The sequence below is a fragment of the Phyllobates terribilis genome, unplaced genomic scaffold, assembly GCF_046119375.1.
Source record: "Phyllobates terribilis strain yellow unplaced genomic scaffold, ASM4611937v1 Scaffold_9__5_contigs__length_417890890, whole genome shotgun sequence".
Classification (NCBI taxonomy): Eukaryota; Metazoa; Chordata; class Amphibia; order Anura; family Dendrobatidae; genus Phyllobates; species Phyllobates terribilis.
This window is the reverse complement of record NW_027362769.1, coordinates 304,328,943-304,400,755: the sequence shown is the minus strand read 5'-3', so window position 1 is coordinate 304,400,755 and position 71,813 is coordinate 304,328,943. Positions and strand designations below refer to the sequence as shown.

Below are 71,813 nucleotides of genomic sequence, written 5' to 3'. Positions count from 1 at the left end.
TACATAGTTTGAGTACTTCATGCATGAACCGGCACATGGACATGAAGCATAAGTTGCAGTGGGAAGCTCAGTGTGCTACAATGCGGCCTAGCCGGCCGGGCCAACCACCGTCTGCCATATCTTGTGCATCCGCGGCCTCTTCATCCTCTGTGACTGGGGGGACAGCAGTCACACCTGTTTTGGGGCGCAGACCTGCCACCTCTTTACCCGCAACAGCCAGCGTGATTGGCAGGTCATCATTTTCTTTGGAGGTGGGAACACCAGCTGGTGTTGAGCGCTGTCCGACATCGATAGCACCACCTTTGGATCAAGGCAACCTAACATGTCCGCCTGCATCTTCCTCACAGACCGGCAGTTTGCCGGGGACACCCTTATCAACCCCGTCTAAGCACAATAGCCAGCCCTCGGTCCCTCAGATGTGGACAAGTAAAAGACCATTTCCTCCTAGCCATGAGAAAGCTAAGAGGTTGAATTTCACCATCTGCAAGCTCTTGGCTACAGAAATGCTGCCTTTCCGCCTGGTGGACACAGAGGATTTTCGAGACCTTATGTCCGTCGCAGTGCCCCAGTACCAGATGCCCAGTCGGCACTACTTCTCAAAGAAAGGTGTGCCTGCGCTCCACCAGCATGTCGCACACAACATCACCGCTTCTTTGAGAAACTCTGTGTGTGAGAGGGTGCATTTCACCACAGACACTTGGACGAGTAGGCATGGACAGGGGCGTTACATGTCGCTGACTGGGCACTGGGTAACTATGGTGACAGCAGGACAAGGGGCTGCTGTCCAAGTCTTGCCGTCCCCACGAGTTGTGCGTCAATCCTCTTTATGTCAAAGTTTCTCCACTGCTTCTGCCTCCTCAACCTCCTCTCGGTCTTCCACCTGCACCCAAAGCCTGTCTGGTCATGCCACAAGCTTTCTAACTGCGCAGAAGGGATCCTGCACACCTCCTTACTATGCTGGCAGTAGGGCTCAACGTCATCAGGCGGTTTTTACATTGAAATGTCTGGGAAATGTGAGTCACACAGCTGAGGAGTTGTGGTCAGCTCTGGAGAACCAATTTCATGAATGGTTGTCTCCACTGGACCTGAAACCAGGGAAGGCCGTGTGCGACAATGCTGCAAACCTGGGTGCGGCCCTTCGCCGGGGCAATGTCACACACGTGCCTTGTATGGCTCACGTGTTGAACCTGGTTGTCCAGCAATTTTTAGCCCACTATCCCAGACTAGATGGCCTTCTGCAGAGGGCACGGTCGCTGTGTGCTCACTTCCGCCGTTCGCATCCCGCAGCTCAGCGACTTACATCTCTACAGAAGTCGTTGGGCCTGCCACTTCACCGGCTAAAATGCGATGTGCCTACCCGGTGGAATTCAACTCTGCACATGTTGCAGCGACTGTGGCAGCACCGACAAGCCCTGGTGCAATACGTTCTGATGTATAGCCTGGGCCAACGAGATTCAGAGGTGGGGCAAATCACGCTGGAGGAGTGGTCTCAGATCAGGGACCTATGCACCCTTCTGCACAGTTTTGAAATGGCGACGAAGATGTTTAGTGCTGACGATGCCATTATCAGCATGACTATTCCGGTGATTTACATGCTGGAGCACATGTTAAACAGAATTCGGAGTCAGGTGGTGGCACGAGAGGAGGTGGAGGAAGTAGAGGAGGAGGAGTTGTATGCGGAAGGGCTAACATCTGCAAGGTCCAGACGGTCGGCAGCACCAAGGCGGCAGGCATGTGAGGGTGGGGGAGATGGTTTTACCAGGGCGCATGGTAGCAGCCAAACTAGTGAGGAAGGTGCAGGAGCCCAGGAAGAAGTGGAGGACGAACTGATGGAAGACTCATCAGATGAGGGAGACCTTGATCACATTTCTGTTGTGCGAGGTTGGGGGGAGAGGACAGAGGAAGGAAGCATGATTGTTACCTCGCCACCAACACAACAGGGACTTGGTGCTCCTGGATGCGCAACACACATGAGTGCCTTCTTGCTGCACTACCTGCAACATGACCCTCGAATTGTGAGAATTAGAAATAATCCTGACTACTGGGTTGCCACACTGTTAGATCCCCGGTACAAAAGTAAATTTGCAGAAATTATTCCTGCCATAGAAAGGGATGCACGCATGCAGGAGTATCAGCAGAGACTGTTGCAGAATCTTACATGTGCTTTTCCACAAAATACCAGTGGTGCACGTAGTGAATCTCACAGTTCCAACTTGCCAACCGTGGGACCGTCAAGTGTTCAGCACTCAAACCGTAACAGAACCACAGTATCTGCTGGTAACATCAATTTTGCGGAATCATTTCACCACTTTTTTAGCCCATCCTTTGCAAGGCCACAGGAGACAAGAAGTCTGACACATAGTCAACGCCTAGAGACGATGGTACAGGAGTATCTCCAAGTAAACATTGAAGCCACGACTGTGTCACTGGACCCTTGCTCTTTTTGGGCTTCCAATCTGGATAAATGGCCGGAGCTAGCCACTTACGCCTTGGAGATCTTGTCATGCCCCGCAGCCAGCGTTCTGTCTGAACGTGTGTTCAGCGCTGCTGGTGGTGTGCTGACAGATAAGCGCACGCGGCTCTCCACTGATAATGTAGACAGACTCACGTTCATAAAGATGAACAAATCATGGATCCGAAACGACTTTTCTACCCCTGTGTCATCCTGGGGAGAGTAAAAGCTTGATGATTTTTTCAAATCACCCTACCAACCGTTTTAAGCTTTCAAATTACTAATCATGTTTATCTGTATCTTGACTGGAAAATAATTTGGGCTTTGTAGCAGTGTGCAGCACTGATCCTATTAGGCCATCTATACTAAAGCTTCACCAGATTTAAAATTAAAAATAATTTTTAGCTGCATCTAGCCCGGAAAATAATTTTGGGGCTCCGAGATGCGCAAGACACATAAGTGCCTTCTTGCTGCACTACCTGCAGCATGACCCTCATATTGTCAGAATTCGAAGTAATCATGACTACTGGGTTGCCACACTCTTAGATCCCCCAAACTTTTCGATCAACCTTTTCATTTTAATAAAGACCAAAAAAATGGTCATTTTTGAAATTATAAGCATTAGCAGGTTGTTAGAAACTGAAATCAAACAGTTTTCAACTCAAAACTTTATTCTAGGTGATGTTACATTTTCACATAGGACCCCTTGTTCGAAAGGAGCTTCTGAACTCTCTCGTCCATTGAATTTGTCAGGTTTTGGATGGTTTCTGCTTCAATTGTTTTGCATGAGGACAGAATACCCTCCCAGAGCTGTTGCTTAGATGTGAACTGCCTCCCGCCATCATAGACACTCCTTTTAATGATGCTCCAAAGGTTCTGAATGGGGTAGAGGTCAGGGGAGCATGGGGGTCACACCATAAGTTTGTCCCCTTTTATGCCCATATCAGCCAGAGATGCAGATGTTTTATGTGCAGCATGAGATGGTGCATTATCATGCAGAAAAATGATCTTGCTGTGAAATACACGGTTCTTCTTCTTGAACCATGGCAGGAAGTGCTGTTTGAGAAAATCCACATACATTATGGAGTTCATCTTTAGCGCCTTCAGGGATCCTAAAGGGGCCGACAATCTCTCTCCCCATGATTCCAGCCCAAAACATTACTCCACCTCCTCCTTGTTGGCGCTGTAGCCGTGTTTGCGTGGGGTGTCCATCAACCAGCCATCCTCCACTCCATCCATCTGGACCATCGAGCGCTGCACGGCCCTCATCCGTGAACAAAACTGTTTTGAAATCAGTCTTCATGTAATGTTTGGCCCACTGGAGCCGTTTCTGCTTGTGTGAAGTGGATAGAGGAGGTCGACAGGATGGCGTATGCACAGCTGAAAACCTCTGAAGGACCCTGCATCTTGTTGTTCGGGGGACGTTGGAGGCACAAGCAGCTTCAAAAACTTGTCTGCTGCTATGACAAGGCTTTTTGGCCGCTGCTCTTTCAACCTGACGTAATTGCCTGTAGGAAAGAGTCCTCAATTTGCCCTTATCAGCACGCACACGTGTGTACTGTGAATCAGCTACATACTTCTTGATTGCCAAGACACTTCATCCTGATCATCGCACAATGTTGATTGTAGTCATGCCTTGACCTAAACACTCCACAATTTGTTGCTTCTCAGCAGCCGACACATCCTTTTTCTTTCCCATTTTGGCAGAAAATGTAGGCTGCTTAATAATGTGAGAGAGCCTTCTTAAGTAGTCTTGCCTTTCATTGGACACACCTGCCAAACTAATTAGCACAGGTGTCTGCAATTGCTTACAGTGATATAAAGAGCCCTGACACACATCACCATCAATGAGTTTAACTGACAAACAAACAAATTCTTCCCTTATCACTCCTAAACACTTTTTGCATAATAATTTGGAACGCAGTGTACATGTGCTTTTCCACAAAACACCAGCGGTTCACGTAGTGAATCTTACAGTTCTAACTTGCCAACCGTGGTCTGTATGGAGTTGTTCAATAAAGGGCCCAAAATTAAGATAACATAGATGGGAGAGGTCTCTATGAATAGGAATTCCTAAGTATTTGATACCCTGTGAGGGACAGGCAAAGGAAAAGTTGGACTGGATGGAATCCTATATGGATTTGGGGAGGGAGACATCGAGGGCCTCAGACTTCACTGCATTGATTTTAAAATTTGACCATGTAACAAAGTGATCTATTTCAGCCATAACAGCAGGGATGGATATATGTGATTGAGTGATATATACTAGGACATCATCAGCAAATAGAGAGCACTTGTACTCGGTGCCTCCCACCTCAATCCACCTAATATTGGGGTTATGGCGAATTGATGAGAGCAGGTGCTCCGTCACTAGGATGTATAAGAGAGGGGACAGAGAACATCCCTGCCTTGTCCCATTGGTGATTGTGAAAGGTGATGAAAATGTTCTGACGCGCCCCCTGGGCCTTGGGACATCCGGAGCCGGACCCTTTTTGGTGGATGCTGGTGGTTGTAGTCTCCGTGGCGGCAACCCGGTTCCGTGGCTCAGGGCGGTCAAACCAGTGGCGGAACTATTTATGTGGTTTTGATGTTTAAATGTCCGACTACGCCACCCGTGGATTGCGGTCAGAGTGAACCGCCGCTCCAGGGCAGACCGCTGAGGCTGGTGTTGTGGGTGCAGCAGAGCATAGCATAACTCCCCACGTGAGGAGTATAGCCTCAGGGCAGTGTATGCGGAGGATGGGGGTGATGGTGCAGGGCAGCAGCAGTAACGACACGGAGTCAGTGATGCAGTCCAGGGCCTTTACTCACAGTTCTTATTATCCAGACCACGTCTGCAGGTAACGGCTGCCCACGTCGTACTGTGCTCACCAGGTGAGGGGCTCAGACAACTCCCAGATAACTTTGGAGCACTTCACAGGACCCCCTTTGTGTGTCCTTTGTCTGGCCTTTCTTACCAACACTTCTGTCCGGCTGCCTCGGGCCTCCTCTTGGTAAACTTGGCGCCAGTTTCCCTGACCCTATGTGGTGCCTTCCTAGCGGGTGTAGCGAGGGGCTGCGCCACATAAAATGTCAGAGCCTCCGGTTTCTAGCTGAGGGTCGTTTCCTGCCTCCACTAGTTCGGGGACCGGTCTTCCCCTTTGGCCTGACCCCTCCACGCAGGTGGATTCGGGCGTGCGGTGGCGACTCGCCCGTCCGCACCCCTGGGATCCCTTCATTCCTCGTTCCTGGAGCCTTCTCCGCTCCTCTTCCTTCCTTCTCCCTCTTCCAGGCCTGGGCCTCTGTTACTAGGCCCGCCTCCGGAGCAGAGCTCATGCAGAGCCCCTGCTCCCTGCCACTTCTGCTCAGACTTCTCTGCACTGAACTAAGATGGTGCCCACCTTTTATACTCCCTTCTCAATGCACCCAGGAACTGCTTCCTCCCTGCTCCTGCACTACAGGGTTCCCCTTCCTCAGTGTTCCCTCCCCCCACTCCAGCCAGGGACAGGGACTGTCGTGCCCATCTCACGGGCATATTGGTCGCCCTGCCCCACGGCAATGTGGTGTAATGCATGCAGGTGTCGGGTCCTGATCCACACTCCATCCTTACCTGAGAGTGAGATATCACACCTCTGGGTGAGGTGCAATACGTCTGTAGCAACCGAGCCCTCAGGGTGCTACAGTTCCATTTATCTTCAGCCTAGGTGACGTATTGCGATACAGGGCCGTGATTTTGGCTATAAAAGGGTCCCCTAGACCCCTACCCCAAGCTTTTTAAGAGAATCATATATGGCGTGCCAGGAGACTCTATGGAATGCTTTCTCAGCATCCAACGAGAGTATCTAATTACAAATTTTTAACTGCATCTAGCCCAGGAAATACTTTGTGCCTAGTAGCAGTGTCTGCTAGTCAGCGGATTATCCCGGCTGTTAAGCAAGCTACACCACCTGTAGTTTAGACACTTAATTTTTTCAAAGGAAATGATTCGGGACCATGGGATACTTAGTGAAGAGCATCAGGAGGCACCCCAAGGCATAGGGGCTGGGACTGGCAGTAGGATGCCTTGCGGTGGACAGCCGAGCTCGATCCTTATAAAAGCTTTTTAACTGCAGCAGCTTTAGTGGACGCTACTGGAGCTGGAATTACGCGGCTGCTGGCATGAGACTTGCCCTCCAATAGATCCTTGTAAATGGATTTAAAGTGTATTCATTCAAATTAGAGAGACAATTTAAATTAAAAAGCTTAGAGCTGCCTCCACCACAGGGGGGCTCGCTCGACCCACCAGCGGACAGGCACCAGTATTGGGAGAGGGGGGCTGGCCGTCAGGGTTCACCGCGGCTCTGGCACAAACCCGGCGACACGGAGGTGGCACGGGCAGGAGCGGACTGGCCGTGTCGGCTTCTCACTTTTTGGATTTTAGAAGGGCATGACATGCCTATATCTGTGTCTCCCCCTCCTTTTACTCCTCCACCTCTTTTATTTTCGCATGACTATATGTACTTGTCACTTTTCCATGTGTTAGTTATGTCTTCTGAGCAGTTTGTCAGCTTTTGGACACCTTTGAAGGTGTTTTCTATGTGTTTCTATGTGTTTTTGTTTGCCTGCCATTGTTTTTAACGGTGTTCGAAGGTGTTCGACGAACAGTTCGACGAACACACGGGTGTTCGACGAACCGAACCGAACTCGAACACTACGGGGGTGGCTCAACACTATTCCATAGTCTCACTGCTCTTACAGTAAAGAATCCGCGTCTGTGATTATGATTAAACCTTCTTTCCTCCAGACGTAGAAGATGCCCCCTTGTCCCCGTCTCAGGCCTCAGAGTAAAAAGATAAGTAGAAAGGTCTTTGTACTGTCCCCTCATATACTTGTACATAGTATTAAGATCACCCCTAAGCCTTCTTTTTTCCACAGTAAATAACCCCAAGTGTAATAACCTGTCTTGGTATTGCAGACCCCCCAGTCCTCTAATAACCTTGGTCGCTCTTCTCTGCACCCGCTCTAGTTCAGCTATGTCTTTCTTATACACCGGAGACCAGAACTGTACACAGTATTCTAAGTGTGGTCGCACTAATGACTTGTATAGAGGTAAAATTATGTTCTCCTCATGAGCATCTATGCCTCTTTTAATGCATCCCATTATTTTATTTGCCTTGGCAGCAGCAGCCTGACACTGGCCACTAAACGTGACCTTGTCGTCCACCAGTACACCCAGGTCTTTTTCAGTTACAGTTTTGCCCAGTGTTTTACAATTAAGCATATAATTATACATTTTATTTCCTCTGCCCAAGTGCATTACCTTACATTTATCCCCATTGAAGCTCATTTGCCATTTATCAGCCCAAGCTTCTAGTTTACATAGATCCTCCTGTAATATAAAATTGTCCCCCTCTGTATTGATTACCCTGCAGAGTTTAGTGTCATCTTCAAATATTGAAATATTATTCTGTATGCCCCCTACAAGGTCATTAATAAATGTTAAAAAGAAGGGGGCCCAATACTGACCCCTGTGGTACCCCACTGTTAACTGAGACCCAGTCTGAGTGTTTTCCATTAATAACCACCCTTTGTTTCCTATCACTGAGCCAATTCTTAACCCACATACATATATTTTCCCCTATCCCCATTGTTCTCATTTTATGTATCAACCTTTTGTGTGGAACCGTATCAAAAGCTTTTGAAAAGTCCATATACACAACATCCACTGCATTTCCTTGGTCCAGTCCAGAACTTGCCTCCTCATAAAAACTGATCAGATTAGTTTGACAGGAACGGTCCCTCGTAAACCCATGTTGATATTGGGTCATGAGGTTATTCTTCTTCAGATACTCTATTATAGCATCTCTTCGGAAACCCTCCAGGATTTTACCCACAGTAGAGGTTAAGCTTACCGGCCTATAATTTCCAAGTTCAGTTTTTGTCCCCTTTTTGAATATTGGCACCACATTTGCTATACGCCAGTCCTGTGGTACAGACCTTGTTATTATGGAATCTTTAAAGATTAAAATTAATGGTCTATCTATGACGTTACTTAATTCCTGCAGCACTCGCGGGTGTATCACATCCGGGCCCGGGGATTTGTCAACTTTAGTGATTTTTAGACGCCGCCGTACTTCCTGCTGGGTTAAGCAAGTGACATTTACTGGAGAATTTTTGTTATCACTAATCATGTTTTCTGTCATGCGATTTTCTTGTGTAAATACGGTTGAAAAAAAATCATTTAGCATATTGGCTTTTTTCTCATCCTCATCCACCATTTCACCCAGACTATTTTTAAGGGGGCCAATACTATCATTTTTTAGTTTTTTACTATTTATGTAGTTAAAGAAGGATCCCCTTCTGTTACGCTCTAAAAAGAGCTGCTCTTTTGGGAGTTTATGGACGGATCTATGACTTTAATAGGTGATAAATTGCGAGGGGGGGGGGGGGGAGATATTTCTCCTATTAGGGGTTATCCATAACGAACTTTAACCGAGTATCCAACTTCTTGAGAGGCGGACCTGGATCTGTAAGGGAGAAATTATACATCCACCTGGGCAATTAGATCAGCTAAATTCATTCTGTCAATCAATGTGGTGACAGATATCGCAGCCAGATCTCTCCCACATCCTATTTATCATATTTATAGTCTATATTTAAGTCATTCTATGTAAATCTGGTAAAATGTACAAATTGTAAAACTCTGTATTATATCGGCACTAACTCTCTAAGCCCAAGGGGAAGGGCAGCCCTCCAGCCATGGTTCCCTAGAGGTTTCCTCCACAGGGGGTTTTCCTCTCCTGAGTGCTGGAGGGTGACTCTTCGTGAGTCAGGGGTTGTGCCATTTTTGGTGTCATGTAAATTTAAATAAACTTGAGAACGTTTGACACCTAATTGCAATGCTTCGTGTATTTATTTTGTATGCTTCTGATTTTGTTTGGGAGTCGGGCTCCATCACATATCACTGAGTGACAGGTCTGACATCTGCCGATAGGAGTTTTGACCCAGGGGTTGCCCCTGCTCTGGGGAGTATAATGGAGCAGAGAACACAAGAATTACAGCACAGCTCCTGCAAGTGAGCGCTCATCCTCGGAATAAGGACTTATATTACAAGCAGCTTCCTCGCCTCATTCACACAGTATTTTGGGCAGTAATTTACATTAGTATTTGTAAGCTAAAAACCAGAGGGGAACAAACACAGAGAAAAATAATAACTGAAACACTTTCACCTCTTCTGTGTTTTGGATCCACTCCTGGAGTCTGTTAACAAATACTGATGCAAAATATCTCCATGTAAAAGGGCCCTAAATCCTTACTGACTGATTTGACAGTGTGAGTTGCAGTTAAGCAGCATACGTTACAAGAGTTTAAGGAGTTTTCCAGTTTCAAAAACTCATATCCCCAGTTTGCCATATTGTACTTTCCTCACCCTCCCCTGAAAATACAGTGCAGCATATGATCACATGTATGATAAAGGCGTTTCAGATGATTGTCTTAATCACTGCATGTCTTTGCTTCTGACATGTAGGTAAATCTCACGCCCCAGGGCCTTTTTTTAACACTAAAGAATTCGAAATTCATTGAGTTTTTGAAATCTGCAGCGTCACTTTTTCTATCCTGAACCTGTGCATCCTTCCCCGACCTCAGACCGCCTGACCTCGTCCTTGTCTTCACCCTCCAGTACCTGGTACCCGCATCTCTGACACTCCAGTCTGCTGCTGCTGCAGTCCCGGGGACTGCCTTGGAGTGATACCTGGTGTCTACAGGCAGCCCAGCCTATCCTCACCACCAGAGGCTCTAATGAAGATGCTATCCTGGAGTATGGCAGTAAGAATAACCTCATTTCCCAATATCAACATACTGTATATGTTTATGAGGGATCTGTCCTGCAAACTAATCTGATCAGCTTCTATGAGGATGCAAGTTCCAGACTGGACCATGGAAATTCAGTGGATGTTGTCTATAAAGACTTTTCAAAGACATTTAATACGGTGCCACTCAAAAGGTTGGTACATAAAATGAGATCAATAGCACTAAGGGAAAATATGTGTAATTGGGTTAACAACTGGGTCAGTGATAGAAAACAGAAAGTGCTTATAATGGACCACACTCAGATTGGGTCACAGTTAACAGTGGGATGCCAAAGGGATCAGTAATGGCAGGGGCTAACATATCGCCGGTGTAGTGGCATTGGGGCCTAGAGTTGGAGTGGTCCCGCGACAATAGAGCACATCCAGCTGAAATTTATTGCGACGCAGGGAACCCGTATGATCCCTACGCTGCCGTATAAGCCGCTGGCCAATCAGAGGCTAGCAGCAGACATTGGCGTGGCTTCTGTTTGCTTCCTCCACAGCTGAAATTCATTTCCAGACCTCCTATTGCAGGAGAGTAGTGGTAAGTCTGAAGCATGCTTCCACAGCACAGTAAAAGCGGAAAGTCCTGGCTCAGACTTACCACTACTTTCCCCATGCCACTGCAGTGGACATCTTGGATGCTTGTACTGAGCATCGTGAGATCTCAGCAGCAGGAAGGAAGGAGGAGGGCCATTGAGGTGCTGTCAATCAGAACAGGTGGTTCAAGACAGAGTTAAACTTTCAAAAAGGACTATACAGCTGTTCTGACATGGATTTATAGCAAATGCAGCATCCTTATTAGTTCTAATTGATCTACTTAGTAATAGATCCCATTTGATTTTCAGATATAAGCTAGTATTCTTGTACAAAACCCAGTGCTTTTTGACATTATGGTAATGAGCCCTAAATATTCATTCACCTGTTCCCATCATTGCACTGCCTTATTACATCCTATGCAGCATGCCAGCTTCCATAAGGGCATGAAAAGTCAGTGCATCTTTACCCTAGGAACCCTCTCCACTGACCCAATCAACTCTTTACATGCCACAGTCAATAGCGACAGCAGCATGTAAGGAGATAGAGATCACTCACTGTTACTACATTGTCTACCATCAAAGCAATTGTGGGAGGCAGATGGCTGCTATGGGGTCTACTGTAGATCAGAGCCCTATAGGTTGTGTAAGGGCTGGTTAAGACAAGCATATAATCGATATGTGTGCTGTCCGTTTGCAAAACAGATGGTTCATGTGTAATAAAAAAAAAAAAAGCAACATGACCAACTTTGATCCGCATTTCAGATCAGACTCGCCCATTATAAATCAATGGGTGTGCACAAAACGGATTACATACTGGTTTACATCCATATGTCATGCATTTTTCATGGAACTATTACAATATTTAGATGAGAAACTATTTAGGCTTTTGTTGTTTATTCAAATGTTTATGTAAAAAAAATTATGTCATACAAAAAAAATGGACATACCAAGGATGAAACATTGTTTTGTTTTTTTTCTGGATGAAAAACAATTTTGCATACTGTCGTCTGAACCTGTCCCAACGCTGACAGGCTGAGCTAATGCATTGCACTAGAGTAATAGTGCAGTGTATAATCTTTTCAATCAAAGGATTGTATGTTGAAGTCCCCTTGTAAAACTAATAAGTATTGTAAAAATGCATATTCATTTTTTACACGCGGATTTTCTAGTGCAATTCTATGGGGAAAATCCGCACATAAAACTCAGAGTACCTGCAGCGGGTTTTGCTGATTTGCTTTCAAAGTGCATTCAGCGTGGCAGAACACTCGTCAGACAACCTCACTGACAGCAGACAAAGCGTGTAAGTTCAGGGATTTTTGCGTGTGGTGCCCATACTCAATACAGAAAATTTTGCTTCAATTTCTTCATCATTTGCACATCACTAACATGTCTATCCATCCTGTGATTTTCATAATTCCACAACTTTTCCTTATTGCTGTTGCAATTTCAATGTTGAGGAGTGTACTGTAGATATGTGGACATTAAATCCAAATTAGGCCTGGTCATTGGGGGTTATATTACATCTATGGAAGACTGAAACAATCCCACATAAAAACAACTAGTTTTATCTTAATTCCAACCTCTGCATCCACACATCCAAGTACAAAATATTGAGAAAATCACTTTACTAATTCTATCAAGTCAGCAGCCTTTTTTATATTTTTTTAACAAACAATACTCAAAGGCCCAATTTTGGTGGTCCAAAGTCAAAGTAAGGAAACATTGGATACATTTATACTTTACTTACAGGGAGACAATGACAACTCCCTGTTCATTGCCACTTTCTTCTTGTTTTGCTCTGCCGGCCTATACTTCCAACAGGAAGACAGAATCCAAATTTAGAATTTATCAAAGTTTTATATTTTACAGTAATTCTATACCTATAGGCAATGCTGAGGGATAAGTGTCTACAGAGGAGAAAATCATCATAAAAATACAATAAACTGATTACACGATAATTAGATTCATACACTGTTATTGTGCTCATAAGAGGAAAGGGAGAAGGATGCTAAATGTCCAAGGGGCATCCCAATGTTTTCTTGCCATAAATTGCCGAAACCAGTGATTGGCTGCAGCAGGCAAGTGGGGTCTACCAAACATCGTTGCTGCAGCCAGGTAAACACAAGCCTGGAGAGGAGGATGGGAAATGCACTACTGAATTGTTGTGGGGTTTAAATGGGTGAATACAGCTTTAGTAATTTTATCGTCATTCCTTTGAGCACATTTTTACATAACCTGGAAAACCCTTTTAGGGAATGTGCACATTCAGCCTGAATCCCTGCCTGAAAAAATGCTAATAAGATTGAATGTATGTACTGCAATGTCAAAACGACTTGCTGTGTATATGTTCCATCTGTTTGAGCTTTTTTTAACCGCTTCAGGCTTTGAAAGAAGTGAAGTGGCTAAAAGAAGTGACCTGATCATTCTTCAGTTGGCTTCCATTTAAGAGTTACTGGCTACTTTATATATACAGTTAAAAAAAAACGCTGGCAGACACTGCAAAAACTACCAAATAGATGACAAAGAAGAGAATGGAGGAAAAACACCAATTTTTCAGGAAGCTTCTTTTGCTTCAAAAACTCAGCAGGTACACTAGCATCTAAAATACATTGTGTACATATATCATTAGCGTTTACTTGATGGGCCTGAGACAATCTGACACCTCAGATTCCAGAGATAGCACTGCATAAACCCAATGACTAACCATACTTCTGCTCAGAGCCATCAATATGACGACCTTTCACTGGATTTTTTTCATTTAAGCTGCATCTCTCCTCCAAAGGGCAATGCTCCACTGATTCTGGAAAAGTTTTTCTTTTTTTGTACTCTTGTGCTCCACATTATGCAATTAAAATGCAAATTTTCCCTTTAACAATGGAGCCTATACCACAGAACTTCAGCAGGCGTTTTCTTTTGCTCCCCTATGATGCTGACCAATAAAAACATGGAGGTGACAGAGGCGAAAAAGCAAACGCCCATAGAGAAGATCACTGCTGCAGTCTGGCTCAGAATGTTTTGCTTTTCTCCAATAGCAGAAAAGGATGCAGCAATTGCAAAGTTCTCAGCAAATCTAGTCTCAGGAGAACACCAAGCTGCAGTGGTGACTTTCTGTGTGGCCAATTGCTTTTACCCCTTTATGGTGCAGCGTGTTTTGAATGGACATTTAAGAGGAGAAAAGGCCAACGTCCCCAACGAGGTTCTGTTGTAAACACTCAGTTTGTTGAAAAGAAAATTTGCATATTTATTACCGGGGTAGCATAACTTTGGAACAGAGGGGCATAGAAAAAAAACTGTTCCAGGATCTGAGGAGCAGCGCCAATTGGAGGAGGTACTCAGTTTAAATGAAAAAATACAATGAAAAGCCTTCTTTAATTAATATGAAAACTGTACAACATAAAATCAATCATACTGTTTATACAGATCAGAACTTGTGAAGCACTGGTGTCTCCTTTTGGCTAGTATTTTGTGGCCTTACTGTTCTGTATATAGTGTCATTATTCCTTCCAATGACTCTTCCCATACATATTATGTATTGACAGCAGTTTCTGCAGTTTTGTCCCGCACACTGACAAACTTGTTGCCTTTAATATAAAAACGTAGAGGCTTCCGAGTCCATTCTCCAGCATTACCAATTCCTATCCGTGCACAAGACACAATGTCCTCTTCCAGAATTTCTGGTCCATCTTCCAGCCACGTGCTCAAGTTGTTTGCAAGGTCTTGTCGGTCAAAACTCTTTTCAATGGCAAATGCCTGACAAAGTTTTGAGGGTCCGTTACAAAGCTCTTTATCCTTTAGTGGCTTCTGTACATTTCTTTTGACATTTCGAAACTTTCTCATTGTATCAAGGCCTTCAATTGGCTCTATGGAGCGCAGAAGGACAGCCGCTCCATCTCCTGCAGGCACAAATTTACAATTTCATTAAGATGAAGATCTGCATGGCTTTTCCAAACAGAAAGAAAATCATGTGAACTGCCCATGAACTCATTTCAAGAAAAAGGATTCTGTATTTTATAAACTTGGCTTGTAGGCCAGCTATTTGGTGCACAATGGTCTGATTCATTATTGTCTTTTTTTGTATTCGGCATTACCGGCGTGGTTTTGGTTAGTCAGATATTTTAGCCTAATTCATCATTTGCGTCATTTCACAAAATTTTTGAGCACGTTTTATGGAGTACAAAATGTTTTCTATTTTATTTTTGCACAGTTGAAGACTAATGTGCTATATTTTGAAGCACCATGTGACTTTTCGTTCTAAAAATGCACGATAAAGGTAAAAGACATAAAATAAAACATTGTTAATTTTGTGCAAACTTTATCAACCCGCATTGGCCCCGGAGCTGCACTGAGCTCAGGAGCGGTGTCCTGACACTCAGTGAGCTTCGTTCAGTGCAGGGCCCTGCTCATTGGAGAGGCTCATTCTCCCCGGCGTCAGCGGTCAGAGGATTACAGTGGGGGACCTCTCGGGACAGCTGAGTATAAGTATTTCATTATTTTATTCTTATTTTTACACATGGACACTGCGGGAGCAGACTACTACTCCCAACATTGTCCCTTGCTCATGCTGACCACAGCGCGAGCAAGGGACAATGATGAGGGCAGCGTTCAGCACCCGGTGCTTGGGAACAGCGCTAACTGTACACCAATTCCCAGTCGCCGGTATGTGTCACACTTATGACACACGGATGTCATCTGTGTGTGTCCAGCGTGAGACATTTTACGTGCCGTGCAGAGTGTAAAAAACGGACATGTCAGTGTGTTTTGCCCACAGACACACGGTCCGTGGAAACACACTGACATGTGCACAGACCCATAGATTTGAATGAGTCTACGTGTGTCAGGGTCTCCAGTACGTGTGGAAACTGTCACCACACGTACCGGACACACTGACATGTGAAAGAGCCCTTAGGAGGTATATGCTCATTTAAAAAATAAATACACTACACAGTATACATTGTTTTACAGTGACCCTCTATATATTAAACCACAGCCAGCAGTGTTTTCTTATCCAGAAAATGAAAAGTATGCAGGCGCCTGCTGTCCAGAAACCAAAATTCTGACTGTTTGGAGGCTATGACAATGTTAAAGTATTTGCTTGTATAAGAACCAGGGGTATAATGTGTTTTTAGACTATATGACGCACTATTTAGCAAGAAAAAAAATCTTGCTAAAAAGTGTGTGTCTTATAGTCCAGAGGAAACTTCCTATGATCAAGGAGAACACTGACACCGCGTCCTTCCCGATTGCTGAAAGAACTGCTCTTTCCTCTCCTGCCCAGCACTGATCTAATGTGACCGGTGCAAAGCAGGAAAGAAACCTACCAGGTCCTGCATGGATGTTACACATCCTTAGTAGCTGAAGAATCTTTCACCGAAGTAGCTTAGAGATCTATCAAGTCATGTGATCAGTCACATGCTTAGAAGGAACTTCAGGCGGTCGTAATGAATAGCGTATGTGAATGTGTGTATTGTTTTGATGATTTAGCTGAGCTTATGTAGCCGAGTTGAATGTGTTATAGCTGAGCCGTGTGAGTGTTTTGATGAAGTAGCTGAACTGTGAGTTGATGTAGCTGGGCTGTTTATGTGCAACATTGCTGTGTTGGTGGCTGTAGCAGAACTGTGTGTGTATGTAGCAAAACTGTGTGTATATGCATACACCTCTTCATGAATCATAAGCATGGGATGAGTGGCGTGCATCTTTGCATACACCTCACCACAATTTCTTCTCTAGTCACTGCTGGAGTAAGATTTGTGGCGTAGCCAACGTCGCCGCTTGTAATGAATTTGACGAGCAGCGGTTGCGACACCCCCCATCCTGCTATAGCTCTGCCCATTTATCAAAGCTGGCCGAAAATGGAGTGAATGCAGCATCCATTCGAGCCGAAATTGTGCAACTTTGCAGAGCTTTTTACGCCAGAATTCTTTATTATGGTAATTAAGTGTTTTACGCTTTCTAGTGCATCACATGATAAAATGAATGGTGTCATTCAAAAGAACAACGGAAAATCGCCCAGGGGGAGAAGGGGGTTAAAAGAGTTTTCCGGGCACACAGGTTATTAAAACATTATAAAGGCTATGACAAATTAAGAAACTTCATAATTCTGCTCTGTTCCTGAACTATTGCATGTGGTGATGTGACCTTCAGCTCATTACTTCTTGCGACATTTTGTTCAGAGCATAGATTTCCAGTCTGTGCTTTCAATGGATCAGTGAGCAGCTCTGGCGTGAGCTCTAAGGCTGTGTGCCCACAATGCGTTTTTTAAGCGTTTCCGCAGCGGCAATTCCGCTGCAGAAACGCTTAAAAAACGCTTGGTAGAAGGTCTGCCATGTTCCCCCAATGATGATCCGCATGTGCTGTGCACATGCTGCGGAAATTTCCGCTGCGGATTATCATCGCGGAAAAATCTGCAGCACTACCAATTATTTTGCGGAAGCGCAGCGTTTATGCCGCCATTGACTTGCATTGAATCGCTTAATATCCGCATCACTACATGCGCACATGCGGATATTAAGCGATTCAATGTGCGGATGGTACCCAGGTCTGGAGAAGAGGAGACTCTCATCCAGACCCGAGTACCATAGAACCTGTAAAAAAAATAATTGAACATAAAAAAAAAAAACAGTATACTTACCTTCTGATGGCCCCCGGTCTCCTTAGTGATGCGTCCTGGCTCCCTGGCGGCTCGCGATGGTCTCAAAGGACCTTCCATGATGTCATTTAGTCATGTGACGGGTCACGTGACTGCTGATGTCGGCAGTCGCGTGACCTGTCACATGACTAAATGACGTCATGGAAGTTCCTTTTAGACCATTGCGAGCCACCGGGAAGACCGGAGAAGGAGATAGGGGGTCATCAGAAGGTGAGTATAATGGGTTTTTTTTTTTTTTTTTTTTTAACTAACTTGGTCACACTATATAAAATCCATGCCGGTTGCATGGATTTATATAGTGTGACCAAGTTGTCAAGAAGTTTTCCAAGTGATGCTAAAATCGCTTGGAAAGCGCTTGACAACCCGCATACGAAATCGCATGATCAAAACACTTCACATCCTCTTGTCCCTGGCTGAAAAAAAGCATGTAAAATCCGCATGTACAATCCGCATGCGTTTTTTTCTGCCAGGGAGATGCAGAAATGCACAGGAAAAAATCCTGAGCATTTCTGCATCGTTGGCACATAGCCCAAGTGTTGCGGAATATGTTGGTGCTATATAAAATAAAAAGATTATTATTATTAATATTGTTTCTGCCCATTTGTTTAGAATGTTTAATAATATGAATTGAATCACCCTCTTATTCACTCAAAATGTTCTACAGCAATGCTGGGTTTACACGTGCTGACCACGCCCATTTCATGGCCTGTTTAGATAGGCTGACCACAATTATACCTACACAGAATGATCATTGTCATGATATTCTATGCATATAGAACGAGGATATCATTGACTTCCAATAATATTGATTTTTAACCCCTTTACCCCCCAGGGTGTTTTGCACGTTAATGACCAGGCCAATTTTTACAATTCTGACCACTGTCACTTTATGAAGTAATTACTCTGGAACGCTTCAACGGATCCCCCTGATTCTGAGATTGTTTTTTCGTGACATATTGTACTTCATGATTGTGGTAAAATTTCTTTGATATCACTTGCGTTTATTTGTGAAAAAAATGGAAATTTGGCGAAAATTTTGAAAATTTCACAATTTTCAAAATTTGAATTTTTATTCCATTAAATCAGAGAGATATGTCACACAAAATACTTAATAAATAACATTTCCCACATGTCTACTTTACATCAGCACAATTTTGGAAACAAAATTTTTTTTTATTAGTGCACTATAAGGGTTAAAAGATTTCTCATTTTTCCAACAAAATTTACAAAACCATTTTTTTTTAGGGACCACATCACATTTGAAGAGACTTTGAGGGGCCTTTATGACAGAAAATACCCAAAAGTGACACCATTCTAAAAACTGCACCCCTCAAGGTGCTCAAAACCACATTCAAGAAGTTTATTAACCCTTCACGTGCTTTACAGGAATTTTTGTAATGGGGAAGAAAAAAATGAACATTTAACTTTTTTCACAAAAATATTTCTTTAGACCCCAATTTTTTTATTTTTGCAAGGGTAACAGGAAAAAATGGACCCCAAAATTTGTTGAGCAATTTCCCCTGAGCACGCAGATACCCCATACGTGGGGAAAAAACACTGTTTGGGCGCACGGCAGGGCTCAGAAGGCAAGGAGCGCCATTTGACTTTTTGAATGTAAAATTTGCTTGAATAATTAGCGGACGCCATGTTGCGTTTGGAGAGCCCCTGATGTGCCTAAACAGTGGAAACCCCCCCAAGTGACACCATTTTTTAAACTAGACCCCTCAGGGAACTTATATAAAGGTACAACAGAATTTGATAACATTAGGTCATCATATTGAATAAGTTGTCATTAGTCTTGAGTGCAAGTGCTCGCTACTTGCGTTTGCATCGGGTACTCAGGTATGCGCCAAGTATCGCGGGTGCTCGAGTGACATGCTCGAGTCCCTGCCCCGCATGTTTCACAGTTGTTAGACACCCAAAAAAAACATGCGGGGATCGCTCATGCATGGCAGGCGATCCCAGCAACGTTTTTTTTGGCCATGAAGCATATGGGGCAGAGACTCGAGCATGTCACTCGAACACCCGTGATGCTCAGTGCATACCCGAACACCCGATGCAAACTCAAGTAGCGAGCACTTGCGCTCAACACTGGTAGCCATATTGTCATCATTTTTTTTTTCCTTACTTTTGAAAAAATCCCAACCCCAACTCTAATACAACTCTAGCCCCAACCCTAACCCTAGTTCAACCCTAACCCTAGCCCAACCCTAACTCCAACCCTAACCCTAGCACAACCCTAACCCTAGCCCAACCCTAACCCTAGCCCAACCCTAACTCCAACCCTAACCCTAGCCCAACCCTAACCCTACCCTAACTCCAACCCTAACCCTAGCACAACCCTAACCCTAGCCCAACCCTAACCCTAGCCCAACCCTAGCACAACCCTAACCCTAGCACAATCCTAACCCTAGCACAATCCTAACCCTAGCACAATCCTAACCCTAGCACAATCCTAACCCTAGCACAATCCTAACCCTAGCACAATCCTAACCCTAGCACAATCCTAACCCTAGCACAATCCTAACCCTAGCACAATCCTAACCCTAGCACAATCCTAACCCTAGCACAACCCTAACCCTAGCACAACCCTAACCCTAGCACAACCCTAACCCTAGCACAACCCTAACCCTAGCACAACCCTAACCCTAGAGTTTATTTTTTTACACCGTTCCTCGTGTGGTATAAGTGATTAGACGACTTTATTCTTTGGGTAGGTGCGATTACAGAGATACCAGATTCATATCAGGTTTTTATGACTGACAGCCGTCACACACTAAAAGACGCTTTTTTTGCAAAGACTAGTTTTTGTATTACCATATTTTGAGAGCTATAATTTTTCCATATTTTGGCCGACAGAGTCATGTGATGGTTTGTTTTTTGCGGGACAAGTTGACGTTTTTATTGGTACCATTTTCGGGCACGTGACATTTTTTGATCGCTTTCTATTCTAATTTTTGGGGGGCAGAATAAACAAAAACCAACAATTCAGGAATTTTTTTTTTTATGCCGTTCTGCCTGTGGTAAAATTGATAATGCTGCGTTATTCTTCGGATCAGTACGTTTACAGCGGTACCGCATTTATATAGGTTTTTTATGTTTTGGCACTTTTACACAATAAAAACGATTTTCTAGAAAAAATAATTTTTTTGTATCGCTTTATTCTGAGAGCTAAAACTTATTTTTTTTTCAGATGACAGAGTTCTGTGGCAGCTTGTTTTTTGCGGGACAAGATGACGTTTTCAGCGGTACAATTTTTATTTATATTCGTCTTTTTGATTGCGTGTTATTCCATTTTTTGTTTGGCGGTATGATGATAAAGCATGGTTTTTTGCTTTTTTTTTTTTTACCATGCTCACTAAAGGGGTTAACTAGTGGGACAGTTTTATAGGTCAGGTCGTTCCGGACGCGGCGATACCAAATATGTGTACTTTTATTGTTTTGTTTTTTTTCATAATAAATAAATATTATGGGTTCAATATATTTTTATTTTTTGGGGATTATTTTTTTCATTTTTTTTAAACTATTTTTTTCACTTCTTACTCTTACACATTGTCCCATTATGGGGCTTTCACTTTTTGCAGCCTGATCGGCTGCATGGCATAGAGAGCAGCAGCTCCCTATGCCATGCAGCCTGTCAGCGCTGCACACAGGGGAGACATTACTTTGGTCGCGCACTGCGCATGACCAAAGTAACGTCCTGCCTCCTGGAGACCCGGATGTTATCATGACGACATCGGGTCGTCATGGCAACATCCGGAAGCCGCCACAGACATCGCTGGACGCCGGCAGGAGAGGTGAGTATAACGATCACCTCTCCCCTTGCCCTTGCGGGGGGTTAATGTGCCGGGAGCGGTGCGGGACCGCTCCCTGCACATAGCACCGGGTGTCAGCTGTAACAATCAGCTGACAGCCGGCGCGATCGCCCCGCACCACTTGTGTGCGGGCGCTTTCGCAGCACGCATAATAATACGTAGCTGGTCCATAAGTCCCAGGGAACAGCTACATACTATTACTGACAAGGTCGGAAAGGGGTTAAGCCAGCTTTCAATAGGAGTTATACAGCCATAAACAAACAATATGGCTGTCCCTGTAACAAGTCCCTAAACCACTACGTTACCTTTTTTTTATTTCTTTGGCTCCTCTTCAGCCCTCTTTGTGGTCGGTTACTGTTTACATCCTGAACTTCCTGCAGCTAGATAGATATACCAAGTGACAGTGCTGTATCTGTTCCACAGCTCCCACCTTCAGTGCCCACCCACTACACTTGCAAAGCCCCATCTTGAGACTCCTACATAGTCTCAAGATATATAAATTGCTGAACAGTTTCTCCTTTCTAAAATTCCTCCCACTTTACGTAGAATGTACTATTCTGACACTCTCCTACAGCAAATAATGTTATCTGTGTTGACACCCGCCCCAGACAGGATCAGTATACTACAAAATCCGATCATAATTATCCGACAAACCGGCCATATTTAAAAAAAGGAATCTTTATTGAAACATTAAAACATAATATGTGGTGGCACAGAAAGAGCATCCACTACATAGCATAAGTGAAAAGGTATATAGTAAATAGAGCAGAAGAGTAATACAGAAACAAAATCAGTTCTAGTACAAAAAATAGAGCCAAAGCGTTATACAAAAACCCAGAATCAGTTCTAGTACATAAAGGTATAAAGGTGTCAATATATATATAAGGAGACTAAATAGCTCATCCAATAAGTAAAAGACACCAAGGAGTATTGTTGGCAACTGTGTTAAGAATATATATGTGGAAAGTACAAAGGTTAAGTGTAAAAACCTGGTAGGTCTAAGTATGCCAGGATGAATCAATGGTGTATAACTAAGTTGCAACAAAGTATGTGGAGATATTACCTTATATCAAAGTAAGGGCTTAAGACGCTGGCTCAGCTTGTGCTCCTGCTATGTATGCGGACAGCTCACCCCAACGCGCGTTTCGTTTGTGTCCTTCCTCAGGGGACTTTACGTAGAATGTACTATTCTGACACTCTCCTACAGCAAATAATGTTATCTGTGCTGACACCCGCCCCAGACAGGATCAGTATACTGCAGGGGAGCAATCACTCATATTATTAATTCATTTATTTTAATGTGATCTAGAATCTAAAATGCCCCATTCCATCTCCTTTGGCCAAAGTCACAATTTGATAAGATTACTTGTTCTGTGCTCTCCCTCCCTGTACATACATACCTCCAGTCACTGTAAGCTTGCCGAGGCCACACCCCCACGACATCACCATTCAGAGCTCACTGCAGAGCTGCTCACTGAGCCATTCAAACACAGACTGGAAATCTCTGCGCTCTGAACAGAATGTCGTAAGTAATGAGCTGAAGGTCACATCACCACATGCAATAGTTCAGGAACAGAGCAGAATTTTTACAGCTAGTAAATTATGAAGTTTCTTAATTTGTCATAGCCTTTACAATGTTTTAATAACATGTGTGCCCGGAAAACTCTTTGAACCCAGTAGCGTCGGCGTCCCTGCCTCCTGCCAGACAGGGACGCCGTTCCCCTCACCTCTCCGCTCCGTGCCCGGCGGCTTCCTCCCGCTCTGCTGGCAGCGCGCGCTGCTTCCCGGCCTCTGTGCTTAGGGCACGCGCGCTCCCTCTCTTAAAGGGGCCACGCGCGCCGTTCTAAGGAGTCCCCGGCCAATGGCCGGAGGACCTCACCATATATAAGGCACCTCCTCCAAAATGGAGGTGCCCGAGCAATGTTGTTGCAAAGCCTTTCAACTCTGCTTCAGCCCTCAGGTCCCGTTACCAGTTACCTGCCAGTCACCAGCCAGATTCCTGCCTGATACCTGCCTGAGATCTGCTTACCTGCTTGCTATCCTGTGGTCCGACAGTCTGCCTACCAGCACCTGCCAGTCTGTCTATGGATCAGTCCGCCTGCGGACCAGGAAGTACCTGCCAGACACCTGCCTGCCTGTCCACAGACTCTTACTCGCTCACCTGGGAGCGCTCACCTGCTACCTGCCTGCTAGCCTACCTGGAGGCTTAGCCGTCACTCGCTGTGACGACCTGCCTGTCCAGAGACTCTTGCCCGCTCACCTGGGAGCGCTCACCTGCTACCTGCCTGCTAGCCTACCTGGAGGCCCTGCCGTCACTTGCCGTGACCACCTGCCTGTCCAGAGACTCTTGCCCGCTCACCTGGGAGCGCTCACCGGCTACCTGCCTGCTAGCCTATCTAGAGACTCTTCCCTGCTGTCACTTGCCGTGACCACCTGCCCGTCTAGAGACTCTTACCCTGCTGTCACTTGCCGTGACCAACCGCCTGTCTAGAGACTGTCCCTGTCACTTGTCGTGACTACCTGCCCGCCTTCCCTGGGAGCCACCCGCTTCCTTACAAGGACTGCCCCTTTGTATAGTTGCTCAGAGGTTCCACCTCCCAGACCCGTTAACGTTTGCTCGGGCCATGAAACCCGGTGGCACCCAAGCTCCCTCGTTCTCGGACCTATGCCATGAACTGTCCTGTCAGAGGTCCCAACAGGAGTCCATCCTGAGCCACCTGCGTAGTGTTAACTCCCGCCTGGACACACTGTCTACATCTTCGGGATCGGCTTCCAGTCGCACGACTCCTACCCCGGCAGCGCCGCTGCCCATCAATTCCATGGCATCTCTTCCCGGTCCCCGCCTCACCGCCCCGCCTCGTTTTGGCGGAGATCCCGGTCAGGCACGGGGCTTCATTAACCTGTGCACTCTGCACTTCGAACTGTTGGCACATCAGTTTTCCACCGACCGAGCCAAAGTAGCCTTCATCATGTCCCATCTCACGGGGGAGGCACTGGCTTGGCTAAATCCTCTATGGGAGAGAGGAGACCCCCTGGTGTCCGAACTGCCAGCCTTTCTCTCGGCTTTCCGGAAGGTCTTCGACGAACCAGGACGGAGGACCTCATCCGCCTCATCTCTGCTACGCCTCCGCCAAGGAAGTCTCACCGTGGGCCAATATGCCATACGGTTCCGTACCCTTGCTTCGGAGCTTGCCTGGGATAACGACGCCCTGGTGTCCGTCTTCTGGGAGGGTCTGTCCGGCCGTATTAAAGATGAACTCGCCGGTCGGGACATTCCTTCCACTTTCGACGACTTGATTACACTTGCCACCCGGATTGACATCCGGTTCCAGGAGCGCACCAAAGAGGTCACCCGTGAGAGGAGGTTTCCACGCCTTGCCCCTACCTTCCAGAGCCGTCACTTCCTCCGTTACTCCTCCGGCGCACTCACCCGAGCCTATGCAGGTCGACCAGACCAAGATGGTCAAGACCCGTCAGGAATTACGCCGTGCCGAGGGGAGCTGCTTCTACTGTGGCAGTAAGGAGCACCGGATCCGTTCCTGCCCGGAGAGGTCGGGAGACGCCTGTGTCTAGGATCGCTCAGAGAGGTCACCCTAGACAGAAATAAACCCTCTCCATCTCTAATGCTATCAGTCTCTATCATCTGCGGGGAGAACCATTATTTTGAACTGGCTCAACTTGACTCTGGAGCTGCCGGAAATCTCACTTCTCAGTCCCTGGTAGAGAAATACCGCATTCCCACCAAACCTCTGGCTGTACCCTTATCTGTCGCCGCCGTGGATGGGGGCCTCTTACCACATCCCATCCAACTCATCACCGAATCCATAACTCTGCAGGTGGGAATCCTGCACTCTGAGAGCATCTGCTTCCATGTTCTGCCTGGGCTCTCTCACGCCCTCTTGCTAGGCCTACCTTGGCTCCAGAAACACGCACCCGTGCTTGATTGGCAGACCGGAGAAGTTCTTCGCTGGGGACAGGACTGCTATAAGACTTGTTTAGTTCCCGTTCATCCTGCTCGTCCTTCTCCTACCCCAGCCAATCTACCCGGCCTACCGGCTCCCTATTGGTCTTTTGCGGACGTCTTTAATAAAAAAGAAGCAGAGACATTACCCCCTCATAGACCATACGACTGCCCAATTGACCTGATGCCCGGCGCTACTCCTCCCCGTGGGCGTATTTATCCTTTGTCCGCTGCTGAGACCCGGTCCATGTCTGACTATATTGAGGAGAATCTGGCCTGGGGATTTATTCGGAAATCTACCTCCCCGGCGGGAGCAGGCTTTTTCTTCGTCAAAAAGAAGGACGGCTCACTCTGTCCCTGTATAGACTATAGAGGCCTTAACCAGATCACAGTGAAGAATAAATACCCCCTTCCGCTCATTCCTGAATTATTTGACCGTCTGAGGGGGGCTAGAATCTTCACCAAGCTGGACCTCCGTGGGGCGTATAATCTGGTCCGTATCCGTCAGGAGGATGAATGGAAGACGGCATTCAACACCCGGGATGGCCACTATGAATATCTTGTAATGCCCTTCGGTCTCTGTAACGCTCCCGCCGTCTTTCAAGAGTTGGTCAATGACATCTTCCGTGACCTTCTCTACTCCTGCGTGGTGGTGTACCTGGACGACATCTTGGTCTTCTCTCCGGATCTTCTCACTCACCGGAGGGACGTTCGTCAGGTCCTGCTCAGGCTCAGGCAGAACCACCTCTACGCTAAATATGAGAAGTGCCTCTTTGAGCAGACCTCGCTTCCGTTTCTGGGCTACATAATCTCTCAGGCCGGCCTACAAATGGACCCTGAGAAACTGTCTGCCATCGAGAAGTGGCCCCGACCAGAGGGGTTGAAGGCTATTCAGCGGTTCCTGGGCTTCGCCAACTACTACCGCCTCTTCATTCCGCATTTCTCTTCCCGAACTGCCCCTATCTCGGCGCTCACCCGTAAGGGCACTAATCCCAGAGAATGGCCGCCCGAAGCAGAGGAGGCCTTCCTTTCTTTAAAACAAGCTTTTTCCTCCGCCCCTGTGCTGCATCGTCCGGACGGCAACAAACAATTCTTTCTAGAAGTCGACGCTTCCTCCTCCGGAGCCGGAGCAGTACTTACCCAAAAGTCGTCTTCCGGAAGAATGGTAACCTGTGGCTTCTTCTCCAAACTCTTCTCCTCATCTGAGCACAACTATTCTATAGGAGACAGAGAATTGTTGGCCATTAAGCTGGCACTGGAGGAGTGGCGTTACCTGCTCGAGGGGGCTCTTCACCCGGTAATAATTTACACAGACCACAAGAACTTGGCTTACCTCCAGAGTGCCCAGAGACTTAACCCGCGCCAAGCCCGGTGGTCCTTGTTCTTCGCCCGCTTTAATTTCATTCTACATTTTCGCCCGGCTGACAAAAACATCAAAGCTGATGCCTTATCCCGATCCTTTTTGGTCTCTGATCTTGAGGAGGAGCCTAAACACATCATCGACCCCTCCAAAGTAATGCAGGTGGCCCCCGTGAATCTAAATAGTCTTCCACCCGGTACGACATTCGTAACTGTTCCTGATCGTGAGAAGGTTCTACACTGGGGACACTCGTCCAAGCTAGCTGGCCACGCTGGTCAGAAAAAGACCCTCCAGCTTATTTCCCGGCATTACTGGTGGCCTACCCTGCACAAGGACGTAATAGACTTTGTTTCAGCCTGTGTGTCCTGCGCCCGCAACAAGGTTCCAAGACATCTGCCAGCCGGCCGTCTCCTTCCTCTTCCTGTACCTGCTGCCCCGTGGCAGCATATAGCTATGGACTTTATAACGGACCTCCCTGTCTCTGCCGGTTGTACGGTCATATGGGTGGTCGCTGACCGCTTTTCCAAAATGGCTCACTTTATTCCCCTGCCGGGTCTCCCGTCTGCATCAGAGTTAGCTAAAGACTTTATCCATCATGTCTTCCGTCTACACGGTCTTTCTCTCCACATCGTATCCGACCGAGGGGTTCAGTTCACCTCTCATTTTTGGCGAGCCATGTGTAAACTGCTGGGGGTCACCTTGGACTTTTCTTCTGCATATCACCCACAGTCCAATGGCCAAGCAGAACGGATCAACCAAATTTTAACCAGTTACCTCCGGCACTTCGTTAATGCTCACCATTCCGACTGGGTGGATCTTTTACCGTGGGCCGAATTTTCTTACAATAATCACGAGAGCGAATCTTCCTCCAAATCCCCGTTTTTTGTAGTCTTCGGTCAGCATCCTCGGATCCTGTTTCCCGTCTCCACCTCGGTGGACAATCCGGCTGCGGAATCTCTCGTTAACGAATTTTCCTCCATTTGGGAAAGTACCAGATCCGCACTTCTTCAGTCATCCGAGCGGATGAAAAAACAGGCTGACAAAAGACGTCTGGATCCACCACAATTCTGTCCTGGAGATAAGGTCTGGCTCTCGTCCAAGTATGTCCGGCTCAAGATTCCTTCCTACAAGTTAGGGCCTCGGTTCATCGGCCCACTGGAAGTTATCAAACAAATCAACCCGGTGGCCTATAAATTGAAACTCCCAGCCAACTTGCGGATTCCTAACTCCTTCCATGTATCTCTACTCAAACCCGTGGTACTTAACTCTTTTTTCAAGTCTACAGGTACACCTCCTGCTCCGGTTTCCGCTGAAAACGAGTTTGGGGTAGAGAACATTCTGGCCACCAAAAGGGTAAGAGGAAAGACCTTTTTTCTAGTGGATTGGAAGGGGTTTGGTCCTGAGGAGAGAACATGGGAGCCCCGGGAGAACATCCATGCCCCGCTCATCCTTGATAAATTTCTCTCTGGCCTAAAAAAGGGGGGGCCTAAAGGGGGGGGTACTGTAGCGTCGGTGTCCCTGCCTCCTGCCAGACAGGGACGCCATTCCCCTCACCTCTCCGCTCCGTGCCCGGCGGCTTCCTCCCGCTCTGCTGGCAGCGCGCGCAGCTTCCCGGCCACTGTGCTTAGGGCGCGCGCGCTCCCCCTCTCTTAAAGGGGCCGCGCGCGCCGTCCTAAGGAGTCCCCGGCCAATGGCCGGAGGACCTCACCATATATAAGGCACCTCCTCCAAAATGGAGGTGCCCGAGCAATGTTGTTGCAAAGCCTTTCAACTCTGCTTCAGCCCTCAGGTCCCGTTACCAGATACCTTCCAGTCACCAGCCAGATTCCTGCTTGATACCTGCCTGAGATCTGCTTGCTATCCTGTGGTCCGACAGTCTGCCTACCAGCACCTGCCAGTCTGTCTATGGATCAGTCCGCCTGCAGAACAGGAAGTACCTGCCAGATACCTGCCTGCCTGTCCAGAGACTCTTACTCGCTCACCTGGGAGCGCTCACCTGCTACCTGCCTGCTAGCCTACCTGGAGGCTTAGCCATCACTCGCTGTGACCACCTGCCTGTCCAGAGACTCTTGCCCGCTCACCTGGGAGCGCTCACCTGCTACCTGCCTGCTACCCCTACCTGGAGGCTCTGCCGTCACTTGCCGTGACCACCTGCCTGTCCAGAGACTCTTGCCCGCTCACCTGGGAGCGCTCACCTGCTACCTGCCTGCTAGCCTACCTGGAGGCCCTGCCGTCACTTGCCGTGACCACCTGCCTGTCCAGAGACTCTTGCCCGCTCACCTGGGAGCGCTCACCGGCTACCTGCCTGCTAGCCTATCTAGAGACTCTTCCCTGCTGTCACTTGCCGTGACCACCTGCCCGTCTAGAGACTCTTTCCCTGCTGTCACTTGCCGTGACCACCTGCCCGTCTAGAGACTCTTACCCTGCTGTCACTTGCCGTGACCAACCGCCTGTCTAGAGACTGTCCTTGTCACTTGCCGTGACTTCCTGCCCCTTCTACCCAGAGACTGTCCCTGTCACTTGCCGTGACTACCTGCCCGCCTTCCCTGGGAGCCACCCTCTTCCTTACAAGGACTGCCCCTTTGTATAGTTGCTCAGAGGTTTCACCTCCCAGACCCGTTACAAACCCCCTTCTCCCCCTGGCCGATTTTCCATTGTACTTTTGAATGACACCAATTCATTTTATTATGTGATGCACTGGAAAGCGGGAAAAAATTCCAAATGCGTTGAAATTGCAAAAAAAGTTAAATTTCACAATTGTTTTTTGGGCGTTTTATTTACCATGTGCATTATATGGTAAAATTGACCTGACAATATGATTCTCCAGGTCAGTACGATTACGCAGATACCAAATATGCATAGTTTTAGGTTTTTTTTTTTCAAGTGCGCAAAAAAACAACAACAAAAATTTGAAAAAAATAAATAAATAAAATATTTTGCTTGTGTTGTCATTTTCCAAGACCTGTAATGTTTTCAGTTTTCAGGATATGGGGCTGGGTGAGGGCTTATTTTTGCACCCCGAGCTGATGTTTTTACTGATACCACTTTGGGGTAGATACGATGTTTTGATCGCCTCTTATTGCATTTTATTGCAATGTTGCGGAGGCCAAAAAACGTAATTCTTGCGTTTCGATTTATTTTCTCATTATGCCACTTACCAAACGGATTAATTTTATATGTTAATAGATCAGACTTTTACGAACGCAGCGATACCAAATATGTATATATTTTTTAATTGTTTTATTTGAACTTGTTTTTTTTTTCAGATTTTTACAAACATTTTTTGTTCACTTTTTACTGGATTTGTTAGTCCCCTTAAGGAACTTGGAGCTACCATCGTCTAATCGTTTGAGCTACACATGCACTGCTATGTATACAGTAAATCGCAATCTCCTATGAACGCCAGCTAAACACTGGCTTTCACGGGAGGAGGAACGGCATGACAAGTAAAAGGGTCATCAGGAAACCCTCGGCTGTCATTGCAAACCATCGGCGCCCCGCGATCACCTCAAAGGCGAACCGATGGGCACATGCAATGACATCCCCCCCCACCCCACTGGTGCATGTTAAATGCCTTTGTCAGAGCTCTGCCCCACCCGAAGCTGTTAAAGGCACATGATGGCTGATTAAATCAGCCATCATGTGCAGGGAAAGATGCGTGTTGGCATGTGAGCCCGCACCAAAGTCAGGCAGCCTGCAGATGACCTACCAGTACGTCATATGTTGGTAAGAGGTTAAGAACTTTGTTCCTTCAGAGTGTGTTTACAGATGTGCTGATAGTTGGGAATGAATGTTCCTATGAAGTTAATTATTAGCCTTATGTCAATTAATGGCAAAAAAATTGGAAGTTTATGTTTCAGCTGGTAGTCTATGGACTGACAACAGCAGCCAAGCACAGTGCATTATTTGCTTCATTAGTCCCAAAGCCGTTGAATGAAGCGGCATATGCATGCCACTGCGCCACTCACACTCCTCCAGAATGGGGGCTAAGCTGTAATCCAGTGGAGCTGCTAACAGTGGCCCCAGCGATCACACATCTATCACCTATGCTATGGATCGGACAGTGACAGTACATTTCAAATCTGCGACTTTTCAAACATAATTATTTCTATTTTTTTTGCTACATGTTGCAGATTATAAAAAAACTACAACTCATGTGTCCATTTATGTTTTCTTGTCTGTAAAAGTTAAAAGGCTTAACTCACCCTGGCTGGAAACGTTCATACAGAAATACATGCCATAAATCTGGTAGACGTATATGGTCCCCGGCTTCATGTACATTGCTACATTTCTTTCTGTCCTTTTTCCTCCCCTTGAATGTGAAGCTTCATCCTCCCCTCCTAGATAAGATTCTGTTTCTACGATCCTCCCACGAAGTTCTGTCCCATCTGGGAGCCTGCGAACCAAAATCTGAGGAGAGGCAAACCACACAATCACCATTCTGTCTGCAGCTAATATTTTACAGACATGAAATGAGAAAAACAGACGGATCAATGTACAAATCTGACCACCTAGAAGGGGACGAAACATGGCACACCATCACACGTACAACTCAAGCCCATAACAAGTAGACGTAACACATGGCTCCGTGGGTTCTTGGCAACAGAGGTATAAATATCCCATGATTTCAATAGTTTTGCCTCGTAACATCACCCAACCATTGAGATCAATGATGAATTGGGGGAAAAGTGCCCCAGGTGCTATAATCTAACACATTCAGCCCTGGGCATTTGCTTTATGTAGAGCCACATCAAGTTTTCATGGCAGCAAAGAGAGGATCTTCGGCAAATGACAGAACTTACCAGAGATAAGATAACGACACTAACACCACATAATGATCACTGGTGAATAAATGCCACGTTACCTGCCCCAGGAAAGACTTTGCCAGGTCGGAGCAGGGCTTCTGGTAGAAGTCAGATAACAGGCGCTTTTTCATGCTCTGGAAGTATTTGCTTGACACTGTATCATTTCCCCTCTGAACTCCAGATGCCTTCTTCTCATCAATCTCTGCATCATCCGTATCTTGTACACGTCTTCTTTTTGTAGGCATTCGGAAAATTATCACACTATAATAAAAACGTGATGTAAAACATTTCAGAACTAGCACACAATCTTCTCATTTTACACTCAAAACTCTGTCACATGGTTTTGCCACCCAGTCTGAGATTAGCATAAATTAAGGGCAGAGACCCTCATTCCAGTGATCTGTCACTTACTGGGCTGATAAAATCAGTTTTATCAGCAGGGGATTATCACTACAGGACTAGTAAACCTGCTGCCCGGTAGTCCTGCATATTCATGCACTCTGTATAACCCCGCCCCCACCACTGATTGGCAACTTTCTGCCTATGCACAGTGTATACAGAAAGCTGCCAATCAGTGATGTGGGCAGAGTTTTACAGAGCACTGGTAGAGCTATAATGCAGGTAAACAGTATGCTGCAGCGGAGACACAGGCGGATCAAAAGTATATTTCTTTTATTTAACAACTAATATTAATTGTAAAACATGTATTATATGGTAACAATTTTACTACTTTTGACAGCAAAATAAGCAGGAAATCACATAACAGAATAAAATATCAGAATACACTAGAATTCAGAGGCTGGTAGTCTAAAATGATCTACTGGAGGGAAGGGGAACTAGATGGTCATTAACTATACTGGGCAAGGGATAGTATTGCCAAAGCTTTAAAAGACTATGTTTCTATCACAACTCGCTGCCCGTTTCCCCCTATAACTCTCTATCCACTTTCACGATGCCGCTCTGGCATCTGCTGGACCCTGTCTGATTACTGTCTTTCTCTCTATCTGTGCCCGGTACCATATGTCCCTGTCAGAGGTAACGGCCCGTCTCGGGTGCCCTTCCTGGTCACCGATCTGACACTTTCTGCGATGTCCTGTCACTGGCGCACACGTCTGAGAACCGCGCCACCACAACCTGTTCCCGTTCTGTCACCCGGGGGAGGAACCTTGACTGGCGTCGCTCGGGTCTTGACCGTCGACATCTGGGCTGGGAACCTTGACTGGCATCACTCGGGTCTTGACCATCGAAGTCTGGGCGGATACGTGGCACCTCTCTTCCTGACAGGAGCTCCGGACACTGATGTTGCTCCTCCCGTCTCTCTCTTCGGCGTCAGAATCACCTCAGAACTTGCATACGCGCTGTTTTTCTCCTCAGCTCGTTTCCCTGTCCCCAGAGTCCTGATCAAACTCCTCCCCTCTGTCACGCCCCCTCCCCATGGACACACCCCTCCCCTCTGCCACGCCTCCTCACTGTTCTGCTTCCACAGTGTCTTGTCTCCTTACATTTCTACAGCAGATAAAACAGTGATTCTATCCAAACTGCAGCAAGCAGCCCAGTAAGTGACATCGCTGGAGTCAGGGTCTCTGCCCCTATGTCATGCTGCTCTCAGATTAAGTAGCAAAAACCTGGTGACATATTCTCTTTAGTAAAGCCTTGTACACGTGTATATTTTACAACCCCCATGCCCACATAGTAAATGTAAGCTTAGTAAATTCACTGCACACTCTTGAATGATAAAATTGCAAGTTATTTTAATAAATGCAAAGTAGACATGCATTAAGCATCAATGGTGCTGAAAGGTGGTGGCCGTATCTCGTATCGGTCAAACCTGGTAACAGGTTCCCTTTAAATTCACTCAGAAGCCACACTCAGCTTACGATTCTGGAGTATACACCATGTTCCACCAGCACCTCGACCGAGTGCATGCCAGCTGTCCTTCCTCACAGAGTACATTTGTATAGTCATTATACCAAGTGCCCTCCACTCTGCTGCCGCGCCTTCCGTATCTCAGAAGTATGTGGACGTGAACACTGCAGCCACTGATCGGATGCAGCGGTCGTGTGCCGCTCTGCATATAAACAAAAACCGGAAGCAATGCTGGAGAATGAGAGGTGGATCGCTGGGGGACATTTTAGGCAAGTAGAGATGATTTTGGTATTTTACAATAATGGCAGCCAGGCTTACAAAATTTCTACAAGTTGGATAGTCCCTTTAAAAGGGAATCTGTCACCAGGTTTTTCCAATATAAAGTAGGGCCAGCACCTGTAAGCCCTCTGTGACAGCATTCTAGACTATCGGCAGAGCCTGGCTGTGTGACTGCTGCCATGTATGGTTTACTCTGAGTGGCCACAACATTTCAGAGAAATGTTCAGCTTGAACATATGGCCGGGGACTATAGGCAGAAACCTGACTAGTCCAGGCAGCTTCTCCCACACCGCTCCACATGGGAGAGACCTGTCAGTCAGAGTGGGGTTGGGGAGAAGCTGGCTCAGGAATATGCCTATAGTCTCCGGCCATATGTTCAGACTTCTTTCTCTGCATGCCACTCAGAGTAAGCCATATCTGGCTGCAATCACACAGCCCGGCTTGGCCTCACCACCTCAGAAGTCTCTGGCAGAGGCTCACTCCACTCTCCCCACTGAAAACACTTTCTGGCTTGGATGAGTATTTATTGTACAACATGCAGCTGGACTCCCCAATTATCCCTGGACTCTGCTGACATGAGGGCCATTTTAGCTGCTACGCAGTGGCCTAAAAAATGATCGTCACAATTTGTGTTATGTACAGCCCCTGGCACAAATGAAGGACTGACCGCACTCAGAGGATGTTCTTCACAGCGAACAGATTCACAAACCACAGAAATGAGACAATGCTGTACATCCTGATTTCCTGAAACAAACCGCAAACAAATGGAAGTAAATGATTTTAATTACTGGCACATGTTATTTCAGATGAAGCAGAGGAAAAAATTATGAAACCAACAAAATAAATCCTTTTTATTTCACTGGAGAATAAACGACGGTGCATATTAAAGGGGTTTTCCAATTTAAATGTATTTTTTTTACTCCATTTGGTTTTCTGTACTCGCCCATTGCTGCCTCCATTCTTTATAGACTAGATGGTGGCCCGATTCTAACGCATCGGGTATTCTAGAATATGTATGCGTCCGACCGGGCGCCGCTAATCAGCGAAGCAGTTTTTAAATGGGTTGTGCACTACTTTAAATTAACTGCCAAATGTATCCCCCCGGGGCCCCTAATGAATTTTTGAGGACAGGGGAGCGAGACCGCCGGTCGGGGTACTTCTGCTGCGAGCAGCCGGGAGATGACCGGCTAGCACAGGGTGAGCGTTGGAGCGTGTGAGCATGGGAGCGTGGGAGCGTGAGAGCATGGGAGCGTGTGAGGGTGAGCGTGGGAGCGTGAGAATGTGAGCGTGTGAGGGTGAGCGTGGGAGCGTGAGAATGTGAGCGTCTGAGGGTGAGCGTGGGAGCGTGAGAATGTGAGCGTCTGAGGGTGAGCGTGGGAGCGTGAGAATGTGAGGGTGAGCGTGGGAGCGTGAGAATGTGAGCGTGTGAGGGTGAGCGTGGGAGCGTGAGAATGTGAGCGTGTGAGGGTGAGCGTGGGAGCGTGAGAATGTGAGCGTGTGAGGGTGAGCGTGGGAGCGTGAGAATGTGAGCGTGTGAGGGTGAGCGTGAGAATGTGAGCGTCTGAGGGTGAGCGTGGGAGCGTGAGAATGTGAGCGTGTGAGGGTGAGCGTGGGAGCGTGAGAATGTGAGCGTCTGAGGGTGAGCGTGGGAGCGTGAGAATGTGAGCGTCTGAGGGTGAGCGTGGGAGCGTGAGAATGTGAGCGTCTGAGGGTGAGCGTGGGAGCGTGAGAATGTGAGCGTCTGAGGGTGAGCGTGGGAGCGTGAGAATGTGAGCGTCTGAGGGTGAGCGTGGGAGCGTGAGAATGTGAGCGTCTGAGGGTGAGCGTGGGAGCGTGAGAATGTGAGCGTGGGAGCGTGAGAATGTGAGAGTGGGAGCGTGAGAATGTGAGCGTGGGAGCGTGAGAATGTGAGCGTCTGAGGGTGAGCGTGGGAGCGTGAGAATGTGAGCGTCTGAGGGTGAGCGTGGGAGCGTGAGAATGTGAGCGTCTGAGGGTGAGCGTGGGAGCGTGAGAATGTGAGCGTCTGAGGGTGAGCGTGGGAGCGTGAGAATGTGAGCGTCTGAGGGTGAGCGTGGGAGCGTGAGAATGTGAGCGTCTGAGGGTGAGCGTGGGAGCGTGAGAATGTGAGCGTCTGAGGGTGAGCGTGGGAGCGTGAGAATGTGAGCGTCTGAGGGTGAGAATGTGAGCGTGGGAGCGTGAGAATGTGAGCGTGGGAGCGTGAGAATGTGAGCGTGGGAGCGTGAGAATGTGAGCGTGGGAGCGTGAGAATGTGAGCGTCTGAGGGTGAGCGTGGGAGCGTGAGAATGTGAGCGTCTGAGGGTGAGCGTGGGAGCGTGAGAATGTGAGCGTCTGAGGGTGAGCGTGGGAGCGTGAGAATGTGAGCGTGGGAGCGTGAGAATGTGAGAGTGGGAGCGTGAGAATGTAAGCGTGGGAGCGTGAGAATGTGAGCGTCTGAGGGTGAGCGTGGGAGCGTGAGAATGTGAGCGTCTGAGGGTGAGCGTGGGAGCGTGAGAATGTGAGCGTCTGAGGGTGAGCGTGGGAGCGTGAGAATGTGAGCGTCTGAGGGTGAGCGTGGGAGCGTGAGAATGTGAGCGTCTGAGGGTGAGCGTGGGAGCGTGAGAATGTGAGCGTCTGAGGGTGAGAATGTGAGCGTGGGAGCGTGAGAATGTGAGCGTGGGAGCGTGAGAATGTGAGCGTGGGAGCGTGAGAATGTGAGCGTGGGAGCGTGAGAATGTGAGCGTGGGAGCGTGAGAATGTGAGCGTGGGAGCGTGAGAATGTGAGCGTGGGAGCGTGAGAATGTGAGCGTGGGAGCGTGAGAATGTGAGCGTGGGAGCGTGAGAATGTGAGCGTGGGAGCGTGAGAATGTGAGCGTGGGAGCGTGAGAATGTGAGCGTGGGAGCGTGAGAATGTGAGCGTGGGAGCGTGAGAATGTGAGCGTGGGAGCGTGAGAATGTGAGCGTGGGAGCGTGAGAATGTGAGCGTGGGAGCGTGAGAATGTGAGCGTGGGAGCGTGAGAATGTGAGCGTGGGAATGTGACCGTCAGGGCCTGAGCGTCAGAGCGTGACCGTCAGGGCCTGAGCGTCAGAGCGTGACCGTCAGGGCCTGAGCGTCAGAGCGTGACCGTCAGGGCCTGAGCGTCAGAGCGTGACCGTCAGGGCCTGAGCGTCAGAGCGTGACCGTCAGGGCCTGAGCGTCAGAGCGTGACCGTCAGGGCCTGAGCGTCAGAGCGTGACCGTCAGGGCCTGAGCGTCAGAGCGTGACCGTCAGGGCCTGAGCGTCAGAGCGTGACCGTCAGGGCCTGAGCGTCAGAGCGTGACCGTCAGGGCCTGAGCGTCAGAGCGTGACCGTCAGGGCCTGAGCGTCAGAGCGTGACCGTCAGGGCCTGAGCGTCAGAGCGTGACCGTCAGGGCCTGAGCGTCAGAGCGTGACCGTCAGGGCCTGAGCGTCAGAGCGTGACCGTCAGGGCCTGAGCGTCAGAGCGTGACCGTCAGGGCCTGAGCGTCAGAGCGTGACCGTCAGGGCCTGAGCGTCAGAGCGTGACCGTCAGGGCCTGAGCGTCAGAGCGTGACCGTCAGGGCCTGAGCGTCAGAGCGTGACCGTCAGGGCCTGAGCGTCAGAGCGTGACCGTCAGGGCCTGAGCGTCAGAGCGTGACCGTCAGGGCCTGAGCGTCAGAGCGTGACCGTCAGGGCCTGAGCGTCAGAGCGTGACCGTCAGGGCCTGAGCGTCAGAGCGTGACCGTCAGGGCCTGAGCGTCAGAGCGTGACCGTCAGGGCCTGAGCGTCAGAGCGTGACCGTCAGGGCCTGAGCGTCAGAGCGTGACCGTCAGGGCCTGAGCGTCAGAGCGTGACCGTCAGGGCCTGAGCGTCAGAGCGTGACCGTCAGGGCCTGAGCGTCAGGGCCTGAGCGTCAGGGCCTGAGCGTCAGGGCGTGACCGTCAGGGCCTGAGCGTCAGGGCGTGACCGTCAGGGCCTGAGCGTCAGGGCGTGACCGTCAGGGCCTGAGCGTCAGAGCGTGACCGTCAGGGCCTGAGCGTCAGAGCGTGACCGTCAGGGCCTGAGCGTCAGAGCGTGACCGTCAGGGCCTGAGCGTCAGAGCGTGACCGTCAGGGCCTGAGCGTCAGAGCGTGACCGTCAGGGCCTGAGCGTCAGAGCGTGACCGTCAGGGCCTGAGCGTCAGAGCGTGACCGTCAGGGCCTGAGCGTCAGAGCGTGACCGTCAGGGCCTGAGCGTCAGAGCGTGACCGTCAGGGCCTGAGCGTCAGAGCGTGACCGTCAGGGCCTGAGCGTCAGAGCGTGACCGTCAGGGCCTGAGCGTCAGAGCGTGACCGTCAGGGCCTGAGCGTCAGAGCGTGACCGTCAGGGCCTGAGCGTCAGAGCGTGACCGTCAGGGCCTGAGCGTCAGAGCGTGACCGTCAGGGCCTGAGCGTCAGAGCGTGACCGTCAGGGCCTGAGCGTCAGAGCGTGACCGTCAGGGCCTGAGCGTCAGAGCGTGACCGTCAGGGCCTGAGCGTCAGAGCGTGACCGTCAGGGCCTGAGCGTCAGAGCGTGACCGTCAGGGCCTGAGCGTCAGAGCGTGACCGTCAGGGCCTGAGCGTCAGAGCGTGACCGTCAGGGCCTGAGCGTCAGAGCGTGACCGTCAGGGCCTGAGCGTCAGAGCGTGACCGTCAGGGCCTGAGCGTCAGAGCGTGACCGTCAGGGCCTGAGCGTCAGAGCGTGACCGTCAGGGCCTGAGCGTCAGAGCGTGACCGTCAGGGCCTGAGCGTCAGAGCGTGACCGTCAGGGCCTGAGCGTCAGAGCGTGACCGTCAGGGCCTGAGCGTCAGAGCGTGACCGTCAGGGCCTGAGCGTCAGAGCGTGACCGTCAGGGCCTGAGCGTCAGAGCGTGACCGTCAGGGCCTGAGCGTCAGAGCGTGACCGTCAGGGCCTGAGCGTCAGAGCGTGACCGTCAGGGCCTGAGCGTCAGAGCGTGACCGTCAGGGCCTGAGCGTCAGAGCGTGACCGTCAGGGCCTGAGCGTCAGAGCGTGACCGTCAGGGCCTGAGCGTCAGAGCGTGACCGTCAGGGCCTGAGCGTCAGAGCGTGACCGTCAGGGCCTGAGCGTCAGAGCGTGACCGTCAGGGCCTGAGCGTCAGAGCGTGACCGTCAGGGCCTGAGCGTCAGAGCGTGACCGTCAGGGCCTGAGCGTCAGAGCGTGACCGTCAGGGCCTGAGCGTCAGAGCGTGACCGTCAGGGCCTGAGCGTCAGAGCGTGACCGTCAGGGCCTGAGCGTCAGAGCGTGACCGTCAGGGCCTGAGCGTCAGAGCGTGACCGTCAGGGCCTGAGCGTCAGAGCGTGACCGTCAGGGCCTGAGCGTCAGAGCGTGACCGTCAGGGCCTGAGCGTCAGAGCGTGACCGTCAGGGCCTGAGCGTCAGAGCGTGACCGTCAGGGCCTGAGCGTCAGAGCGTGACCGTCAGGGCCTGAGCGTCAGAGCGTGACCGTCAGGGCCTGAGCGTCAGAGCGTGACCGTCAGGGCCTGAGCGTCAGAGCGTGACCGTCAGGGCGTGAGCGTGACAATCAGAGCGTGAGCGTCCGAGCGTGAGCGTCAGAGCGTCAGAGCGTGAGCGTCCGAGCGTGAGCGTCCGAGCTTGAGCGTCCGAGCTTGAGCGTCCGAGCTTGAGCGTGAGCGTCCGAGCGTGAGTGTCAGAACGTGAGCGTCAGAACGTGAGCATCCGAGCGTGAGCGTGACAATCAGAGCGTGAGCGTCCGAGCGTCAGCGTCCGAGCGTCAGCGTCCGAGCGTCAGCGTCAGAGCGTGAGCGTCCAAGCGTCAGAGCGTGAGCGTCCAAGCGTCAGAGCGTGAGCGTCAGAGCGTGAGCGTCAGAGCATGAGCGTGAGCGTCAGAGCGTGAGCGTCAGAGCTTGAGCGTCCGAGCGTGAGCGTCCGAGCGTGAGAACGTGAGTGTCAGAACGTGAGCGTCAGAACGTGAGCGTCAGAACGTGAGCATCCGAGCGTGAGCATCCGAGCGTGAGCGTGACAATCAGAGCGTGAGCGTCCGAGCGTCAGAGCGTCCAAGCGTCCGAGCGTCCGAGCGTCAGCGTCCGAGCGTGAGCGTCAGAGCGTGAGCGTCCAAGCGTCAGAGCGTGAGCGTCAGAGCGTGAGCGTCCGAGCGTCAGCGTCCGAGCGTCAGAGCGTGAGCGTCAGAGCGTGAGCGTCCAAGCGTCAGAGCGTGAGCGTCAGAGCGTGAGCGTCCGAGCGTCAGAGCGTGAGCGTCAGAGCGTGAGCGTCAGGGCATGAGCGTCAGGGCATGAGAGTCAGAGCATGAGCGTCAGAGCATGAGCGTCAGAGCATGAGCGTGACCGTCAGAGTGGGAGAGTCAGAGAGTGAGCGTCCGAGCGTGAACGTGAGCGTCAGAGCGTGAGCGTCAGAGCGTGAGCGTCAGAGTGTCAGCGTCAGAGCGTCAGCGCGTGAGCGTCAGAGCGTCAGCGCGTGAGCGTCAGAGTGTCAGCGTCAGAGCGTGAGCGTCAGAGTGTCAGCGTCAGAGCGTGAGCGTCAGAGTGTCAGCGTCAGAGCGTCAGCGTCAGAGCGTGAGCGTCAGAGCGTCAGCGTCAGAGCGTCAGCGTCAGAGCGTGAGCGTCAGAGTGTCAGCGTCAGAGCGTGAGCGTCAGAGTGTCAGCGTCAGAGCGTGAGCGTCAGAGTGTCAGCGTCAGAGCGTGAGCGTCAGAGTGTCAGCGTCAGAGCGTGAGCGTGAGAGAGTGAGTGTCAGAGCGTGAGCGTCAGAGCGTGAGCATCAGAGCCTGAGCGTGAGCGTCAGTGTCAGCGTCAGAGCGTGAGCGTCAGAGCCTGAGCGTGAGCGTCCGAGCGTCAGAGCATGAGCGTGACCGTCAGAGCGTGAGCGTGAGAGCGTGAGTATCAGAGCCTGAGCGTGTCAGCGTCAGAGCGTGAGCGTCAGAGCCTGAGCGTGAGCGTCTGAGCGTCAGAGTGTCAGCGTCAGAGTGTCAGTGTCAGAGCGTGAGCGTCAGAGCCTGAGCGTGAGCGTCAGAGTGTCAGCGTCAGAGCCAGAGCGTGAGCGTCTGAGCGTGAGCGTCTGAGCGTGAGCGTCAGGGCATGAGAGTCAGGGCATGAGCGTCAGAGCATGAGCGTCAGAGCATGAGCGTGACCGTCAGAGTGTGAGAGTCAGAGAGTGAGCGTCCGAGCGTGAGCGTGACCGTCAGAGCGTGAGCGTGAGAGCGTGAGTATCAGAGCCTGAGCGTGAGCGTCAGTGTCAGCGTCAGAGCTTGAGCGTCAGAGCCTGAGCGTGAGCGTCTGAGCGTCAGAGCATGAGCGTCAGAGCGTGAGCGTCAGAGTGTCAGCGTCAGAGCGTGAGCGTCAGAGCCTGAGCGTGAGCGTCAGAGCGTGAGCGTCAGAGCGTGAGCGTCAGAGCGTCAGAGCCTGAGCGTGAGCGTCAGAGCCTGAGCGTCTGAGCGTCAGAGCGTGAGCGTCCGAGCGTCAGCGTCAGAGCGTCAGCGTCCGAGCGTGAGCGTCAGAGCGTGAGCGTGAGTGTCAGAGCGTGAGCGTGACCGTCCGAGCGTGACCGTCCGAGCGTGACCGTCCGAGCCTGAGCATCCGAGCGTGAGCGTCAGAGCGTCAGCGTCAGAGTGTCAGCGTCAGAGCGTCCGAGCGTGAGCGTCAGAGCGTGAGCGTCAGAGTGTCAGCGTCAGAGCGTGAGCGTCAGAGCCTGAGCGTGAGCGTCTGAGCGTCAGAGCGTGAGCGTCAGAGCGTCAGCGTCAGAGTGTCAGCGTCAGAGCGTGAGCGTCCGAGCGTCAGAGCCTGAGCGTGAGCGTCAGAGCGTGAGCGTCTGAGCGTCAGAGCGTGAGCGTCAGAGTGTCAGCGTCAGAGCGTGAGCGTCAGAGCGTGAGCGTCAGAGCATGAGCGTCAGAGCATGAGCGTCAGAGCATGAGCGTGACCGTCAGAGCGTGAGTGTCAGAGCGTGACCGTCCGAGCGTGACCGTCCGAGCGTGACCGTCCGAGCGTGACCGTCCGAGCGTGAACGTCAGAGCCTGAGCGTTCGAGCCTGAGCATCAGAGCCTGAGCGTCAGAGTGTCAGAGTGTCAGCGTCAGAGCCTGAGCGTCCGAGCGTGAGCGTCCGAGCGTGAGCGTCCGAGGGTGAGCGTCCGAGGGTGAGCCGCTAACGGCCGCCATCTTGTTCTGAAATCCTGCGTCGCTGTTTGGCTGCGGCCTGACCAATCAGCGACGTGGGATTTCCTGGACAGACAGATAGACAGACAGACAGATAGACGGGATAAGACAATTATATATATTAGATACGGCTGCAGCAGTGATGTTGTGTCAACGTCACGTGACCGCTGCAGCCAATCACTGGGCTATCACAGCTGAGCCCAGTGGAAGAGGTTGTGAGCCAGTACATCTGTCCTTGCTTTTAAAGGGATGGTCCACTTTCAGGGAAACTGTGTAAAGCAGGGCTGTCGTTAAGCCAAATCTCCGACTCCGCAAATCTGACTGCACAGCACCGCCTCACCACTGATCATGTGTCATGATACTGTTGTCTGATAACCCAGGACCAGGGTAGGACCGTGTCCCCAATGCTAGGGGCGCCCTAGCTACCACTGCTCCCCAGGTTACTTCTGATGGTGAAGATGCTGGAGCCACATACCTTGCTGTACTAATGAATCAGCCTTTATCTGTCCCCTTCCCCACCCAGGGAAGTGGGGAGGAATAGTGAATGTAAATACACAAACCAGACAAACAAGGAAAGGACGTACAGGGATAAATGAAAATGCCAAACATACAAAATATGCGCTCACAGACAACAGAGGGAAAACACCAAAGGGATTAGGAAGGTAAACAAACATAGAAGAGGAAGGGACTATGCACACAGCCAAAACACCAAGCAACAGTCTCAGAACAACTCTCCTTAAATGCCTCTACCGAACACTGAATCCTCCGCTCCTTACCAGGCAGACACTTAACACTGGCAATCTAGATTGCCAGAGAAGAAACTATATAGGAGAGGGGAGTGGCTGATACCGCACAGCTGAGAACTTCCAAGAAAGAAGCTACAGAGACTCAAAGTAGGGAAAGTTTAACTCCTGCACTGCTGAAAGAAACCAGCACCATTTAATAAGCGGGAGAAGTGCTTCTATTCAATGCAGGAGTATGTGAACTCAGTCGCTGCAGTCTTCTGGCTCCTCTCTGTCGTGGTAAACCTGTGACAGCATGTACATAAAGTGCAGCACAGATTTATCTCAACTAAAAGCCTAGATCCTTAGATCAGTAATATAACACACATTTATAGGACATTTCATAACTTTCCCAAATTCTTATGAAAAAATATTCATCACATACTGCATTGTACGACTGTACCCAATTTATTCTATATTTTAGGAGTTGGACTCCACCAAAATGGACACTGACTCCAACTCCACAGCCCTGGTGTAAAGTACCTAAAATAATAAACTCAGCAGATACTCACCCTCTGAGTCCAGCTCTCGCTCCCTGCTGCTGCTCCGGTCTTGGTGTTTTGACTACAGCAGCGGATCAACACTATAGCCAGTCACTGAGCTCAGAGCTTGTGCACTGAGGATGACAGCATGCAAAACGGAGCCCAGTAACTGGCTATAGCGTTGACCCGCTGCTGTAGTCAAAACACCGGGACGTGTTTTGGGACGCAGCGTCAGGGATGGAAGTACCTGGTGAGTTTGTTATTTAAAGGTATTTTACACAATTTGGGGCCCAATTACAAGAAAGCAGACAACAATTTCTATAGAGAAAAACTACACAGTAAAAAAAATGAATTAAAATCCATCAAACTTGACCCTGGTTTTCCCAACAGCCTGCAGGGTACAACAGCCCAAGAAACATTGTCATAAGGATCATTTCAGTGGAATTGGACAGGGAGTTTGGTTGTTGCAGCTATAGAATAGACTGATGGCAGGTGCAGAAAACCATATGTTGGGTGAGATCCAACAAAACATTGAATCGCAGTTGGACCAATGATAGTCTTCGGGCCGTGCACATGTCAGATTTTTTCCTTGGACCACGCCAGTCTGAGGAAAATAATCTCAGCATTCCTGAGTTTGATAAGATATTCGGATCACACTCGGCCATGCAAGTCAATGAGTCAGTGGAAAACATTGGACTGCACTCTGATGACATCTGAGTGAAGTCAGATTTTAACAGACTGATAGAACAGATAAGATGGAGAATTTTTTTCTCTATCTTCTCCACATCTGAGAGAATTGGATCACACCTTGATCAATCTCTGATCAGAGTGTGATTTGTATAATCGGCCTGATTCTCTCGGATGAGAGAATATATGGTTGTCTGCACCTAGCCTTAGATTAAGGCCTTGTTCCGTCGTCAATTAATTTTCTTGCAAAAAATTAGTCTACTATTCATTAGAGTTTGGGATCTGAGTTTCATCACTGTTTGGTCAGTGTCCCAGTTTTCACCTTCAATGATTTATCAGCGATTTTCTCACAAGAAAAAAAAAAATTGCAAACTTTTTCCTATCCATTACAATGTCAACCAGTTCAAGAGCAGACATTTTTTCTATATGTGGTTGTAAAAGCTGTACATCGGATATTCAAATAGTTTTGCATCTTTTTTTCGAGACGTGGGGCCTAATTTTTAAGCTATTTTGCAATTATTTTTTTCCCCACAATATTAGGCCATATCAAGGAGGAATAAAAGGAAATATGTGATTTTCTTTTTTGCAAGAACAAAAATACATTTCAAATTTTGTTCCTCTGTCCTTAACAATTATTTTAGCAGAAGCCAGTATAAGGGAAGAGTCAGACGGCCCTATAATTCGGATGAGGATCACAACGCAATGCTCGGATTGGCAGTCGGCTCTTCTGACCACAGCATGACAGCTGCACAGAAATACATGTTGTCGTGTGCAGGTCGGAAGAGTCGCCAGCCAGTCCGAGCACTGTGTTTTGATCCCCGTCTGACCCTTCCCTGAGGCTGGGGCTACACAGTGACTTTCCTTGCAACACCTGTTCCACAGCCAAAGTTCAGTATGTGTTGCTGTTACATTGCAGAGCAATTTGAGGGAATGGGATCGCATTGTGACCCCGAGAGCTCTATGACAAGCAAAATGTACTTTTTGCGTCTAGCTTGTTGCAGTCACAATGCGACCCCATTCACTTATATTGTGCTACGATGTAGCTCCGGCTTAAACACAGAGCATCCACAAGATTATATATAATTGATTATAATATATTGTAGAATAACAAAAGAGAAGACATTAAAATAGATCATGTAGTGTAATATAACAATGTAGTTTATAATATAGTATAATGTAATGTAATGAAATGATAGCTCTCAACCATCCCGGATTCAGCGGGACTGTCCCACCACATCAGGGCTTTGTCCCGACTTCTAATACTCACCTCTCCGGTCTCCTACATCTTCATTGAAGCTCTTCCTCCTCAGTTCAGCAGAGTCTTCAGACCACAGAGGGCGGAGGTGTCATGAAATCACATCCACTTTGCTTGGACATTAAGGCTGTGTGCCCACGATGCGTTTTTTAAGCGTCTCCGCAGCGGCAAAAACGCTTAAAAAACGCTTGGTAGAAGGCCTGCCATGTTCCCCGATGATAATCCGCATGTGCTGTGCACATGCTGCGGAAATTTCCGCTGCGGATTATCATTGTGGAAAAAATCCGCAGCACTGCCAATTATATTGCGGAAGCGCTGCCTTTTCGCCGCCATTGACTTGCATTAGACCGCATGGATTACGCATCACTGTATATGTAGATGCGCATTCCATGCGTTCTAATGTGCGTATGGTACCCGGGTCTAGAGAAGAGGAGACTCTTCTCCGGACCCGGGTACCATAGAAAACTGTAAAAAAAAAGAATAAAATAAAAAATAAATATATACTTACCTTCTGACGGCCCCCGCTGCACTCCTCCTCTCATGCCAGCAGTTTGAGATGGACTGAAGGACCTGCGCTGACGTCATAGTCATGTGACGGGTCACGCGACGCTGACGTCGGCAGGTCCTTCAGTGTAACGCGATCTGCCGGCAGCCGGGACGGTGAAGCAAGACACCGGGGGCCATCAGAAGGCAAGTATAGATTTATTTTTTAATTTTTAACCATTCTTTGAGGTCACACTATATAAATCCATGCTGTTTCCATGGATTTATATAGTGTGACCAAGTTGTCAAGCACTTTCCAAGTGATGCTAAAATCAATGGAAAGCGCTTGACAACCCGCATGCGGAAATGCATGTGAAAAACGCTTCACTTCCACTTGTCCCTGGCAGGAAAAACGCATGTACAATCCGCATGTACAATCCGCATGCGTTTTTTCTGCCAGGGAGATGCAGAAACGCTCAGGAAACATCCGAAGTATTTCTGCATCGTGGGCACATAGCCTTAGACCATGTTCACATGTAGCGTAAATGCTGCATATTTTCTGCACAAAAATTCTGGTGGCTCCAACTGTGAATGAAGGAACAAAAAATAATCCACAACTAGAGATGAGCAGGACGCACACATGAGAATGCGCTGTCCTGGGTGATCAAAAGCCGCCGGGGATGCCGGAAGGTTAGAGATTCATGGCCTCCTGTCTAGCCGCCAGGTAGCACTGACCTGAACAAGAGACCCATGAATCCATCTGCTCATCTCTAGTCCCAACTGTCCTGGATACAGCGGACAGTCCTGGATTAGAGGCAGGCAGACTAGGCATCTGCCTAGAGCCCCCACTCTCCTAGGGGCCCCCAGCCCACTGCAGCCCAGCAGTGGTGTGCCGGCACACCACGCGGCCACTATGGTGCCTGTGAGTCAGGGGTGCCCGACATCAGCGCCGCCCCCCGCATCGCATATTCAACTGTATCGGCATCATAGATGCCGATATAGTTGATAGTAATGATGTAGGAGAGAGCGTCATGTGACACTCTCTCTCTCATCATTCCCCCTCAACGTCATGACGCTGAGGCAATAGGGCGCCACGCTGTGCAGGGCAGTGGAGCTACTGCAACGCGTTGCAGTTACCTGAGCTGCGGGAGAATGAGGAGGAGAGATAAGTATTGTATTTAAGTTTTAACTCACTGAGGTCATAATACTGGAGGACTGGTGGCTGCATTATACTGTATGGAGGCGCTACATTATACAGTATTGGGACTGCATTATACTCTATAGATAGTGCATTATACTGTATTGAGGACTATGGGGAGTGCATTATACTGTATGGAGGACTATGGGGATGCAATATACTATGGGGAGTGCATTATACAATATGGAGGATTATGGGATGCATTATACAATATTGAGGACTAGGGGGAGTGTATTATACAATATGGAGGACTATGGGACGTGCATTATACTATATAGAGGACTATTGGGGCGCAATATGCTATTTGGAGGACTATGGGGCACATTGTACGATATGGAGGACTATGGGGAGTGCATTATACTATATGGAGGACTATGGAGTGTATTATACTAAACTAGGAAATGCTGCCTATTTGAGTGATTGGATTGTTTATGCCGGAACAAAAATAAATGTACTCAGCAGCACATCGTCCGGGGAAAACTGCAGATGTGCTGCTGATAACCTGATACTGTATGGGGACAGATTGATCTATTAGTGATTGTTCTGTCCCCATCATTCTTCCTCAGCTGGTGTAAAGAGGACGGGAAACAAGCGTCGAACAACTTCAATATTGCCGATCACGCTTGTTTAACGACCTGAACTCAGCGCTTGTAAATACAACTGAAATGTTTCTGTGTGATGGTGTCATATGTGAGCATTTGGGCCCCACTTTAAACTTTTGCCCAGGGCCCCACTTTGTCTAAAACGAATCTGGAGTGTCTGCTGAATGTTCCTCACTGCCAGCGCCCCTCTGACAACTCCTCCTGCCAGGGGAGAAAGAAATGGTAAACGGGCGTGGATTGGGACATGGGAAGCATCTGCCGCGGCGCGCTATACACGCAGCATACTTAGCCCCGCTTTCTATTCTTCAAAAGTTGTGAGGTGTAATGTAATACACAAAATATAATGAGGTGTAACGTAATATAAAGCAGTATAATATACTATGCTATGTTGTATTATATTACATTATATAACGTAGTGTAATATAACAGCATTATCCACTATGACGCTCCCCTCCTGCCCTCAGTGGTCGCGCTCACCTCCGCACCACACACCTTGTGCACACTGATTCCCGGAAGCAGACTGCAGGACGCGCTCATTCACAGAGGGGGGTAGCTGCAGGACTCACTTGTGGAAGATACAGTTTGGTTTCCAAATTCCCCCTACAATGCTTTGGATGGACTCGTCCTCAGCGCAGCACGGCTTCTCTGTGTAGCTCTCTGTGCCGGGGCGCAGTGAGTGCGATGCTTCCTGCACTTGCACGTCGGAGGGTATTGCAGTGTGACAAAATCCCCCACGTATCACTATGTGACATCCTCACGCTGAGGGGCTGACAGTGACCGTGAAGGTTACACGCCCCACACCATGCTTTCTGACGTCTGTGACATCAGTTTTTTTTAAAGCGATAGTAACCATTTAGGCTGTGTGCCCACGTAGCGTTTTTCAAGCGTTTATGCTGCGGAATTTCCGCAGCGGAAATGCTTGTAAAACGCTAGGTAATCCGCACCCCATGGTCCCCAAGGGGATTCCGCATGTTCTATGCACATGCTGCGGATTTTTCCGCAGCGTTTATGCTGCGTACAAAAATCCACAGCATGTCATTTAATTTTGCGGAAGCGCAGCGGAACTCCCGCCATTGACTTGCATTGAGACACATAGAAACCGCGACTGTACATTTTTACAAGCGGCTTCTATGCGTCTCTATGTGCGGATGGTACCCAGTTCTGGAGGAGAGGAGACTCTCATCCAGACCTGGGTACCATTGTACCTGTAAAAAAAGAATAAAATAACAAATAAAGTTTATACTCACCTGTCCGGCGTCTTCTCTCTGAATGCCGGCATCGCTTGAGGACCTGCGGTGACGTCACAGTCATGTGACCGCAGGCCCTTCACCGCTCTGTCTCGCGATATGCCGGCAGCCGGGAACAAGCCAGGAAGCAGCGCTGCAGCCACGCCGGGGCCTCGGGGGTGAGTATAGCTTTATTTGTTTTAATTTTTACGGTTCACACTGTATAAATCCATGCTGTTTGCATGGATTTATACAGTGTGACCTAGTTGTCAAGCACTTTCCAAGTGATGCTATCGCCTGGAAAGTGCTTGTCAATCTGCATGCGGAAACGCATGTGAACCCGCATGTGGATCCGCATGTATTCTGCAGGAAAAACGCATGCACAACCTGCATGCGTTTTTTTCTGCCAGGGAGATGCAGAAATGCTGCAGAAATTTTCTGCTTCATTTCTGCATCGTGGGCACATAGCCTTATAGTTGAGGGTTTCTGCCATTAATGATGGATTAGGCTAAGTGCCCACGATGCAGAAATGCTGCAGATTTTTTACGCTTCTCCCTGGCAGGAAAAACGCATGCGGATTGTACATGTGTTTTTCCTGCCAGGTAGAAGCGTTTGTCAAGCATCTTTGCATACATTTCCGCATGCGGGTTGACAAGCGCTTTTCCAAGCGATTTTAGCATCACTTGGAAAGTGCTTGACAACTTGGTCACACTATATAAATCCATGCAGCCGGCATATATAGTGTCACCAAGTGATAATTTAAAAAGTAGAATAAGAATGGTAAAGAATAAATATACTCACTTTATGATGTCCCCCGGCCTCCTCAGCGATGCGTCCGGTGTGCTGGGCGGCTCGCGGTGGTGTAAAAGAACCTGCCATGATGTCATTGAGTCATGTGACAGGTCACGCGACTGCGACATCAGCGGTCGCATGACCTGTCACATGACTAAATGACATCATGTCAGGTCCTCACACCACCGCGAGCCGCCCAACACACCAGACGCATCACTGAGGAGGCCGGGGGACATCAGAAGGTAAGTATAATCTTTATTTTTTATTTTAAATTCTATTTTTTACAGGTTCTATGGTACCCAGGTCTGGATGAGATTCTCCTCTTCTCCAGACCCAGGTACCATCCGCACATTGAATCGCTTCATATCCGCGTGTGCACATGTAGTGATGGGGATATCAAGCGTTTCAATGCAAGTCAATGGCGGCAATTACGCTGCGTGTCCGCAAAATTAATGGTCATGCTGCATATTTTTACACAATGATAATCCGCAGCGGAAATTTCCGCAGCATGTGCACAGCACATGCGGATTATCATTGGGGAACATGGGGCACGTATTACCAAGCGTTTAAGCGTTTTCTCTGCGGAAATTCCGCTGCAAAAACGCTTGAAAAACGCATAGTGGTCACGCAGCCTTTCACTCATCTGAAGGGATTGTGGTTGGGGAAACACATAGGTTACTGCAGATCCAATACAGATGAATGGGACAGCTGGAGATACGTCTGCAACAGATCTGCTGATTGTAAAGTGTAGCTTAAAGGGGCTGTCCACTCCTCAGCTGAGCTAGTCTGAAAAACTATATTCCGGGGGGAAAATAACAGATAGGTATCGCTCCATTCTAGCGATGCTGGCGCCGGTCACACATGACTTAGTTGTACATAGTGACACACTGTGAAGCTGCTGTCAGTCAGTGCTGGGCAGTGGTTCCAGCTGTCACTCACTATGTACTGAGCTGTGACTGAAAGCCGTAGGCAGCTGGCAGGAATAAACTTAATTTCCCTCCAACAACCGGGCCTCCAGTGCGGCGGTCGCATGGCTTTAGAACGCTGTTATCCTGCAGATTAACCCCATATCTTCAGGTTAATATCGTTTGGGGACATGACAGGTTCCCTTTAAGAAGGGGTTGTTATAGTAGTGAATGACCTTTTTAAAGCACCACTCCATTGTTTTGTTTTTATTGCAGCGCTGGAGTGGCTCTTTAAATTTAAATCCTCTGCCCCTTGTCTTATTCTCACCCTCCGGCATCTTCACTATTTTTCGGTGCCACTCCGGTCCTGGGACGCCATTTTGTGAGCGCGGCTTCTTATTGTCCGGATGTTACGTCACAAGCTCACAATGCAAGTTATGAGAGGCAGAACGAGGCTCACATAGACTTGTATTGAGTTGTGACATCTGTCTCGTTCCATGAAACACAGGACAAGCGAGCAGGTCACGATCTGCAGGAGGCCGACAGGAGCGGCAGTGATAACAGATGAAGATGCCGGAAGATATCAGGGGACTTAGATTTAAAGCACCACTCCAGCACTGCAATAAAAAAAACATGGGAAAAATGTTCCAGCTCCAGGTAAAAAATTATATCTTTTATTTCATATAAAATTATAAATGACATCCAAGACAAGGAGTTGCAAAGCAACACATATCGAACGTACACAAACGTTCTTAAGAAACGTGTCTCTTTGCCTTTGATCAGTGGCGTACCACCAATGCAATAGGCCACTGCTATGGAGCCCGTGAGCCGGGGGGGAAGCCCGCACTGTAACGGGCCCTCACCACATCGGGCCTGCATCGCGCCCTCCCAGGCTCCGCCTCCGCCCGTTAGCACCCACATTGCCTGGCTGCCCACACAGAATGATGGGGCTGGAAACGTCTGCTGACCCTCCCTCCTCCATCATCATTGCTCGCGCTGACAACTGGAGGGGTTGCCCAATGCGTGCAATGATGATGGGCACGATGACATCATTACAGGGCGCCAGCTGCTCTGAGATGTCCAGAGCATCACACCGCACGCTGAGGAGACTGGAGCATCTGGTGGAACCAGGAGAGGTGAGTACTGTGTTTATTTCTTTTAAATCAGTGACCGGTGGACATAATAGAGTATGGGGGTGCATTATTCTGTATGGAGGATCATGGGGGGTGCATTATACTGTATGGAGGGCCATCTGGGCACATTATACTGTATTGAGGTCCATGGGGGGTGCATTATGCTGTATGGAGGACCAGGGGGTGAATTATACTGCATGGGGGTGGATTATATTTTATAGAGGACAATGGGGTTGCATTATGCTATATGGAGGACCATGGGGTGCATTATACTGTATGGAGGACCATGGGGAGTGAATTATACTGTATTGGGAAGCATTATACTGTATGAAAGATCATGGGGGTGCATTATACTGTATGAAGGACCATGGGAAATGTATTATACTGTATGGGGTGCATTATACTGTATGGAGGATCATGGGGGTGCATTATACTGTATGGAGGACTATTGGGTGCATTATACTGTATGGAGGACCATGGGGAGTACATTATACTGTATGGAGGATCATGGGGGTGCATTATAATGTATGAAGGACCATGGGGAGAGCATTTTATTATATGGAGGACCATGGGGAGTGCATTATACTATATGGAGGATTATGGGGAGAGTATTTTATTATATGTAAAACCATGGGGAGTGCATTATACTATATGGAGAACCATGGGGAGAGCATTTTATTATATGGAGGACCATGGGGAGTGCATTATACTATATGGAGGATTATGGGATGTGCATTATATTCCATGGAGGACCATGGGGAGAGCATTTTTTTATATGGAGGACCATGGGGAGTGCATTATATTATATGGAGGATTATGGGGAGTGCATTATATTCCATGGAGGACCATGGAGAGTGCATTATACTATATGGAGGATTATGAGGGGCGCATTATACTCTATGGAAGGCTATGTGGGTCCATTATAATATGTAGGGACCATTATACTGTATGCAAGCAATTATACAGTGTGAAGGTTTGTGTGGGGTCCATCATACTGTGTGGGGGCAATTATACTGTGTGGAGGGCTTGTGTGGGCCATTATTCTGTATGTAGGCCCATTATACTGCATGGAGAGCTGTGTGGGAGTCAAAATGGGGGGGATGATCATACTGTATTGTATTTTTATGCGAGGGCATTTATGCATATAGCATTTATGCATACTTTATCGAAGTGCCATAGTTTATCAAAGTGCCACGGCAGTTAGATATGGCAGTTGGACAGGGCAGGAGACAGGTAAGACATGCAAGACAATTAAACAAACTTGCTTCCAGGTCATCTGTTTTTCAAACAGTTATCACCATTTGCATTTGTGCCATTTATATTCTGGCTGCTGCAATCATCCACATTCACCGTTCTCCCACAAATTCGGCATACTTCATCCATATTAACCCCTCTCTCCTCTCTTATGTACATCTGTCATGCTCTCTTCACAATGTTATACCATACAGATCCATTCATTCCCACCATACAACACAGGAAACGCTCTCACAAATCACTCAACCATCTGCTCACTCTCTGTATCTTCCTTCTCTTAGTCGCATGTGATATTTCTCCTAATCCAGGACCCTCCAGTAATAATAACACTAACTCTTTCCCTGTTACATTCAGAAACCCTGCTAATCTCATTGATATTCCCTGCATATCTTCTGTCTCATTCAACTGTGCCCTTTGGAATGCGCGCTCAGCATGTAATAAACTCTCTTACATCCATGACTTTTTCTTCTCTAATTCCCTCAACATTATGGCTCTCGCCGAAACCTGGATCCAGCAGTCAGACACCACCGCCGCTGCAGCTCTCTCCTATGGTGGCCTACACTTCTCTCATACCCCGAGACCTGACAACAGATCAGGTGGAGGTGTTGGTCTGCTTCTTTCAGCAAAATGTACTTTTCAGGTTATCCCCCCCCCCCCCGTAACCTCCCTTATCTTCCCTTCTTTTGAGGCCCACACAGTCAGACTCTACCGGGCCCTTCTCCCTACGAGTGGCAGCTGTCTATCGCCCTCCAGGTCCCTCCCATCAGTTCCTGGATCACTTTGCTACCTGGCTACCAAATTTTCTATCCTGTGACATCCCCAATCTAATCATGGGAGATTTTAACATCCCATGTAGTATCGGCGTCTCTGCCCCCTGACAGGCAGAGACGCCGTCCCTCTTACCGCCGCGCTCCCCGCCCGGCGTCCTCCGGCGCTCCTTCTTCTGCTGCTGCCGGCGCACACAGCTTCCCGGGCACTGTGCTAAAGGCGCGCGCACACTCCCTCCTTCTTAAAGGGGCCGCGCGTGCCGTCCTAAGGAGTCCCTGGCCAATGGCCGGAGGACCTCTCATTTAAAAGGCACCTCCTCCAAAATGGAGGGGCCCGTGCAAGGTTGTAGCTTTGTGTGTAAAACTCTGCTTCAGCCCTCAGGTCCTGCTGCTAGCCTGATTACCAGTCCAGTCCACCAGCCTGACAACCAGTCCAGTCCGCCAGCCTGACTACCAGTCCAGTCCGCCAGCCTGACTACCAGTCCAGTCCGCCAGCCTGACTACCAGTCCAGTCCACCAGCCTGATTACCAGTCCAGTCCGCCCGCCTGACTACCAGTCATGTCCGCCAGCTTGTCTACTCTCCTGCCCGACAGTCTGTCTACAGTCCAGTCCGCCAGTCTGTCTATGGGCCCTGCCCGCCTGCTTACCTGAAAGCACCTGCCTGTTACCTACTGTGCCTACCAGCCAGCCTACCTGGAGGCTCCTGCTTGTTACCTGCCGTGTCTGCCAGTCCATCTACCCAGACCACCCGTCAGCCTGCCTGCCATGCTCATCTGCTGTACCGGTCAGTCCCTGCCTTCTGACCCGTGGGAGTCACCTGCTCTCATACAAGGTCTGGCCCAGAGTAGCACCTAGTCCCTCTGCTCGGTCCTTTCCTGGTCACAGAGTCGATTGAGCCGCCGTACGACCTTGGTCGGTCCGAGTTGATACCTAGTTACGTCCCTCTGGTCCCTCCTTTCACCGCAGCACAGAGGTTCCACCACCCGGATCCGTAACACCCATTTGGCGATTCTCTTTCCCCATCTGCCGCTCATCTTTTATCTCTAACCTCCTCCTTTGGCCTTTCACAGCTTGCTAATTCTCCAACACATGAAGACAGGAACACATTGGACCTGATCTTCTTCCGGCTTTGCGCAGTACATGACTTTACTAACTCCCCCCTTCCACTCTCTGACCATAATCTTCTTTTATTCTCTGTCAAGAACTGTGAGGCTACTCAAGAAACCCCCACTTTCCACACTTATAGAAATATACGCGCCATTAACACCCAGAAATTTATGAAAAAGCTGCAATCATCAATGGCCCCAATCTCCTCCCTCTCATGTCCCGACTCTGCATTGAAGAATTATAACGAAATATTGCTATGCGCCCTGGATGAAGCCGCATCTCCTACACAAAGAACAATTCGGCATAGACGGCGACAACCCTGGCACTCGCCTCAAACATGTCTTCTCCAGAGGTGCTCCAGGTGCGCTGAACGGCTGTGGAGAAAATTTATGCTGAAAACATATAACTCTGCCCTTCACCTCTCCAAACAAACCTACTTTAACTGTTGTGCTCACGCCCGGACTGACTGGCGTGAGCGTGATTAGTGATCCCACTGTACCATGAACCGAGGAGTGCCTGGAGGGGCGTAACTAAGTATCAACCCGATCCGACCAAGGTCACACGGTGGCTCAGTCGACTCCGTGAACCAAGGAGGAACCGAACAGAGGGACCAGGTGCTACTCCAGGTCAGACCCCAGTGACAGCTGTTGACCCACACCGGGGAATGCAGGAACAGGCTGGTTAGACTGGCATGTAGACAGGTGGGTACTGGCAAACACGGCTGGTATGCAGACAGGTGGATATTGACAGGCACAGCTGGTATGCAGACAGGTGGGCACTGGAGGCACGGCTGGCGTGCAGACAGGTGGGCACAAGCTGACATGCAGAGAGGTGGGTACTGGCAGGTAGAAACACAGGCAGCATAGGGACCTGTACAGACTGGGACACAGGAACGGAGCCACAGGTGCGGTAGACGAGCTGAGCAAAGCAAAACCCGCAGATGCGGTAGACAAGCTGAGCAGAGCAAAACCCGCAGATGCGGTAGACAAGCTGAGCAGAGCAAAACCCGCAGATGCGGTAGACAAGCTGAGCAGAGCAAAAACCCGCAGATGCAGTAGACAAGCTGAGCAGAGCAAAACCCGCAGTTGCGGTAGACAAGCTGAGCAGAGCAAAACCCGCAGATGCGGTAGACAAGCTGAGCAGAGCAAAAACCTGCAGTTGCGGTAGACAAGCTGAGCAGAGCAAAAACCTTCAGTTGCGGTAGACAAGCTGAGCAGAGCAAAACCCGCAGCTGCGCTAGACAAGCTGAGCAGAGCAAAAACCCGCAGATGCGGTAGACAAGCTGAGCAGAGCAAAACCCGCAGATGCGGTAGACAAGCTGAGCAGAGCAAAACCCGCAGATGCGGTAGACAAGCTGAGCAGAGCAAAACCCGTAGATGCGGTAGACAAGCTGAGCAGAGCAAAACCCGCAGGTGCGGTAGACAAGCTGAGCAGAGCAAAACCCGCAGGTGCGGTAGACAAGCTGAGCAGAAAAAAACCCGCAGGTGCGGTAGACAAGCTGAGCAGAGCAAAACTCGCAGGTGCGGTAGACAAGCTGAGCAGAGCAAAACCCGCAGATGCGGTAGACAAGCTGAGCAGAGCAAAACCCGCAGTTGCGGTAGACAAGCTGAGCAGAGCAAAACCCGCAGATGTGGTAGACAAGCTGAGCAGAGCAAAACCCGCAGATGCGGTAGAAAAAGCAGAGCGGAGCAAAACTGCAGGTGCGGCAAACAAGCGAAGCAGAGCAGAACCGCCGGAGCGGTGAACAAGCAGAGCAGAAGGTGAAGGCAGACAGGACAGGGCTCTGTTCACATGGAACAGACTGGAAAATACAGGAAGATGGTTAAACCACAGGAGGTAGATACGGAGGCAGGGAAAGGGGACAAGCAGAACCAGATACACACAATGAACCAGATACTTACAATGAAGTAGCGAGTGGACACAAAACTCACAAACAGAAGTACAGAGACAACGAGTTGGAGTTAGGTGTAAGTTCAGACACTACAGGCAAAGGGAAGGTACGGACATAGAGAGAAACAAGTAACGGGCTAGGACACTGTTCAGACAGGAACTGTCTTTTGCCGGCTCCTCCTCCTCTCTCCTTCCCCTTACTGTCGGGGTTCCTCAACGTTCAGTCCTAGGCCCCCTTCTTTTCTCCTTATACACTGCTCCTATTGGACAAACAATCAGCAGATTCGGTTTTCAGTACCATCTCTATTCTGATGACACCCAATTATCCACGTCTGCTCCGGACATCACCCCTGCATTACTACAAAAGACCAGTGATTGTCTTTCTGCTGTGTCTAACATTATGTCCTCCCTCTGCCTAAAACTGAATCTGTCAAAAACTGAACTACTCGTATTTCCTCCCTCCACTAACCTACCTGTGCCCGATATTGACATTTCCTTTTGTGGCTCAACCATTACTCCCCAGCAAAAAGCCCGCTGTCTTGGGGTCATTTTTGATTCAGATCTTTCCTTCACTCCTCACATCAAATCACTCGCTCGTTCATGTCATCTACACCTCAAAAACATCTCAAGAATCAGGACATTTCTCACCTTTGACTCGGCAAAAACTCTTACTGTAGCTCTTATTCATTCTTTTCTCGACTATTGCAACTCTCTACTAATCGGTCTCCCTCTTACTAAACTCTCCCCTCTCCAATCCGTCCTTAATGCAGCAGCAAGGATCATATTCCTCGCCAACCGCTACACCGATGCCTCTTCCCTGTGCCAGTCATTGCATTGGTTAGCCATCCAATATAGAGTTCAATTTAAACTTTTCACGCTTACCCACAAAGCGCTCCATGCTTCAGTACCCCCCTACATCTCCTCCCTTGTCTCAGTCTACCACCCTACACGTGCCCTCCGTTCTGCCAATGACTTAAAACTAAAATCCTCCATAATCCGAACTTCCCACTCCCGTCTCCAAGATTTCTCGCGTGCTGCGCCCATTCTTTGGAATGCACTACCCAGGACAATTCGATTAATTCCCAATACCCACAGTTTCAAGCGGACCCTAAAAACCCATTTATTTAGACTGGCGTATCGCCTAAACACACTATCTGTCCTCCCAGTTTTCCCCCATAATAAAATCTTCTTCAATTTAAGGTTCATGCCATCCATGCACTTAATAGCCTTTGTCAGGACTGTACACATACTGGCTGGCGACCAGTCCATGTATTATTATTTATCCTATTTAGTATATCAAGGCTGCATTATACATTATATGTACACTTTACCTTTTGTGTCTCCCCCATTTCCTCATAGACTGTAAGCTTGCGAGCAGGGCCCTCACTCCTTTTGATTTGAGATATGCTTATTCTGTATTGTCTGTATAAGTCCCCCCTAAAATTGTAAAGTGCTGCGGAATATGTTGGCGCTATAAAAATAAAAAAATATTATTATTATATTATTATTGAGGTCACCATACTTTGCCTTGAGAGTTGAGGTGGGGTACAGTAAGGTCATTATACTGTGCATGTGGAGGAATTCACCATGGGGGTATCATACTGTGTTTGGGGGGCACTTTTGCTAGTATTTTACTTTATGGGGGCAATAAAAGAGGAATCTAGGACTTCAGCAGGAGGAAAATTACTATGTAAAGGCTGGAAAGTTGTGAGATATGCTCTTCTGCGACAATTATTTAATTTTTTTTTTTGCGTGGGGGGGGTGGGTGAGAACCCAATTAGAACTTCTGCCATGGGGTCCCATGATTTCTATATACGCCTCTGCCTTCAATGTAATTCTTAACTATATACGAAATAAAAGATATTTTTTACCAGGAGCTGGAACATTTTCTCAAGTTCTTTTCTTATCTACTACCTGAAAGGCCGGATCGTGATTCTTGTGTGCACACTGACTATTAACATTGGTGAGCTGACCTAACTTATTCTTATTTATTAATAAAAAAAAAAAACACTGAATAACTGTTAAAACCAAGTACAAGTGCTCGGTGCACCATGGCGCGGCTAATTATTCACAGTGGGTATGGAAAGTATTCAGACCCCTTTAAATTTTTCACTCTTTGTTTCATTGCAGCCATTTGGTAAATTCTAAAAAGTTATTTTTTTTTCTCATTAAAGTACACTCTGCACCCCATCTTGACTGAAAAAAACAGAAATGTAGAAATGTTTGCAAATTTATTAAAAAAGAAAAACTGAAATATCACATGGTCATAAGTATTCAGACCCTTTGCTCAGACACTCATATTTAAGACACATGCTGTCCATTTCCTTGTGATCCTCCTTGAGATGGTTCTACTCCTTCATTGGAGTCTAGCTGTGTTTAATTAAACTGATAGGACTTGATTTGGAAAGGCACACATCTGTCTATATAAGCCCTCACAGCTCACAGTGCATGTCAGACCAAATGAGAATCATGAGCTCAAAGGAAGTGCCCAAGTAGCTCAGAGACAGAATTGTGGCAAGGCACAGATCTGGCCAAGGTTATAAAAGAATTTCTGCATTACTCAAGGTTCCTAAGAGCACAGTGGCCTCCATAATCCTTAAATGGAATAAGTTTGGGACCACCAGAAGTCTTCCTAGACCTGGACCTCCAGCCAAACTGAGCAGTCATGGGAGAAGAGCCTTGATGAGAGAAGTAAAAAAGAACCCAAGATCACTATGGCTGATCTTCAGAGATGCAGTAGGGAGAATGGAGAAAATTCCACAAAGTCAACTATCACTGCAACCCTCCACCAGTCAGGCCTTTATGGCGGAGTGGCCCGACAGAAGCCTCTCCTCAGTGCAAGTCATATGAAAGCCCGCATATAGTTTGTGTAACGGGTCTGGGAGGCGGAACCTCTGGGCTACTATACAAGGGAGCGGTCCTTGTAAGGGAGCGGGTGGCGACCAGGCAGGCAGTCACAGCAGGTGACCGGGACAGTCTCTGGGTGTACGGGCAGGAGGTCACGGCAACTGATCAGGGCAGTCTCTGGAAGAACGGGCTGGAGGTCACGGCAAGTGACCGGGGCAGTCTCTGGAAGAACGGGCTGGAGGTCACGGCAAGTGACCGGGGCAGTCTCTAGGTAAAGGGTAGGTACGACCTGTGATGGCTGAACCTCCAGGTAGGCTAGCAAGGCAGATGGAGGATGTGTGCTCCCAGGTGAGCAAGCGAGAGTCTCTGGAATAGCAGGTGGTCACAGCACGTGACGGCGGAGCCTCCAGGTAGGCAAGCAGGCAGGTAGCGGAGAAGCGCTCCCAGGTGAGCGGGCAAGAGTCTGGAATAGCTGGTGGTCACAGCACGTGACAGCGGAGCCTCCGGGCAGGCAAGCAGGCAGGTAGCGGAGAAGCGCTCCCAGGTGAGCGGGCAAGCTGGTCCATAGACAGACTGACCGGAGTTGTAAGGCAGACCGTCGGACCTCAGGCAAGCAGGCAGGTAGCTGATGTGCGCTCCCAGGTGAGTGGGCAAGTTGGTCCTTAGACAGACTGACCGGAGTTGTAAGGCAGACCGTCGGACCTCAGGCAGGCAGGCAGGTAACAGGAAATCAGGCAGGATTAGGACAGCAAGCTGGCAGGAATCTGGCAGGTAACTGGCAGGTAACTGGCAATGGGACCTGAGGGCTGAAGCAGAGTAGAACGGTGCAACAACATTGCTCGGGCACCTCCATTTTGGAGGAGGTGCCTTATATATGGTAAAGTCCTCCGGCCATTGGCCGGGGACTCCTTAGGACGGCGCGCGCGGCCCCTTTAAGAGGGAGGGAGGGCGCGCGCGCGCGCCCTAAGCACAGTGGCCGGGAAGGAGCGCGCGCTGCCAGCAGAACGGGAGAGGGACGCCGGGCACGGAGCAGAGCGGTGAGGGGAACAGCGTCCCTGCCTAGCAGAGGGCAGGGACGCCGGCACTACAGTACCCCCCCCTTTAGGCCCCCCCTTTTTTAGGCCAGATAGAAATTTAGCTAGGATGAGAGGGGCATGGATGTTCTCCCGGGGCTCCCACGTTCTCTCCTCAGGACCAAACCCCTTCCAATCTACCAGAAAAAAGGTCTTTCCTCTTACCCTTTTGGTGGCAAGAATGTTCTCTACCTCAAACTCGTCCTCAGCAGAAACTGGAGCAGGAGGCGTACCTGTAGACTTGGAAAAAGAGTTAAGCACCACGGGTTTGAGGAGAGATACATGGAAGGAGTTAGGGATCCGTAAGTTGGCCGGGAGTTTCAATTTATAGGCCACCGGGTTGATCTGACTGATGACCTCCAGAGGACCGATGAACCGAGGCCCTAACTTGTAAGAAGGTATCTTGAGTCGAACATATTTAGATGAGAGCCAGAGTTTATCTCCTGGACGAAATTGTGGAGGATCCAGGCGTTTTTTGTCAGCGTGTCTTTTCATACGCTCGGATGACAGAAGGAGTGCGGACCGGGTACTCTCCCATATGGAGGAAAATTTGCTAACGAGAGATTCCGCAGCCGGGTTGTCCACAGAGGTGGAGACAGGAAAAGGAATCCGAGGATGGTGACCAAAGACTACAAAAAACGGGGATTTGGAGGAGGATTCGCTCTCGTGATTATTATAAGAGAACTTGGCCCATGGTAGGAGATCCACCCAGTCAGAATGGTGGGCATTAACGAAGTGCCGGAGGTAACTGGTCAGGTTCTGATTGATCCGCTCCACTTGACCATTGGACTGTGGGTGGTAAGCGGAAGAGAAGTCCAGGGTGACGTCTAGTAGTTTACAAGTGGCTCTCCAGAAACGTGAGGTGAACTGTACCCCACGATCCGACACGATGTGGAGGGGCAGGCCATGAAGACGGAAGATGTGGCGGATAAAGTCTTTAGGCAGCTCGGGTGCAGACGGAAGGCCTGGCAGGGGAATAAAGTGAGCCATCTTGGAAAAGCGGTCAGCGACCACCCAAATGACCGTACAACCGGCAGAGACGGGGAGATCAGTTATAAAGTCCATTGCTATATGCTGCCAGGGGGCAGCAGGTACAGGAAGCGGAAGGAGGCGTCCGGCTGGCAGATGTCTCGGGACTTTGTTGCGGGCGCAGGACACACAGGCAGAAACAAAGTCTATTATGTCCTTGTGCAGGGTAGGCCACCAATAGTGCCGGGCAATAAGCTGGAGGGTCTTTTTCTGACCGGCGTGGCCAGCTAGTTTAGACGAATGGCCCCAGTGTAGGATCTTCTCCCGATCAGGTACTGAAACAAACGTCTTACCGGGAGGGAGACGATTTAGACTCACGGGAGCCACCTGCATTACTCTGGCGGGATCGATGATATGTTTAGGTTCTTCCTCGAGATCGGACACCAGAAAGGATCGGGACAAGGCGTCTGCTTTGACGTTTTTGTCAGCCGGGCGAAAATGAAGAACAAAATCAAAGCGAGCAAAAAACAAGGACCACCGGGCTTGGCGCGGGTTAAGTCTCTGGGCATGCTGGAGGTAAGCCAAGTTCTTGTGGTCAGTGTAAATTATTACCGGATGAAGAGCCCCCTCGAGTAGGTAACGCCACTCCTCCAACGCCAGCTTGATGGCCAATAACTCTCGGTCTCCTATGGAATAGTTGCGCTCAGAAGAGGAGAAGAGTTTGGAGAAGAAGCCACAAGTTACCATTCTCCCGGAAGATGATTTTTGAGTAAGTACCGCTCCGGCTCCAGAGGAGGAGGCGTCAACTTCCAGGAAGAACTGCTTGTTGCCGTCCGGGCGATGCAGCACCGGGGCGGAAGAGAAGGTCTGTTTTAGGGAAAGAAAGGCCTCCTCTGCTTCGGGCGGCCACTCTTTGGGATTAGTACCCTTACGGGTGAGTGCGGAAATTGGGGCAGTCCGGGAAGAGAAGTGCGGGATGAAGAGGCGGTAATAGTTGGCGAAGCCCAGGAACCGTTGAATAGCCTTCAACCCCTCTGGTCGGGGCCATTTCTCGATGGCAGACAGTTTCTCAGGATCCATTTGTAGGCCGGTCTGAGAGATAATGTAGCCCAGAAACGGAAGCGAGGTCTGCTCAAAGAGGCACTTCTCATATTTAGCGTAGAGATGGTTCTGCCTGAGCCTGAGCAGGACCTGACGAACATCCCTTCGGTGAGTCTGGAGATCCGGAGAGAAGACCAAGATGTCGTCCAGGTACACCACTACGCAGGAGTAGAGAAGGTCCCGGAAGATGTCATTGACCAACTCTTGAAAGACGGCAGGAGCGTTACAGAGACCAAAGGGCATTACCAGATATTCATAGTGGCCGTCCCGGGTGTTGAATGCCGTCTTCCATTCATCCCCCTGACGGATACGAACCAGGTTGTACGCCCCACGGAGGTCCAGTTTGGTGAAGATTCTAGCCCCCCTCAGACGATCAAATAACTCCGGAATGAGCGGAAGGGGGTACTTATTCTTCACCGTGATCTGGTTAAGGCCTCTATAGTCTATACAGGGACGGAGAGAGCCGTCCTTCTTTTTGACGAAAAAGAAGCCTGCTCCCGCCGGGGAGGTAGGTTTCCGGATGAATCCCCTGGCCAGATTCTCCTCAATATATTCGGACATCGACCGGGTCTCAGCAGCGGATAATGGATAAATACGCCCACGGGGAGGAGAAGTACCAGGTAACAGGTCGATAGGGCAGTCGTATGGTCTATGAGGGGGTAGTGTCTCTGCCTCCTTTTTATTAAAGACATCAGCATAAGACCAATAAGGAATTGGAAGTCCAGGTAGATTAGCTGGGGTAGGAGAAGGACGGACGGGATGAACGGGAACCAGACAGGTCTTATGGCAGCCCTGTCCCCAGCGAAGGACTTCTCCGGTCTGCCAGTCAAGAACGGGTGCATGTTTCTGGAGCCAAGGTAGGCCTAGCAAGAGGGCGTGAGAGAGTCCAGGCAGAACATGGAAGGAGATACTTTCAGAATGCAGCATTCCCACCTGCAGAGTAATGGATTCGGTGATGAGTTGGATGGGGCGTGGTAAGAGCCCCCCATCCACGGCAGCAACAGACAAGGGTACAGCTAGAGGTTTGGTGGGGATGCGGCATTTCTCTACCAGGGACTGTGAAATAAGATTCCCGGCTGCTCCAGAGTCCAGTTGGGCTAGTTCGAAATAACGGTTCTCCCCGTAGACGATTGAAACTGACAACAGCAGGGATGGAGAGGATTTATTCTTGTCTAGGTGGACCTCTCTGAGCGAACCTAGACACAGGCGTTTCCCGACCTCTCCGGGCAGGCACGGATCCGGTGCTCCTTACTGCCACAGTAGAAGCAGGTCCCCTCGGCACGGCGTAAGTCCTGACGGGTCTTGACCATCTTGGTCTGGTCGACCTGCATAGGCTCAGGAGGGTGTACCTGGTTAGAGACAGAAGGAGTGACGGGTTTCTGAAAAGTAGGAGCTAGACGTGGTAACCTCCTCTCACGGGTGACCTCTCTGGCACGCTCCTGGAACCGTAGGTCAATCCGGGTGGCAAGAGTTATTAAGTCATCGAGAGTGGTAGGAATGTCCCGACCGGCAAGTTCATCTTTAATACGGCCGGACAGACCCTCCCAGAAGACGGAAACCAGAGCGTCGTTATCCCAGGCCAGCTCCGAGGCAAGGGTACGGAACCGTATGGCATATTGGCCCACGGTGAGACTTTCCTGACGGAGGCGTAGCAACGATGATGCGGATGAGGTCTTCCGTCCGGGTTCGTCGAAGACTTTCCGGAAAGCCGTGAGAAAAGCAGGCAAGTTGGACACCAGGGGGTCTCCTCTCTCCCATAGAGGATTTAGCCAGGCCAGGGCCTCCCCGGTGAGATGGGACATGATGAATGCAATTTTGGCTCGGTCGGAGTTAAACTGGTGGGACAATAGTTCAAAGTGCAGGGTGCACTGATTTATGAAGCCCCGAGCCTGGGCTGAGTCGCCTCCGAAGCGAGGAGGTGCAGAAAGCCGAGGTCCGGGGTAGGATATCATGGTGTTAGTGGACAGCGGAGCTGCCGGATTGCGAGACATGGCACTGGCGGAGGTTGTTGGTGGAACAGTCAGAGTGTCCAGGCGAGTATTGACATTCCGCAGGTGACCCAGGATGGACTCCTGTTGGGACCTTTGACGGGACAGTTCATGACACAGGTCCGAGAGCGAGGGAGCTTGGGTGCCACCGGGTTCCATGGCCCGAGCAAACTGTAACGGGTCTGGGAGGCGGAACCTCTGGGCTACTATACAAGGGAGCGGTCCTTGTAAGGGAGCGGGTGGCGACCAGGCAGGCAGTCACAGCAGGTGACCGGGACAGTCTCTGGGTGTACGGGCAGGAGGTCACGGCAAGTGATCAGGGCAGTCTCTGGAAGAACGGGCTGGAGGTCACGGCAAGTGACCGGGGCAGTCTCTGGAAGAACGGGCTGGAGGTCACGGCAAGTGACCGGGGCAGTCTCTAGGTAAAGGGTAGGTACGACCTGTGATGGCTGAACCTCCAGGTAGGCTAGCAAGGCAGATGGAGGATGTGTGCTCCCAGGTGAGCAAGCGAGAGTCTCTGGAATAGCAGGTGGTCACAGCACGTGACGGCGGAGCCTCCAGGTAGGCAAGCAGGCAGGTAGCGGAGAAGCGCTCCCAGGTGAGCGGGCAAGAGTCTGGAATAGCTGGTGGTCACAGCACGTGACAGCGGAGCCTCCGGGCAGGCAAGCAGGCAGGTAGCGGAGAAGCGCTCCCAGGTGAGCGGGCAAGCTGGTCCATAGACAGACTGACCGGAGTTGTAAGGCAGACCGTCGGACCTCAGGCAAGCAGGCAGGTAGCTGATGTGCGCTCCTAGGTGAGCGGGCAAGTTGGTCCTTAGACAGACTGACCGGAGTTGTAAGGCAGACCGTCGGACCTCAGGCAGGCAGGCAGGTAACAGGAAATCAGGCAGGATTAGGACAGCAAGCTGGCAGGAATCTGGCAGGTAACTGGCAGGTAACTGGCAACGGGACCTGAGGGCTGAAGCAGAGTAGAACGGTGCAACAACATTGCTCGGGCACCTCCATTTTGGAGGAGGTGCCTTATATATGGTAAAGTCCTCCGGCCATTGGCCGGGGACTCCTTAGGACGGCGCGCGCGGCCCCTTTAAGAGGGAGGGCGCGCGCGCGCGCCCTAAGCACAGTGGCCGGGAAGGAGCGCGCGCTGCCAGCAGAGCGGGAGAGGGACGCCGGGCACGGAGCAGAGCGGTGAGGGGAACAGCGTCCCTGCCTAGCAGAGGGCAGGGACGCCGGCACTACAGTTTGCTCAAAAACACATGACTCCCAGACTATGAGAAATAAGATTCTCTGGTCTGATGAGACAAAGATAGAACTTTTTGGTGATAATTCTAAGCGGTATGTGTGGAGAAAACCAGGCACTGCTCATCACCTGCCCAATACAATCCCAACAGTGAAACATGCTGGTGGCAGCATCATGCTATGGGGGTGTTTTTCAGCTGCAGGGACAGGACAACTGGTTGCAATTGAAAGAAACATGAATGCAGCCAAGTACAGAGATATCCTGGATGAAAACCTCTTCCAGAGTGCTCTGGACCTCAGACTTGGTTGAAGGTTCACCTTCCAACAAGACAATGACCCTAAGCACACAGCTAAAATAACAAAGGAGTGACTTCAGAACAACTCTGTGACCATTCTTGACTGGCCCAGCCAGAGCCTTGACCTAAACCCAATTGAGCATCTCTGGAGAGACCTGAAAATGGCTGTCCACCAACGTTCACCATCCAACCTGACGCAACTGGAGAGGATCTGCAAGGAAGAATGGCAGAGGATCCCCAAATCCCGGTGTGAAAAACGTGTTGCATCATTCCCAAGAAGACTCATGGCTGTACTAGCTCAAAAGGGTGCTTCTACTCAATACTGAGCAAAGGGTCTGAATACTTATGACTATGTGATATTTCAGTTTTTCTTTTTTAATAAATTTGCAAAAATTTCTACATTTCTGTTTTTTTTTTCAGTGAAGATGAGGTGCAGAGTGTACTTTAATGAGAAAAAAATGAACTTTTTAGAATTTACCAAATGGCGGCAATGAAACAAAGAGTGAAAAATTTAAAGGGGTCTGAATACTTTCCGTACCCACTGCATATACACCTTCACACATGCTTGGTTTCCATTTATCTCCACCCTTCTCTATGAAGCCAGAGCTGTTCAATCAAAGAAGAAGGTGGTGGAGATAGAGGGAAAACAAACAGGTGGGAAGGTGTATTTAAATGTTTGGCCCCACTGTGAAGCTTCGAGCGGTGGGACTTAGTCTCTTCAAAGAAGTTGTCCGACCTTAGGGAACAAGTCTGCAATCACTATATGACTGCAGACTTGTGGATTCTCCGGTATTGGGAATGAACAGTCATGTGACCATAAGTATGCGATTTACATACATGCGGTCACGTGCCGACAAGACATGCGCGGCCTCGTTCAGTGCAAACGTATTGAGCGAGGTCGTATATGTCTAGTCGGAATGTGGCCGGAAGTATTCAAATTGCATAATTGTGGTCACATGACTGTCTAGCGATACAGGGCAGAAGTTTTGGCAGGGCTACCCACCTTTGTTTACCTGTTGGCACTTGAGCGCTGGAGCCAGTCTGTGGTCATGTGCCATAGTACTGGTATTACGGCTTCCTTCGCACAGTGGCGATGCCACAAGTAAATTGTGCGACTTCTGAGGCTACTGATTGGCTGCAGAGGTTGCTTGCCCGCTGCTTGTAAAGAAGGACCGGGAGCACCTCCGCAGTTTCTGTGCTGGATCACCAAAATGGATAGTATAGGTTATTAAGTTATATACTGAATAACATCTAACGCTATTTATATATGTATATATTTTTCTCTCAAAGTTTGATAAGTCGAAAGCAGGGGTGGGGAATCTCATTTCTGCCAAGGGCCATTTAGATATTTATACCATCCTCCAGGGGCCGTACAAATTGTGTGCTATCTCCACCCAAAAAGTATGTCCTGACCCAGGCACTGGTGTCAGGACATAATCTTTCATTGCACGCACCTCAACGCTCAGTAGTAAACAATGCGTTTTCAGAGCAACAAGAAATAAATGGGCCGGCGGCCATCAAAATACATCTCCCAGCCCAAGTACTGCGGTCCCCAGGAATCTGCCTGAGGCCAGGTAAAGGTCATCGAAGGCTGTAGAGAGGTTCTCCGCTCCTGGCCTAAAGTAACTGTCTGGGACTTATGCCATTTAGCCAGGTCAAAAAGCAGATTTTACTTTGGAGGATGACTCATGACCAAGTGTTACTTAGACACACATCATGGAGCCTATTGGGGCCTGTTTGATGTATTGAAGAAATTATTCCAATATTACTATAGAAAAAAGACATGGATGACACATCCAAATTTTATACATTGATCTCCTGAGGCTAAGCGAAAATGTACAGAACTGAGCAAGAGGTTCTTAGTTAGTATTTTGATCAAAATGTATAAGCCCACTGGTACATCACACCGAACCTCCTAAACTTAACTTCTTACCGACATCCGCTGTACATGTATGGCTCAAGTCAGTAGCGGGTGTATTGAGCAGGCTAGCTCAATATCTGGCAGGTAATGGCTGTGACTCACAGCCAGGTCCTACCTCTAACAGCCGGGCTGGAGTGGAGCTCTGCTTCCGACTGTTAGGCCATGGCCCCACTATCAGTATTCGGTCAGTATTTTTTCTCAGGAGTGGGAGCCAAAACCCGGAGTGGGTGATAAATGCAGAATTGGTGACTTGTTTCTATTATACCTTTTATCTGATTGCTTCTCACCTGGTTTTGTCTCCCACTCCTGAGCAAAAATACTGACCGAATACTGACCAAATACTGATAGTGGGGCCATGGCCTTAAGCTGTTAAATGCTGCTGCCCAACTGTGACAGCAGCATGAACAGCACGCCGGCATGGGGCTCATCATTTTATACGCCTAATGGCACCTCTGTTCTGCTATCAGTTTCTATAAATGCCAGGGGGCAGTTGAAGACCTCCATGCCTGTCATCACGGAGCTTCCTTAAAACCCAGCTTGTGGTCGGGCTTCATAGGAAACCGTGATTTTTACTACATGCTGCAATAATATGGTATTGCTGTGTATAGTAGAAGCGATCAGACGATCGTAGGTTCAAGTCCCCTAAGGGAACTAATAAATGCAGTAAAAGATATATGTGGTATCGCCAAGTTCATAAGAGTCAGAGCTATCATAATCATATCTATCATATAAAAATAACTAACCCGATCTGTAAACAGAAAAAAAAAAGAAAAACACAAAGAAATGCTGTAGGAAGCAATAAAAATGTCATATCTATCCCAAAATGATATTAAAAAACATTGTCTCGCCCTGCAAAAAAAAAATACCTCACACAGCTCTATCGACTAAAAAATGGAAACGTTACGGGTCTCGGAAAATAACTACACAATCAAATTTTTTTTTCTTTTTTTACAAATTTTTTTTAAAAAATTTTTTCACCACTAAAATAATAAAAAAAATCTGGACAAGTTTGGTATCGCCATAATCGCATTGATGATGAGAATCATATTGCCAGGTAATTTTTATCACACAAAGTACAGCGTAAAAACAATTCTGACATTCCCAAAACACAATGTCTGAATTGCGCTTCTTTCGCAGTTTCACTGCACTTGGAATTTTGTTCCCATTTTCCAGTACACTATATGGTAAAATGACTAGTGTTGTTTAAAAGTACAACTCTTTATGCAAAAAAAGCCCTGATATGCCTATGTGGACAGAAAAATAAAATGTTATGGCTCTGGGAAGAAGGGGAGGAAAAAACAGAAATGCAAAAATGGAAATTGGCAGGTGTAATGACTAGTGTTGAGCGAACATGCTCGACACTGCTCGGTACTCGCCCGAGCATCACGCTACTCGGGATGTTCGGCGAGCACCGAGCATTTCCGGGTTACTCGGGCGGGAGCTCGGGTCTCCGCCCTGCATGTTTGGCGCTCTTTACAGAGCCAATGAACATGCAGGGATTGCCAGCCAGTCACTGTAATGCTGCAGCCATGTTGGTTGTGGGCATTACAGTGATTGGCTGGCCGCACAGCGTCACCTCGAGTATTTAAAACGGGGCGCCGCCATCTTGGACACAGTCGCTCCGGATTAGACAGTGTTGGGACAGCGCTGCTGATTTAGGGAGAGATATAAACTGCGAAATAGTTAGTGTAGGGTCTGTAAAGGCTGCCAGAACAAACAAACAGTCCTTTTCAGGACTAATATCCATCCCAGATACTAGGCAGGCAGGCTGTATAGGAGACACACTGGTTATACCAGCAAACGCTGCATTACAGTCCTGTGTTCCTGTTGCTGAAATTGCTGGACTTAGCACCAGGTGTCGGGGGCCAGGAAAAATCCTTTTTTTTTCATCTAAATCCTCCTTTTTTTTTCCTCCTTCACACTGTACAAATACCCGTCTTATTAACCTTTTGGTGTGTCCCCCCCACCCCCCCAAAAAAAGCGTGTCTCTGATTTTTCAGACACAAATATAACTGTTGAAAATAGTCTGGTGTAGTCTAGAGAAACAGAAGTGTTGTTTTGCACTTCCACGGTTCAAACCTCTGTATTATCCATTTTGGGCCATTTGTATCTAAAAAAAAAAACAATTTGAGTGTGTCGCTCACTGTTCAGCCGCAAATATCTCTATTTAAAAAAGTGTGGTATACCCCAGTAAACAATAACTGTGGTTTTGCCATCCCACGGTAAAAAATCTCTATTATTCAGGTTTTGGTAGTTTTTTCCGTAAAGAAAAACAGTAGTGTCTCCTGACTGTTGTGACACAAAAATATATCTGTTGAAAATAGTCTTGTGTAGGCCCGACATCCCAGTGTGGTTTTGCAGTTCCACGGGTCAAATTGCTGTACTATCCAGTTTTGGGCCTTTGGTATCTAAAAAAAAAGCAGTTTGAGTGTGTTGCTCACTGTTCAGCCGCAAATATCTCTATTTAAAAAAGTGTGGTATACCCCAGTAAACAATAACTGTGGTTTTGCCATCCCACGGTAAAAAATCTCTATTATTCAGCTTTTGGTAGTTTTTTCCGTAAAGAAAAACAGTAGTGTCTCCTGACTGCTGTGACACAAAAATATATCTGTTGAAAATAGTCTTGTGTAGGCCCGACATCCCAGTGTGGTTTCGCAGTTCCACGGGTCAAATCGCTGTACTATCCAGTTTTGGGCCTTTGGTATCTAAAAAAAAAGCAGTTTGAGTGTGTCGTTCACTGTTCAGCCGCAAATATCTCTATTTAAAAAAGTGTGGTATACCCCAGTAAACAATAACTGTGGTTTTCCTCTTCCACGGTTCTAATTTACTCTTTATTACCCTTTTTCCATTGATAGTGCAAGTGTAAGCTATTTTACTTCATTTACAATGGGCAAGGCGCGTGGCAAGGGACATGGAAGTGGACGTACTGGTGATGGTTCGTGCAGAGGACGGGGCCGTGGCCAAGGCGAAAATGTGCCACAACCAACAGCCACATCTTCTCGCTCCCACTTCTTGACCGAATTACTAGGGAAGCACAGAACAACACCAGTATTGAAAACTGATCAGTGTGAACAGGTTATTAATTGGATAGCAGATAATGTTTCCAGTTACCTGGGCACCACCACCTCCGGTCTGTCTTCCACACGGTCAACTCTTAGTAGCCATGAGTCTCGACCTCATACTCCTCCTCACCCTGATGCTCCTTCCTCCCACCATGCCGAGTGTCGTCAGACAGCAAGTGATCCCACACTTGGACACTCTGAAGAGCTGTTCACTGGTCCATTTCCATATTTAGGCCCCTCACCTGATACGCTTGAAGTGGTGGAAGAGGAGATCCCATGTTGCGATGCCCAAATATTTGAACAGCCACGGCCACAGGAAGTCGACGTTGGCAATCTGTCACAAGAGGTGGACGATGACGAGACACAATTGCCAGGAAGTGAGGAGGAGGATCGTGGTGCGCAAGTGGAAGAGGAGGAGGTGGTGGATGATCTAGTAACTGACCCAACGTGGAAGGAGGACATGCAGAGTGAGGCCAGCAGCACACAGAGGGAGGGAGGCAGAGTACCCCAACAGGCAGGAAGAAGCAGTGTGGTGGCCGCAGACAGAAGGCAGGCAACCGTTCCCCGTAACACCAACACGAGGGACGTTGCCAGTACAACCGGTAGGTCTTCCAGAGTCTGTAATTTTTTTAAAGACTGCTGATAACCCCAAAAAGGCCATATGTTCCACCTGCCATGCCAGCATCAGCATCAGCAGGGGTGACAAAACTACCAGCCTGACCACCACCAGCATGATCAGGCACATGGCAGCAAAGCACCCGACTTTGTGGGGCGAAACCCAGGGTCCACGACCAGTGTCAGCGGGTGTCACCACTGCTTCTTCCACTGTTGTGCGTGCAATAGAACCCCCTGTTGTGTGTGCAAGGCAATCCCCTGTCCATACTGCATGTAAAGATGCCCCCTCCTCTCAGTCTTCACTTGTTATGGCAGTTTCTCAAGAAACAGCATCCACGTCCACGTCCCACCGCAGCGTTCAATTGTCCATATCCCAGACCTTTGAACGAAAGCGGAAATTCGCAGCTAACGCCCCACAGGCCACAGTCCTAAATTCGCACATTTCACGACTGCTTGCAT

At 49.0% G+C, this 71,813-nt stretch overlaps 1 protein-coding gene across 7 annotated transcripts; it reads right to left on the bottom strand.

Moving 5' to 3' along the window:
- Positions 1-12,636: 12,636 nt before the first annotated feature.
- Positions 12,637-47,990, bottom strand: MPG (N-methylpurine DNA glycosylase). 7 transcript variants are annotated; one of them, XM_073647922.1, is made up of 5 exons: positions 47,739-47,990; positions 34,199-34,275; positions 31,446-31,647; positions 30,787-30,991; positions 12,637-14,692 (listed from the first exon to the last, which is right to left on the bottom strand). In XM_073647922.1, the coding sequence occupies exons 3-5, from the start codon at positions 31,629-31,631 to the stop codon at positions 14,325-14,327; spliced, it is 759 nt and encodes a 252-aa protein (XP_073504023.1). In that variant the 5' UTR covers positions 31,632-31,647; positions 34,199-34,275; positions 47,739-47,990; the 3' UTR covers positions 12,637-14,324. The 7 variants fall into 7 exon arrangements, with proteins under 7 accessions (XP_073504023.1, XP_073504021.1, XP_073504022.1 ...); XM_073647920.1 differs by having other exon boundaries at positions 47,650-47,783; XM_073647921.1 differs by lacking the exon at positions 47,739-47,990 and adding an exon at positions 47,665-47,735.
- Between the last annotated feature and the right edge of the window lie 23,823 nt (positions 47,991-71,813).

Bases quoted from the DNA above. Each gene is read 5' to 3' on its own strand.
- MPG (XM_073647922.1), bottom strand. From the start codon at position 31,631: ATGCCTACAAAAAGAAGACGTGTACAAGATACGGATGATGCAGAGATT. The intron at 30,992-31,445 runs GTAACGTGGCAT...GCCTCTCCTCAG, and splicing joins CAAAGTCTTTCCTGGGGCAG to ATTTTGGTTCGCAGGCTCCC. The intron at 14,693-30,786 runs GTGAGTTAAGCC...TTGTGCCTGCAG, and splicing joins TATGAACGTTTCCAGCCAGG to GAGATGGAGCGGCTGTCCTT.